Consider the following 72,089-nt stretch of genomic DNA (forward strand, 5'->3'; position numbering starts at 1 on the left):
AAGTATTACTACAGTACAATCCATGACTTATGATTATTATTTTCTAATCTACATAGAAAAAATAAGTAGCAGTGCAAACCTATCCTTGAAATTTTTTTTTACTTATTAAACAAATGTATATAGCTGCCCATTTCATGATAAGTGACTCTGGGCAGTGTACAATATTGAATGAGGATAGGATTGCTATAAAAGCCCCCATCTGAATTTTCCAACATCTAGATAGGTCTCTGATGATTAACAGTCAAGGGATAAAATTAAAATGTTATAAAATAAAAAGAATTTACTCTCATTTGTACTGTCCATAGGGATGGTTCATTGTTGAATGTGCCATCTGGCAAATGTAATTTAAGTAAGAAAAAGTTTTTCCAGATATGATACCATGCTCACATTGCCCTCCCTGAAATCCGCTCATGACTTTTAGAATGTAGTTAAATCTATCTAAAAGCCACTCAGTCATGTTGATTTGTGGGAAACAGATGGCAGCACCATAATCTTTCTTCTTCAGAAAAAACTCGCTCAAAATTAGATGATTTCAAGATAGACAGTCAAGGAGATAAAATCACAAAAGTTACTTCAATTCTACCTTTCCAGAGGGTGTGTTGCTGTACAAAACACGAACTGGAAAAAATGTAAATATATGGTATTCATTGGGAGTCAGGCGGCATATATATTTAAATAATAACTTTAAATGCAGATTGTGCAAAGAAGCAGGAGAAACAGCCTATCATAAAGTATACACAGCTCATGCAAAAATTTTGCACAAACTGATTAAAAACAACAATAGTGTATAACACAGTCGTCAAAATGATTCACTGGAGCATCTGTAAAAATTACCATGTGCCAGTAATGAAAAATTGATGGGAACATATACTTGAAAAAGTAGATGAGGATAAGCAGATTAAAATATAGTAGGATTTCCAAATATGAACTGATCAAGTCTTGGCTCATAACACACCAGATTTAACTGCAATTGAAAAAGAAGAAAGTATGGATAATACTGTGGCAATGCCAGGGGACAGTAAAATAGGAGAGAAAGAATTGGGGAACATTACAAAGTATCAAGATGAAAATGGAAGTTGAAAGATTATGACATAAACTGGCCTTGGTGGTCCCAGTGGTTATTGGCATACTAGGATTGCCATACCAAAAAAATCTTGGACAGCACTTATAAAACCTGCACATTGATAAAATTTCCATTTGTCAATTACAAAAGGCCATACTGCTTGGATCTACAAATATTCTACACTGATATACACTATGACATCCTTGGTTCTTGGGAAGAACGTGATGTGCATGAAGATCAACACCAGCATAAGAACTGGCAGTTGTGATCTCACATTGTAGTGTATGTAATAATTATACCCAGGGGTGGGCTGCTGGGGGTTTGCAGGGGTTTGGGAGAATTTCTAGCTAAGATTCCGTGCAGTTCAGAGAACCCCCAAATCCCACTCTTGGCTGGCCCCACCCACCTCTCCCCTCCCAGGAGTCCCCACGCGGCCCGTTTTGGATGCAGGTAAGTGCAGGGCGCACACGGAGGCTAAGGGAGTGTGAAAAATGGGCCTACTGGAAGTTCAGGAAGGCCAGAAACAGGCCCATTTCCGGCCTCCAGAGCTTGGGGAGGCTGTTTTCGCCCCCCCAGAGGCTTGAGAAAAGCCTCTGGAATCCGGGGAGGGCAGAAACACCCTCCCCCCGCTGTGGTGCAGGAGGCCGACTAGGCCATGCCCACCACAGCCAAGCAACTGAGCAGAGAACCCCTTGCTAAAATTTTTGAAGCCCACCCCTGATTATACCTGCACCTCTACTTGCACCTGTGCCCACCCATCCTTGCCCAATCACTTACACTACCCTCACTTTACATTCATAGATGAAGGTATTATTGATGAACACCAGAGTGATGAATGGAAAAACTTTTGCACCTTGTCTTCCTGTAAATGGTGGCTTTAGATTGATGTACATTTGCATCTCAAGACTCTTCCTGCAAGATGCATCAGGGCTCCCCTTTAGGTCAGACTGTACCTTATTTGGCAAGTCAACCAATTATGCCAGACATTTCAGAGACATCTGGATTTAATTATGGCAGCATTAGCTGTTCATTGGGATGTTTTGACTAGAGCTCTTCAGTAGGATTTATTGTACTTTATAGTTGTTTATTTGCCAATCAAACTCCACCTTTAACTCAGAATTGGTGCTTCAATCTCTTCCAAATAAAAGGAACACAAAATAGATCTCCACTGACCCCCTAGGTTGAAGGTCACCCATACATTACTCAAAGACGTAATGCTCTGAAAGCTAAGGAAAAATTGCTTGTTCATAGGGAGAAGTGTTAGAGCAGGTTAAAATTAACCTGCTAATCAGAACCAGCTAATCTGAGATGTTCAAGAAAGGGTAGATATTTCTTGGAAGGAAACATTTTTTTAAATGACATCAGTAGTGGATTTCAATTTTTTTTACTATTGGTTCTGTGGGCGTGGCTTGGTGGGTGTGGCAGGGGAAGGATACTGTAAAATCTCCATTCTCACCCCACTCCAAGGGAAGGTTACTGCAAAATCCCATTTCCTCCCGATCAGCTGGAACTTGGGAGGCAGAGAATAGATGGGGGTGGGGCCAGTCAGAATTTTTACTACCGGTTCTCTGAACTACTCAAAATTTCCACTACCGGTTCTCCAGAACTGGTCAGAACCTGCTGAAACCCACCTCTGAATGTCATGATGTACAAAATGCATTGGACTTTCCATGATATATTCCATCTTAACCTATGTTTAGAAGATATTGGTTGAGGTCAAAACTGGTCTACCATAGGTATCAACTATGGGATAATTAATAAAATGGTCAATGACAAACCAGTGGGAAAGAGTTGTAGATGCAGTGGTGCAATGGAAGAGGGAAAGTAATAATTGTCTGTGTGTTTTCACACAATGCTCCTTGCTGTTTTCCCAAAGTCTTTATTTTAATATTTATAGACTTCTTGTATATATTGTAATTTCTACAACCTCAAAACAGTGTACACAATATTGTAAAACAATAAAGCCATCTAATAAAACAATAAATATTCTAGGTGCGAACTGTACAGAAAAAAAATCCTCTTTAGCAAACTAAAAAAACTCTAGGGTCTAGATTCCTGCTAAGGGTAGGCCTATAAAAATCAGATTCAGTTCTGATTCAAGAATATATTTTTAAAGTAATTACTATAATAAAGAGTTGGTTTTCAGATAGCAAGATTCATTTCCTTTAATGGGGAGAGGCCAAGGTAAATTCCCTGTGACAGGTCTATGGGGTAGGGTGGAAATTGTGGAGAATAAGGAATGTGGGAAAACAGATTATCCATCAATCCTGCAGAAATCTAACCATTTCAGTGGAAACACCAGCTTTGTAATGTTTCAAATAAGCAGGTGCAGAGCCACTAATAAATTCAGTCAGTTCCAAAATCAGGCAATGCATGAGACCAAGTTGGTCCAGGGATGATTCTCTGATCCTCCTCTTTTAACAGTGGTTCTGATTTTTAGTTGTTTACGAGTTCTTCACTCTCTTCTCCAACTTCCTTCATTTCTTCTCTGACTTTCTCTTTCTGCTTTCTCTTCACCCATTCTGATTACACTTTTGTATTACATTCTTCTGATGTCAATTGCTCTTCCATTAATTCTCCTCTTCCAGTGGGATGGAGAAGTGATTAAATGAAAGTCTTTCTGAGCTATATTATTGCTGGTGTCTATGAATATTCACTGAAGTGAGAGACTGGGACTGCATGTGGATCAGGGGTGTGTTCTACTTACCTTTACTGCCGGTTCACAACAGGATCGTGCGTGCACACTTGCTTCACTCGCACACACACCTTGCTTCTGCACATGCACAGATCGCCGATTACAACATCTGGGGTGGTGGGCGGGGCCTCCCGCCAGTTTTACTACCGGTTCTTACCAAACCGGTCTGAACCGGGGGCAACCCACCACTGATGTGGATGCTGTCCTTCACTGGAAAGCAATAATTTTCACAGTTCAGATATAATTTTCACAGTTCAGATAGCAATTATGTTGCCCAATCCCAGGAAACTTTATACTGCCATCAGTTACAAAGGTAAATAGTAAATGCCTTTTTTTAAAAAAAAAAAAAAAAGATTTTTTGGCAAGCCTGCCTCATTTACTGTTGAATTTTTGCAAAGCTTAACTTGTTCGTGGCAATGAAAGAGTCAGTGAGGGCAAGCCATAACATACGAACTGTGTATTGCAGTAGAAACATGGGTGGTTTATTCTCTTTTTGCTAGCTGTTCCTTCCTTAATGAAAAACATTCCAACTGAACGGGCTTGTAAGGCTCTTGGGGGCAGAAATGACCCCATGGATAGTGAGGAACAAATGGGTTGGGTCTCTAACAAATTTCAATGATGCCAAGAGAGTCACTAATAAAAGCTGAGGCAGAGGAACGATGTCATCAGATCACTGACCAGTGGACTTCCTTGCCTGCTCACAGCTTTGGAACTCTTTTGTATGTAGTCAAGCTAGCAAATACATTTTTATTTACTTTACAATCTGTTTAATATGCTAATAGATCAGAGGTGGTATTCAACAGCTTCTGACCAGTTCTGGAGAACCGGTAGTGGAAATTTTGAGTAGTTCGGAGAACTGGTAAATACCATCTATGATTGGCCCTGCCCCCATCTATTCTCTGCCTCCTGAGTCCCAGCTGATCAGGAGGAAACAGGGATTTTACAGTATCCTTCCCCTGGAGTGGGGAGGGAATGGAGATTTTACAGTATCCTTCCCCTGCCACACCCACCAAGCCTCTCCCACCAAGCATGCCATGCCCACCAAGCCACGTCCACAGAACCAGTAGTAAAAATGTTTGAATCCCACCACTGTAGTAGATAATGGGTTAATGCTACTAAAAACACGTTTTGTCGTGTATGCTTTTAATAAATTCGAATACAATTTTTCATCGTATTTTAATGGATGTTATTTTTATTTGTTTGTTTGATTTGCGTACCATTTATTGGGTGAAGGAAGCAAAATACCAGTTTGAAATCGTGAAATAATTCATGGGAAGTAACACAAGTACTGAAACAAGGGACAATAATAAATAATTTATGATAACAAGACATATGCAGAATTAGTGGCCCCTCTACTGTACTCTACTTGTGTGCCTCAGCCAGGAATCCATGCTTGTACTATATGGAAGTCTCAATTTCAATCAGAATAGAACTGGAAGGGACCTTGAGGTCTTCTAGTCCAACTTCCTGCTCAAGCAGGAGACCCTATACCAGTGATGATTAATCTTTTCGGCACTGAGTGCCAAAACTGGAGTGTGCATGGGCGTGCACACACCAGAATGCAGAAGAGCAGCTGGTCGGAGCACATGCCCACAGAGAGGGCTTCTGTGTGCCACCTCTGGTATGTGTGCCATAGGTTCACCATCACGCCCTATATCATATCAGACAAGTTGCTGTCCAGTCTCTTCTTAAAAACCTTCAGTGATAAGGTACCCACAACTTCTGGAGGCAAGTCGTTCCACTGGTTAATTGTTCTCACTGTTAGGACGTTTCTCCTTAACTCCAGGTTGCTTTTCTCCTTGATTAGTTTCCATCCATTGTTTCTTGTCTTGCCTTCTGGTGCTCGTGCCGCAAATCTGTGTTGCTGTTGCTGTTTCACATACTGTATATAGGTTGACTTATGACCACAACTTGGGCCAGAATTTCCATTGCTAAGCAAGGCAATTGTTAAAGTGAGTCACACCCAATTTTATAAACATTTTTGCCACCGTTGTTAAGTGAATCATTGCAGTTCTTAAGTGAATCTGGCTTCCCCCCTTGACTTTGCTTGTTGGAGGGTGACTGGAAAGGTCATAAAAGGCAATCACGTGACCCCGGGGTGCTGTGATTGTTGGTGCCAAGTGCCTGAATTTTGATCACGTGACCACGGGAATGCTGCAACTATCATTAAGCGCAAGGACCGTTTGCAAGTCGCTTTTTAAAATACGGTTGAAACTTCAAATGTTCACTAAACAAATGGTTGTATGTTGTATGTTTTAGGTTGTATGTTGAGGACTACCTGTAGTTCAACTGATTGAGCACCTAGAATGTCAAGTGCTACTATTTCCTGCCCAGACAACTGGACAGCCACTTGCCGGAAATGGTATAGAGCAGCGGTGAAATCCGGCTGGATCTATCCGGCTCACGTGAACTGGTAGGGCTGGCGGCGGGAGGCTCCGCCCACCCACCAGGATGTCATTACATCCTGTTTTTGACCTTCTGCACATGCGCAGAAGAGGTGTGCGTGCTCACATTTCTGAACCAGTAGTGAAGGTAAGTGCATTTCAACCCTGGCATAGGGTCTCCTGCAATGGAATGCACAGAAGAAAATGATTCATATTTATAAAGGAAAAAACTGAAATTCACTGAGATTTTTGTAATCCCGCCCTCCAGAATCTACTGGAGTTGGATGGCCAATAAATATAAATAAATGAGTTCCTCACAACTGTATCCAAGTCTCATTTGTTGTTTTTCAGGAGAAGAGCTAAACCTACAATTTAGCATTCAGAATTCAGACAATCATGATTAAAAGGATTGATCATCTAATATACTATGAATACAAAAAGAAGATTAAATTAAGGTCTATGCCATTGCATTATTAAAATTACTTTTGCTTTACTGCCTTTAAGGAAGTGAGACTCATATGTTCCTGCTCAGAAGCCAAATATATGTCTAGGATATATATTATAGTTTGATATTTGGTTTATTTGCCATATGATGTTTTTAGTTTCCAATGATCTAGAATTATAGAATGTCTGGGGTACCCAAATATTGACAGTCAATAAATACTTTCATAGAATTAATAAATTATATGTCAAAATCCAACACTTTCAAGGGACATCTGTATTAATTTTCAGTTTTATAGCTAAGCTGAGCTTGTCAATCAAAAAGTTGGCAGATCAGCGGTTCAAATCCCTGGTGCCATGTAACGGGGTGAGCTCCCATTACTTGTCCCAGCTTCTGCCAACCTAGCAGTTCGAAACCACATAAAAAATGCAAGTAGAAAAATAGGGATCACCTTTGGTGGAAAGGTAACAGCATTCTGTGCGCATTTGGCGTTTGGTCACACCGGTCACATGACCATGGAGACATCTTCGGACAGCGCTGGCTCTTCGGCTTTGAAAGGGAGAGCAGCACCGCCCCTAGAGTTGGAAACAACTAGCACATATGTGCAAGAGGAACTTTACCTTTACCTAATATTACTCATAACCCCCTAAATTGTTTCTCATTTCTAATACTAGCTTACATTCCGAATGGGAAGCTCCTATACCTTAAAAGAATTTAGAGTGATAACTTCCAAATCTATTTTTTTATATTGTAAATAGATTATTTTCCCCTGTATAAAATAATGTTATTTATTGAATCTACTTTGGTTTTCAGTCCAGGAGTTCTCAAATATCATCACTAGCAATGAGAACATCTGTTTATAATTTAACTAAATTTGTGGGGGGGAAGGTAACTTAAAAGGTCATGTCATATAATTGTTTTAATAATTTGAATTGCACATTTGTTTAATGTATGGCGCATTTAAGATAATTTTTGAGATCAACAAACATTTGCTCAGAGGTTTAATATGGGCAACATGATTGGGACAATGGCATTTTCTAAGGATTAGCTTTGCAAACACAAATGCACATATGGCAACGACTCTTGTTATATAAAATATAAATCAGCCCTAAGAGAACGCTTTAACAATTGCTATCACCAAACACATGCAACAGTCTGATTGCTTTGTTGTTCCTTTGTGACATAACACCTGAAAGCACCTTTTAGCTTAGCAACCTTTTAAAGGACGATGTTATGGTGTAGGTCTTTAATACACTTTTGTTCTCTTTAATTATAAGGAAGAGTGGATGGGAAGGGCAGGTGCTAGGTAAGAACAAAGCTGTTTGCTTCAATAATCAAAGCTGAATACACCAGATATCAGGAGAGAAAAATAATTGTTCCAGTAAACCTGGAAACATAGTTTAATAATAATAAAAAAATACAGGACAATTCTCTCACTCCAGACATCTGCCAAGATCAGCCAGTATAAAACAGTTTCCTGAATAGGCTGGATCATCATTATTGAATTTAGCATTATCACAAATCTGATCATTGTTAGCTTGAGTTTCATTTTTTTTTCTATTTTCCTTTCCTATTCCCTTCTTAGTTTGCCCCAAGAGATCTTTGTCTAGACAGTGACCTAGGAATGGGGGTTGGGGGGGGTGGAGTGGGGGGAGGTGGATGGGCATATGAGGAGAGAAGAATGAGAAAAGATGACATGATAGGGGGAAGGGAAATTCCCTACATTTGCTTTTATCTACAAAAGCAAGACCCAGAAATCTGCTTTTCTTAAATTCTTAATTTTTTCTGTGCAGAAAGTCATTCGAGACAAATTAATTCTAGATTCTTAGAACTGGATTCATAGCCAAAGAATGCCCATTGACATCAATGGGACACATTAATCTTCATCCCACTCTAAGTATGACTATGTCCAGATTCATTTAGAATAGAATAATAGAATAACAGAGTTGGAAGGGACCTTGGAGGTCTTCTAGTCCAACAATGGTTATCCAACATCTTCTTAAAAACTTCCAGTGCTGGAGCACTTACAACTTCTGCAGGCAAGTTGTTCCACTGATTAATTGTTCTGTCAGGAAATTTCTCCTCAGTTCTAAGTTGCTTCTCTCCTTGATTAGTTTCCACCCATTGCTTCTTGTCCTACCCTCAGGTGCTTTGGAGAATAGCTTGACTCCCTCTTCTTTGTGGCAGCCCTTTAGATATTGGAACACTGCTATCATGTCACCCCTGGTCCTTCTTTTCATTAAACTAGATATACCCAGTTCCTGCAACCATTCTTCATATGTTTTAGCCTCCAGTCCCCTAATCATCTTTGTTGCTCTTCTCTGCACTCTTTCTAGAGTCTCAACGTCTTTTTTACATGGTGGTGACCAAAACTGAATGCAGTATTCCAAGTGTGGCCTTACCAAGGCTGTTAGATATAAATGCCTTATTCTCCAATGTGTAAATAGTGTACAGACAGGGTATCAGGGGTTAACTTATTCTTCACTTCTTAATGTATTCACAATTCACCACTCCCACATATAGCTCCACCCATTGTATATATAAGGAGCTACCTACACCATTTTCCTGGCTTCTATCTGTGAATATTCAGTGAATATAGAATGCCTAATGTAAATAAAAGAATATATAGTTAAATCTTTAACTCTCGTTGATATTATTGAGTCTGATCCTGAAAATATTGCAACAAATTGGTAGCAGAGGATGGTTAATTGACTCAATAAAAAGCTTTAAAATGTCTAAGAAAGATAGGCCCAACACCAGGGCCTACAGCAAAGAAATGGAAACGGAACAAGAAATAATCGAAGAATCCACGAATGCAATTTCGAGAGAATCCGAAGAATACACCACTGAAGACGAAGAAATAATTGATGACCAGGAGGAAATCGAAATAGAAAATAACGAACTCAGGTCAGAGATATTAAAACTATTAAAAAGCCAGAAGAATGATGAAAGCCTCATCGCGAACCTCCAAGATATGCTAAAGAACAGCGGAGCAGCGAGAGAAAAAAACATCACCAATGAAAAACCCAAAGATCCAAAAATAGTGAGTAATATGACTGCGGAGAAAATCATCACAAAGAAGAAAAACGATGATCCCGCGCAAAAATTTGAATGGCAGCCATCTTGGTTTCAACCGGCCTCCAAGATGAACGAAGAAGAGCCAATCAGCAAGCTCAATTCAAAATTTCTGGCGCGAAAAATATTATCGGACAACGAAAACGAAAAGGAAGATTCAAACACCTCAGAAGAATCAGAACCAGAAAGCGAGGAAGATCCAACAAAACACCAAATAAAATCAGCGATGAAAACGCTCTTTGCTGCATTTGGGCCAAAACTGAAAATTACTAAAAAGACACCAAAAAAGCGAACGAGCAAGCCAATGACTCAAGACCTGCCCGCTCCCATCCTGACTACTAGAGCGCTGACGCCGGAACCCAGAGAGCCCTGCCGATACCGCCCTACGCCGCAGACCGAAGCAAGCACCAACGCTTTCAATAGAAGAGGAAGAACAGCCACCGTCGCCAGAACCCCCAAAGTCGAACCAGAGACCGACTCATCTGAAGAAGAGCAGAGCGAGCAAGCCGCAATGAGGAGAACCTTCCACGACGACGCCGAAGAAGAAATGGACAACGCGCATGCGCGAAACTACGCTGACGATCCGGGAAGACATGAACAGGAGAGAAGATCATGCAGACTCGTAGCGAGCATCCCCATGCCGTTTTGCAACTTTCTGCATTTACGAGACCACGGACTACCTCAGGTTGTAAGTAATGGACCCAATAATGTCGGAAATTTACCCAGTGACTTCCCAAAACTAAGGGTTGATGGCATTAATTTACAAGAATGGTATCAACAGCTCCAGGTTGTCTTTATGAAGGAAAACCTACTGTTTTTTATCACTAGTCCCCCAAAAAGACCTTGGACACTAAAAATAGATTGTCTACACCATAGAGCTTTTTTCTTAATAATATCTAGTGTGTCTCCTGCAATGTATCACAGCATTAAGCAAAATTTGACTGTTTCAGAAATTATTCAATGCATGTTTAATTTGTTTCACAGTGACAGTGTAGCCACCACCACAAGGATATCTAAAGACTTCTTTTCATCTAGGATAAAACCAGGGGTTTCCATAAGTGAACATTTAATATCTTTGAACAAAATAAGAGCTGAACTGCATCTGAGGGGGGAGGTGATTTCAGACCAAACAATGAAAAGTGTCATTATCAACTCACTTGACCCATCATGGGACAATTTTATGTCACATTTAGACACAATCAATCTAGGGTATTTATCCATTGAAAGTCTATCTAACAAATTGATAACAGAAGATAATTCTAGAAGGAATCGTTCTAACAATCACACAGAACATAAACCATATAGGAAAGTAGCTTTCCAAGAAAAATATAGTGGAACATTTAAATGTCATAATTGTGGATCCAGGGAACACAATAGAAGAGATTGCCCAAAATTCTTAAAAGAAAGATATAGATCAGAATACAGAAACAAAAACGATTATAGACAGCCTTCCATAGAAAGGCATAGATATAGGAGCCCACCAAATCACAGAGAGAATAGAGGGGGCAGAGACAATTCAAAGGATAGAAAGTCTGGTTCACTGAATGGATTAAATAAACAAGACAACACTAACACACAACAAAGTGAGAACAATAATTGGCTTATTGATTCTGGAGCAACTAATCACACCACTAATAACAAAAGTATATTGTCTTCATTTGCAGAAGATAAATTTGTAATTAAGGTAGCTAACCAAGAAAAGGTTCAAGTATTAGGCAGAGGAAATGTAACCTTGCCTGGTTTAGGAAAAATAGAGGGGGTATTACTAATACCTGAAATACCTCATAACATATTAAGTGTCATAAAACTAAGCAGAGATTCTGACATTAACATTGTCTTTTCAAAAGGAAAGGCAACTTTGGAAAAGAATAAAATAAATGTAGGCACTGTGGTGACTAAAGGAGGACTGCCTTACCTAATAACAAAAGAAAAATGGTTACATAACATTGATTCAAATATGGAAGATTGTATTGAAATAGATGATGAGAATGTTAGCAACAGTGACAATGATGAATGTAAAATATCTCATGATCACACAGATGCACACAACGATAAGAAGCCAAAGATAGGTAAACCAATTCATGATGAGTGTGCTCACATATTGCATAGGAAGTTAGGACATGCCAGTTTTCCTGTAGTGCAAAAAATGACTGAACACGCAGAAGGTGTTAAAATAAAGAATTGTGAAAATTATCTGGAATGCTCAGTATGTAAATCTACAAAACTAAAAACTAGTCCCAGGCCAAGAAAATCTACCAGATCAACTAACAAAATTTTTGATTTAGTACACATGGACTTAGTTGGTCCATTAACTCCATCAATCACTTATAGGAAACGTTACTTCCTGACAATAGTGGACGATTATAGCCGCTATGGATTTGTTTACACATTAAAACACAAAGATGAAACATTTCAAAAATTTAAAGAATTTTACAAACGCATAGAAACACAACACAACATCAAAATAAAACAAATTATGACAGACAGAGGATGCGAATTCATGTCTAAAGAATTCTCACAATGGTTAAAAGACAAAGGAATGTTACATTACACATCTAGTCCATTTTCTCCATTCCAAAACGGGATTGCAGAGAAAAAAAATTCCACATTACAAACCATGATTAGATGCACATTGGAAGATGCTGGCTTAAGCAAACAATTCTGGTCAGAAGCCCTACATTATTCAAATTACACACAAAATAGAACATGGTCCAGCATTATAAATAAGACACCATATGAAGTGATGTATAATAGAAAACCAAAATTAGCACACATGCATATATTTGGAGTCACAGCAGACGTACACATACCTAAACAATTAAGAAGAAAGGGAGAAAATGTGTCCAGGAGACTCAGATTTATGGGATATGAGACTGGCACTAAAGGATACAGATTTATTGATAGTAACAACAAATTTATAGTTTCCAGAACAGCTGTGTTCCATGAACAAGCTAACTGGTCTAAATTACATCTTAATGAGATATTCCCAAATAAACATGAAGATACAAAATATCATGAGAAAGGGACTATAGAAAAACAAAATATCAACAAATATAAAAACAAAACCAAAACTTGGACAAATAGCCAACTCAAAATAAAGACAGATACACTAACAAAAAAGGAAGCAAGATATTTGCATGATAACGATAGTAAACCCGAGAAAATCATTAGAAACACCAGAAATCAAATGCCAAATAAATACAAGGATTATGTAATGCACATGAATGGTGAACCAACAACACCCAATACATACGAGGAAGTGTTAAAACTTCCTCACGAAGAAAAAGAAAAATGGGAATTAGCAATGAAGAAAGAGATGGAAAGTTTACAAGGACTAAATGTATTTACACCTGCATCTGCACCTAAAGATAAGACAATTATTGGTACCAGATGGATATATAAAATTAAGAATTTAGAGGGAGGAAATACTCTATACAAAGCTAGATTGGTTGCACAGGGTTATGCACAGAAATATCCAGAGGACTATACTGACACGTATTCCCCCACTGTAAGAACAGAGAGTGTCAAAACAGCTCTAGTGGTAGCTTCAGCACTCAATCTAGATGTATTCCAATATGACATACAAACTGCGTACCTACACGCAAAATTAGATAAAGAAATATACGTGAGAGCACCTCATAGTCCATACACAAACAGAAATGAGACTTGGTTGTTAAACAAGAGTTTATACGGGCTAAAACAATCTGGTAAACGGTGGTATGATTGTTTAGTAAAAGTACTTAAGACCATGGACTTCAACGCTACCACTGCTGATAATTGTTTCTTTGTCAAGAGGGGTGATGATTATATTGAATTTGTATTGATTTATGTGGATGACATCTTATACATAGGAAAACATAAAGAAAGAAGAGAGACTTTTGTAACTAAACTAAATGAACATTTCTCATTGAAATCTTTAGGCAAGGTAAACAAATACCTTGGTGTCCAAATTAATAAAACAAAAAAGGGATTCAAACTTACCCAGAGAGATAAGATCATAGATCTTTTAAATAAATGCAACTTAAACAATGCCAAACCTTGTGATACCCCTATGCAAACTGACTTTCTAAGGAATTCTGATGAATCTTCTCCCGAGTTCAAGGACAATACATTCTATAGATCAATCATAGGTTCACTCCTTTACATATCTAATTGGACTAGACCGGACATCGCTTTACCACTCAATTTATTATCTAGGCATGTCAGCAAACCAACAATGTACCACTGGGAAGCTGTTAAAAGAATTTTAAGATATTTAAAAAGTACACTAGACTTTTGTTTAATGTTAGAACCTAATGATATTAAAGAACCAAAGCTTACGTGTTATGCAGATGCAGATTGGGCTGGAGACACCTCATGCAGAAAAAGTACATCCGGTTATGTATTTCTCTTAAATGACTGTCCAGTTTACTGGTACACTGGTAAACAAGAACTAGTGGCTACTTCAACAACAGAAGCGGAATATGTTTGTTTATCCAAGGCCGCAAATAATCTTGTATGGTTTAATGATTTAATTTCAGACGTCTGGAAAAAACCTGCTCTGCCTTTTGTTATGCATGAAGACAATAAAGCAGCCATTGAAATATCTAGATCTGATGCCATTGGACAAAGATCCAGACATATAGATATAAAATTTAAACATGTGAGACAATTATCTCAGGATGGATTTATTAAAGCAGTGCATTGCGACACTTCAGAACAATTAGCTGATATATTAACGAAACCTTTACCTTCTAAACAGCACAAATACTTAACTTCTAAGTTGTATGTTTTGTATTGTCCTGAATCTGAATGTAACTGGTGTTGTATAACGAATCGGCTTTTAGAGGGGGATTTGTTAGATATAAATGCCTTATTCTCCAATGTGTAAATAGTGTACAGACAGGGTATCAGGGGTTAACTTATTCTTCACTTCTTAATGTATTCACAATTCACCACTCCCACATATAGCTCCACCCATTGTATATATAAGGAGCTACCTACACCATTTTCCTGGCTTCTATCTGTGAATATTCAGTGAATATAGAATGCCTAATGTAAATAAAAGAATATATAGTTAAATCTTTAACTCTCGTTGATATTATTGAGTCTGATCCTGAAAATATTGCAACAAAGGCATTATAAATAAATTCAAGGCATAGAATTCAAGGATTCAGAATTACAAGTACAGTTACAAGTATGGCAACTACAAGAGCCGCTCATTCACAGTGTCTTGTCTTGTCTTCAGTGAAGAGAAATGGAGAACCAGTAGTAGATTGACAGCAGCTATATATGCCTGGTGCAGGCCTGATTGGATTCTGTACAGGTCGTCTTTGAATTATGACCACAATTGAGCCCAAAATTTCTGTTGCTAAGTGAGACATTTGTTAAGTGGGTTTTGCCCCATTTTACATCCTTTCCTGCCACATTTGTTAAGTGAATCACTGCAGTTGTTAAGTAAGTAACATGGTTGGTAAGTGAATCTGGCTTCCCCATTGACTTTGCTTGTCAGAAGGTTGCCAAAGGTGATCACATGACCCCTGGACCAGTAGTGGGTTTCAATTTAGTTTGCTACAGGTTCGCTCGTGTGCGTGCATGCGCAATGCTTCTGCACAACTGCCGCTACCAGTTTGCCCGATCTGGGGCGAACCAGTAACAACCCACCGCTACCCTGGACACTGCAACCATCATAAATATGAGTCAGTTGCCAAGCCGAGGTGGCGCAGTGGTTAGAGTGCAGTACTGCAGCTACTTCAGCTGACTGCTAGTTCAGCAGATCAGCGGATCAAATCTCACCGGCTCAAGGTTGACTCAGCCTTCCATCCTTCCGAGGTGGGTAAAATGAGGCCTCAGATTGTTGGGGAAAATATGCTATTTAGTATACTGTCTTTGGTGTAAGCCGCCCAGAGTCCTCGGAGAGTGGGCAGCATAGAAATATGAATAATAATAAAAAATAAATAAATTTTAAAAGCATCTGAATTTTGATTACATGACCATGGGGATGCTGCAATGGTCTTAAATGTGAAAAATGGTCATAAATCAATTTTTCCAGTGCCCTTTTAACTTCAAATGGTCACTAAATGAACTGTTGTAAGTTGAGGACTACCTGTATTCCTCCTCTATGTATGTCTGCAAGTTTTCTATTCTTGCCATGAATATTAGATAACATAGTAAAAGACTTATGAGAAATAAAGTTGCCTTCCTACAGTGACCTAAGAATAAGCCTCATGGTAACTTTTGCACTATTTTCCTAGCTGAGGTCTTTATTAGAGAAATGTTTTCTTTTTGCATTGATGCTACATTTCTTATTAATAAACTTCTTTTAAATGATAAGCATGGCAATATGAGACATACTATAAGCCTAGAGATTGGTCATACCTTAAAATATGTTAAGCAAGCTTCAAAGAAATTTATTTAGATTGTAGGTGAATGTGATCACATCTGATTTCATATTTTTAACTAAACAGAGAAATTGAAATTCAGTAATCATTTGCAAGTCATAACTTTAGGGATTGTACAATGCATTTTCCTAAGTACCATGTTGAAAATTTCTACAACATTTTGTATAAAAAGCAACTTACAAAATATATTAGGAAAAACTGTTTGCAAAAATTGTGTAGATTATTTTTTTTTTTACCAACTGTAATGCATATTTCTAGAGAATAATGTACCAAAAGACTGAGATATTTTAATGTAAACTTTTAAAACTTTCCAATGTCACCTTATCTTCTTCCAGACTGGGGCTTATCATTCTGAAAAATCCTTTATCTTTCATCCTTTAATTTTAGCATCTTTTAGGAGATAATACTGACCTGTGCCATTGCCTTCCATCACCAAAAATATGTACACATCAGAAGTTCCATTCAGGAATGTCAGCCAAAAACTACTGAGCACTGAAAATTGAGGCTATTGATGTTTTCTATAAATATATATGAACTTATTTCCTCCCTAGTTATGTCTAATATAAATATGGTACATAAAATAAATGTTCTGTCTGCCTAAGAAAGTACTACAGTAGCTGCACATCTCAAAAGAGATCCTGTAGATTAGAGGCAGTCATGGAAAATTAAAAGTAGTTAAACCCCAATTATCAAGTAAGCTTGATTCTTCAAAGGACAAAAGGAAAGGCTATGCTGCAGCAATTATTCAAACAGTGGGAAGGGAATGTCAGTAGTTATATAATTTAAAACTGTACAGTTATTTAAGAAAGGGAAAACTGCTCTCCATTTGTTTAGAGTCAGGGGTAAATCATAAGAAGTCTATAAAAGTTAAGCTTCTGGATGAAATTCTCTATATAGCTGAGCATTTCCACTCAGCTAAGAGAAATCTTATTTTGGTATAAATGGTAACATTGCAAGAACAGATGTTACAATTAAAATAGAAACTGGAAAGTTAATTTCTTACAGTTTAATGAAAACATTTTATTTACTTATTTCAGTATGTATGTATGTATGTATATATGTATGTATGTATGTATGTATCTATGTACTTAGTCTGAAGTATATACTTCAAACTAAATGTTTCCCAATGTCACATATAAAGAATAAATTACCTCTCAAGCTGTTCTTTTCACTAGAAGGAGAATTTCATGTCAATGGAAGCTGCTGCCCTGATGCATTTGGTGATAATTTCATCAGAATGAATACTTGCATGAAAAGCAGAGAGAGTTTTCACCTCCTAAATTAACTGAATTATCTCATTGGATCAACACTAAGATATGAAGCCAACTTCATTTCATATCTGAAGACAGAAACTTCTGAGTACAACAGAAAATAAAGAATGTTTGAGAAGACTCATCAGGTTTTTTTCCCTCAGTGGTTTAGCAACTGTTGTGAACAAGCCAATTGTGTATTTTCTATCATAAGTCATTTGGTTCAGAGACATGATGTGATGATAGCATTTAGTACTTTTGAATAGGTCAAGCAAAAGTAATCTAAGAGTATTTCTTTCAAATATGTTAAGTGTTCTTATAGAAGCAAGACATTTATGATAACAGCAGTATGGGAAGAAATATCCATCTGGTTCAGTTCCAAGCTAGGAGAAAGGCACTGGAGATAAAATGGAGGCTGGAGGCTGATTGGAAAGAGGGTCAATTTATTGATGAAGCAGAACCACATGGGTTCTGGGCAGCTGAACACATGGAGTTGAGAGTGGGGGGTATTTATACCTTCTCTTGGGACTTTGCACTTGAACTTCCTGTTCCTGTGCAAGAACATGTATTCTATTGGCTGTTGTCAGACTCCCATGGGGCCATGTAAAACCCTAGGAGTTTGTCTGAGCTAAGTTTGGTTGAGGTTTGGTCTGCTGATGCAATGATTGGGCAATTCCTATCTTAATCCTACCTTTGTTCAGACCTTCCTGCAGGGAATTTGCTTATGAATAAAGCTAGCTATCTCTTTATCTCTTAAGTGCTGACATCTGCTGTGGCCTATTAAGGAAGGCGGGGGCTGCTTTCCAAGAGCATGTTTCTCAATTTCTCATCCAGGGAAATATAATATTCTGCCTTTTTAATATTTCCTAAAATATTTCATTCTTCTAGGAGAGGGATGGGTGCTAACGTTCTACAGCAGGAGAGTAGAAGCTGACAAAGCAAAGGGCATTCTGCATTAGCTGGACTCAAGAAATAAAACAATAAAGATACTATCTTAAAAAGTAAAAATTATCTCCTTCACATTTAGCTCAATAACTGGTGACTTTATGGACACAAGCCATGTAACTCTATTGACAACAATGGTTTTCTCCCGGAGGATACCAAATTCCTCCAGAATGATTTTTCAGCTTCCTAGGTTGGCCTGCAGCTCTGGGTTTCCCTAGTAGCATTCAATTTAACAAGCCTGTTTCCACCATATTTGGCACCCAAAATGGTCACCAGGTGCTTCAACCTGCTGAGATGAGGACTAACAAAATAGAAGTTAAATATTATATTCAACCAGGGGTGAAATCCAGCAGGTGCTGACAGGTTCTGGAGAACTGGTAGCGGAAATTTTGAGTAGTTCAGAGAACCTGCAAATACTACCTCTGGCTGGCCCCAGAGTGGGGTGGGAATGGAGATTTTGCAATATCCTTCCCCCAGGAGTGGGGAGGGAATGGGATTTTGCAGTATCCTTTCCCCTGGAGTGGGGTGAGAATGGAGATTTTGCAGTATCCTTCCCCTGCCACGCCTACCAAGACACGCCCACCAAACCACACCAAGCCCACCAAGCCACACCCACAGAACCGGTAGTAAAAAAAAATTGGATTTCACCACTGTGGTCAACCATCAGCTCAATCCCATACAAAGTAAACCTTGCCTGACACCATACAGGACCCATAGCAAGATCAACTAAGAAAACAAAGCAGCGCTTTAAGGCACAAGGCTCTGGATTTAAAAATAAAACAAAGTCCTAATTTTTCAATTGTTGCTACTACTTTTTTTTTTTAATAGAAAAAGAACAAAACCTTGTCATTATATCACACGAGAGCTTCATTTTTAATTTTAGTTCATTATCTTTCCTCCTTATTAAGAAAGTTAAATCTGTTTTGCGTTTTCATTATTCCATTAGCTCAAACAACCTCATCAGCAGCGCAAAAAGCTGCCAACCTAAATAGGCAATTTTCATATCCAAGATAGTCTAATTTGCTTAACCATCTATTCAGGAGAGGCTGGTGCTAACAATTAGAGAAAGCTGTGTGATCTGAAAATAAGTTAGAATTGATTGCATTTCAGTGGAAATGAAGTTTGCAATGTCTAATTGGATTTGGCCCAAGCATCTGAGCCACAATAAGTTGATGGGAGATTTCAAGAATGAAAAAACTTCCTCTGAAATCTAAATATATAAAGTAGTTTAATGTAATTTTTCCAATGTAATTAAGGCTATATGCTAATGATGACATGGCTTGTTATCACTGAACAAAAAGCAACAACTTCTCTGATGCCTTTAAATATTTATTTTGGCATTTCAGAGCAAACTATACCAACAGTGGTCAAATGAATGCATAAACCAGATTCCTGTTCACGACCAACCATTCTGTGACTATTGTGTATATGATCAGAAGTCTTATTAGTAGGATTATTTCTGAGATTGGTTTGTAAATCCCCTGAGACAAGAGACACAACTGTTATAACTTCTCTGGCCTTTCTTTTACCTACTCCTGTTGAACATCCTTTCCTCTCACCTATTGCACTCCTTTTCAGTTGTGTTGGAAATCATGAAAACTCTATATGTAAGGAAGTGGAGCAAGACTAAGCAAACAGTTGTAGTTTATATAAAGTTTCAAGAATCCTTGGGGAAATAGAAGGATGAAATAGAGGAAGGGAAAAAAGGGTAATTATTTGTAATGCTTGCATAGAGGGAAAAGAGTCTAATGAGAGACCTGCAATTTAAATGAATCAAGACATCTAGCATTGACTTGCTCTCTTTAAATTCTCATCAACACAAAACAAAATCAGAATTAGACAAGACAGAACAACATATGATGCAAAATTGAGAATTGTAATTTACAGATCCCTTACAGATTAACACAGTTGGAAGGGACATTGTAGGTCATCTAGTCCACACACACCCCACCCAAGCAGAAGACTCTACACCATTTGTGACAAATGGCAGTCCAATCTTTTCTTGAAAGTCTCAAGTGATGAAGCTCCCACAACTTCTGAAGGCAACTTCTGTTCCACTGGTTGATTGTTCTCACTGTCAGAAAATTTCTCCTTATTTCCAGGTTAAATCTCTCCTTGTTCAATTTCCATCCATTATTCCTTGTCTGGCCTACAGGTGCTTTAGAAAATAGCTAAATATCAAGGGCATGGAACTGTATGAGCTAATGATTGAAGGTTTTTCTTATATATGTGAATTTATCATAAATGCAGAAATACAGCACAGCATAAATTGTGGTAGGGCAAACCCACATACCAAAGACTCCAGGTTCAATCCCAGCCATTGATAGTCCAAAGCAGTGGTCACCTGCAGAAAAATTGGTGGTCTGCAGAAAAATTATCTGCATTTTTTATATTGCGCTAAATACTATTTATTTTTTAAAAAAATTCGTATTAGTGGTCTGGGGGATTTAAAATTATGAATTTAGTGGTCCCTGAGGTCCGAAAGGTTGGTGACCCCTGGTCCAAAGGATATCAGCTATGCTGGGACAATGCCTGTAAATCACAATTTGGGCTTCCTTATCCTGGCATTCTTTAATTGCATTGGGACTATCTACCGGTTCTGCAATTTGGAGTTGGAATCCCAGCACTGGTAAAGAACATTAAATTAGGGAAGAACAGAATAGATGGCACAGGATTAAGTGGACCAATTATTTCAGCATAAGGCAGTTTATTGCATCAAGTGCATTTGATTAACTAATTACTTGTTTTTAGTTCATTTTTGCAATTTTCAATTGAATTTTAAAACTCTGGGGAGTTACCTTCAAAGTCCATTTTTTTATAACAGGATAAAAAGGCAAATCCTCCTGCAAATTCTATTAGCCTCTTCATAACTAGGTTACTAGACATGTGGCAAAAGAAAGACATGGTCTTAAAATCAAATATTGACTGGTTTTGAATGTCTTTCTTTTAAACTGGACTGCTTTCACAACAGTAGTTATGTGTGACCTTGTAATTTGTCTGCTTCTGTCAGTCATGCAGAGTAGTCCAGACAAGAAGCCCACAGGAAGTACTAGCTGTAACTTTCTTACTTTTTTCTTTTTCTTTTTTGATATACATCAATATCATTATATGAACAGTGAGGCATCTGGGTATCATTCATTTAAATACAAATAATAATAATAATATTTGTTACATTAATCATACTTATGTAATTGTGGTGTTACTATACATATTTGTATGAGTATGTTCCTTCATTGTTTAGTTGTTCAGTGTTTTTCTGGGCCATTCTAATAACAATCACAATATTATTTAAATGTACATAGTGATACCATCTTTCAACATCTAATGTTTACATCTAGCTATTACTTTTAGTATACTATACAGATATAAAAATCTGAATAATAAGATTCTCCCTTGATCTTATTTCTGCCTCTATTCTAGCTCTCAATAAAGCCAATCTTATATTAAACAGCATTCCATTTTTAACCGTCATCTCTTGCCCGCTTTAGTATTTCAATTCTTATTCATTTTTTGACTTACCTCTCAAACTCCTCCCTTGGGTCTCTGTCTCTGCCTACATCTTTCCTATTTAACCCAAATATTTCTACCTCCAGAGGATCTGCCCAAGCCCCTATCTTCTCTTCAAAAATATATTTCTTTTTATCCAATCCTATTTTTTATCTCTTAATATATATTGTCCCTTATTTGATTCATAAATCTTTATTGTCTTCTCCTTCTCCTTTTCTTGTTTTATTTGTTAATTTATCTGTTCTGTCTTTTCCTCTGGCCTTTCTATTATCTCCTCTATTTCCTGTGTTTTATGCTCTTTATTCATTGTCCCTTGTTGAACATTTTCTGATTTCCCCACAATGTCATACATTAAGTCTTTTATCTCCCTGTGGCTCTTTATTAAGTACTTTGGAGCACCAATACTATTTCTTTTTGAAATCCACTCATCTCCCCCTGATGCAACATCTTGTCCTATTTTGATAGGTCCAAATATTGCTCGATAGCCTGTCAGTAGTCTGTCACCACCCCAAAGTCTCAATTGTCTATGACCACAGAAAGCCAGTTTAGAAACCGTTTGCTCAATCCTAGCATTGCTCCTCAGGGGAATGTGTCTCACAGTTAGTCAGTTAGTTCCATTTAGGTAATCCAGGAAGATTGCCAAATGTCTCCTTAAGTCCACTCTATAAATTCGATCCTGGCATTTAAAAGTCACTTTCTTTAGATGTCTTCCATAATCTCACATCTAAACCTCCAATAACCATGAAGTAGACAGATATAGAACAGTAGATAGCACAGCAGTCCTCCAGGTGTTATTTATTTCCACTTTTTCCCCCTTTGTCTTATCAGCACTTCCTAAGGTTGTAGGAGTTTAGTATATGTTCCATTCACCAGTAGATGGCGCCTTCAGTTTAAATGTCAATGTTGCACAAAATCTGCCAGATATTTATTTAATTTTTTTGCAAATAGTCAATATTCAGACAAATAATTCCAGCATTTTAAAATGCCTTACCAAAATATTGCCAATAAACTTCAGGTCTATAATTTTTCTCTCTGTAATTATTCATCTCTTTGACAAGCATTTCAAAGAGTCTATTTTCCAGGGTTTATTTTCTTTGGGGTTAGGTTCTAGATAAAAAAAAAAGAATCACCTCACCCAGTTCTAATCACTGTTCATCTACACCGCTCCAGCACATTCTTTGTTTCTTCAGCTGCCCCAGCTTTACAGCAGCCATAATGGCTGCCTCTCCTCTTTGTCGTTGGATGGGAGGGAATCCCTGAGTCCAGCTGGAGATTCGCCATGCTCTGAGACCTTCAGGGTGCCTCTCCTTTCTTTGTCACCCCTACAGGGTGACTTTAGCCCCTTGGAGGGCCCTCCAATATGGGGGATTCGGCACAAGTTCTCAGAGCCCCACTCATCGCATCCAATCTCGCCGTAACATCAAACCGGAAGTCCTTTTCTTGTAAAGTTACTTTATTGTAAGGTTGCATTAATAGAATCTTACAAGCTTTTACAGTCCAAGAAACTAGAAAGGTTCCTTCTGAGATGTTTGTCATGCCCCCATTTCTTGGTGGTGCAGTGGTTAGAATGCAGCATTGCAGGCCAACTCTGCCCACAGCCAGGAGTTTGATCCTGACCACCCAGCCTTTCATCCTTTTGAGGTCAGTAAAATGAGGACCCAGATTGTTGGGGGCAATAAGTTGACTCTGTAAACTGCTTAGAGGGGGCTGTAAAGCACAATGAAGCAGTATATAAAGCTATTCCTGCTGTGGGTCAAGCAGCCTCTTATCTATTTCTCTGGTTATGGCTTTTCTCTCTTATCTCCCAAGGTCATTCCTAATATCATCACAGTTTTTTTCTGATCTATCCACAGACTGGACAATCTAGATTTACATTATTTATTTCTTGATTCAGAAGTCCACTTTAATCCAGCATTTTCAAATGTATGATAACTGTAAATCATAGATGTTTCTATCATGTGGATCTACGGTGTAGATCATAGATGTTTATAGGTTTCTATGGTGAGATTTGAAAAGCATTTGTTGATTCTATATTATTGCTAGCACATGCTCTTGAAAATAAAGATTTGTGAGAAAAATATTGCAATTGAAAAAACAGTCTTTTTGATCCTGGAAAAAGTAATTTCATATATTTATTTTATTTATTTATTTTATCAATTCAATTTATATGCCGCCTTTCTCCGGAGACTCAGGGCGGCTATATGTATGTAAGCCTATATGTATTTTGTTGCAATTTTTGTTGCAAATGCTACAAAACATTTAACAATTGGTGTGTCCTCTTCCCTACCCTTCATCGTCCATGTCCTTCTTTGCCTATTTAGATTTCTATAGCCCTACTCATGACTTCAAATGGTATGTAGATTTCTTACTTGTAGTAATCACATATATACCACTTTCTTCTGGGATTTTTTAATTTATCAATTTAATTATTTATCTTGGTTCCAGGGAAAGAAAGGGGCATTTCCGGAGGTGGGCTGCTGCCAGTTTGGACTGGTTCAGGCAAACCGGTAGTTGTGACTTGTGTGTGGTCCCGCCCCGCCCACCCGCCCCGGTGCTATCCCATCCTATATTGCCATGTTTTTGAAGCCGCGCACTCACATTTTCGGTGCTGGGCGAACCAGTTCTTAAACCAGCAGCAGCCCACCACTGGGCATTTCTGATCATTTCAGTTTCAACAGTCAAATTAATATGGTTTTCAGACTGTAGTGTACATCTCAATTTGAGAGATTGGAAGTTGAAGTCTCTATAGATAAATTATTTATCCGTACTACCATATGTGTTGCATTTCATTCTGAAAAATGGACACCTAAAGAGAATTCAGAATGAACCAATTCTGTTTTCATTAAGGGTTATACTAGGCATGGAAGCCTGTGGGAAGATTTGTTTGTTCTGGTCATGCTTTTTATTCCTTTCTGCTTCATGATCAAGGATTCACTCAGGTTTACAGCCAAGAAATTTTTCTTCTTTAAATTTATGTTTCAATCGTAGACAAGATTTCCTGTGTTAGGTCTGTTCCAGATTGTAAAGATGTTATAGGTTTGAGGGTTGGAGGGGGAAGAAACTTTCTTCAGACCCTTGTTTAATTTTTAAAAGTAGAACTATAAATAAATTGTTTCATATAGCAACATACATACAGAATGTAACTTTTCTCATTGTAAAATATATATGTGATTTAAAATGCTGGTTTGAAATATGAAAGTATGTGGGCTTTCAATATCTAGGCTGATATATATATATGTACAATTAATTAACTCATAGAAAATTATACATAATTAATATATTTTATTATATACAGTATAAATGTATATCTAAAATATTACATATGTATTATATACATTATATTAAATGTAATAGAATTATATACTGTATACTATATGATTGCATATAATTTAACATATAATAGTTGTACATTATTTAATATATAATTTTAATATTTTGCTTTGTTTTATAGTTTTGTTTTTATAGTTTTTGGTGTATTTTAATAATTAATCATGATAAAGATTTTAGGCATTTATTAAATACTCGGTGTTACACCATGTAAATTAGGAAGTAGGGAGAAAGCTTGAAAAAGGTTTTAGCAGCAATCCTGTACATACTGGCGTATATTTAAAAAAACTTCCCTGTATTGTATGTAAACCAAGGAACATGTGATGGGAAGTTTTGCTAAATACTGCCTTGTTATTCACATCTGGGAAATGAATGAATTAAAAAGAAATCATTGTGTTCTAAAGTGAAAATAAGAAACTTTGGGGGCTTGAATGAAACTGCCATAATTTTATCCCTAATTTATAATTATCAGAATTCCTTGTTCTCCTAGGCAGACTCTGTAAAATCCGGGAGCTATATGGGTTTAGGAGAAAAGCCACCTAATAATCCAAGGACCACCCACAATTCATTATTTTCAACAATCTGTACATGTATGTGGTTACAGAGATGTATAGCTTTGTGTGTAAATATACATTTACACATTTCCAGTAGGATGCACCATCAGAAATTATGTTTTTGGCAAATATTCTAAATATATAAAAGGAAAGAAAAAACAAAATAAAATAAAAAACTCAAAAACCCTAGTTTGGTTTAGCTTTTTACAAACTTCTGAAGTTTTAAAAATCCTATAGATATTTTTTTTATGGAAACATCTAAGGCTATATTCATTTGGAATGTTCCAGAGAGAGAAAGTGGGGTTGTAGAAGACTTTTTATGAAGTGTTTCTACTAATGCTAATAAAAATGACATGATTCAATCAAGACTTAAGCCTTTTAGACTTCAGTCATGTATCTTAGCACAAGAGATCCATTATAAAAACAGCCAGAGGGGTAGAAACATTCATTTTGAAACAAAATAATATCAGTAGAATGATTTGAGGGTATTTCATATGACATAGCCCTGCCCCAGCTTTCTTAGGTAGCTTGATTTCATAACACAAAGGTTTTTTTTCCAAATCTTTTTAGAGTTCTGTAAAATCCATTTTTATAAAAGTTACAGAGCTCTTTAGAGCGCTCATTATTTCATAACATTCATCTTAGAGAGTAGTTGGCTCATCATTGATTAAATATAAAGATTTTGGATTGAATTTAAGGTGTCAATACAGGTGTGTGATTCCTTAACAAATTAAACTTTTTTCAATTACTGGTAACATGAAATAAAAAAATGGAATCAGGAAAGACGGTTCCTTTAAGCAATTAGAAGGCCATTTCCAAATGGCACTGTGGATTAAGAAAACACCGAAGGTTGTACATGTGTTTTTTAAAAAATGCACTGTTCCCCCATGTCTATAATAGCATAAAATAAAAAGATTTTAGATAAGATTCTGTTTAGTGAATCAATTGCAAAGCCGTGCAGTGCCTTAACAGGCATTCTATCCTCAATCTAATGGAAAATTTTACGAGGATGTCAATGTTAAGTTGATTCCTACAGCAGAAAGCACATACAAAAGATCCAATTACAGCTGGAAACCTAAAAGACAGTATTAACCCCCAAGTCTCCAAGATTAGAAGAAAAGGCCATTGCTGCTGTTCTACTGAATGGCCTTTCTCCTTAGGCCTTTACATTTTATTTTTAATTCTTTGGATCGGAGGTTCAGAACGACCCCACGGCTTGTGATTTCATGTGTTATAAAGTGAAAGAGAAAGGCAGCAAGTTTTTTTCCCTCCTGCAATAATCTTATTTTATACTACCTGCAAATTCCATTTTGGAATCCATCATTTCTTGCTTCCTAAATGTGTTTAAGCAAAGGATTGCCTCAGTGGTGGATGCTGCCAGTTTAAAAACCGGTTTGGTGAGCGCGCGCTCTGTGCGCACATGTGCGCTTTGTGCGCAGGTGTGCATAAGGCAAAATGCACACCTGAAAATGGAGCATTTAGAAGCTCAGCTACTTACCAAGTCAGCAACAGTAAGTAGAACAGCAAGGCGGGGGGGGATCAGCTGTGCCACGCAATTGAGATGAGCTACAAAGCAGGAAATAAAGGACAGGATAAAGTGGGGCTGGGTGGGCAGGGTCAACTGATCATCGGTACTACCGGTTCGCCCGAACCGGTTCAAACTGGCTGAATACCACCTCTGATTGTCCCCAATTCTGCAGAACAAATAGCTTTTTGTTTTTGTTTTGGAAATATTGGCTACATGCAATTTTTAGGTAAACTCACCTGAGGAATTAAGGCTGAATAAAAGTGCACAGGGGTTTTTCCCACTTAAGAGGAAAGGGAACAAGTAGTGACTAATATTCAAGCACCCATGGTGGTGCAGTAGTTAGAATGAAGTATTGCAGGCTAATTCTGCCCACAGCCAGGAGTTCAATCCTAACCAGCTCAGGGTTGACTCAGCCTTCCATCCTTCCAAGGTCAGTAAAATGAGGGGGAAATATGTTGACTTTGTAAACTGCTTAGAGAGGGCTGTAAAGTACTGTGGAGCAGTATATAAGTCTGAGTGCTATTGCTGAGTGCTAAGTTCTACCTTCTCCTAAACCATCATCAGTGCTCTTCTCCAACACTGCAATTCTGGCATAAATATTGAGTCGCTGACTTTATGAATCAGTTCCTTATTCTCTGCAAATAAGATATACTTTGCATTAGCTTTTGTCTTAGTCTTTTTTCATTTGTTATGGCAATATGATTTTGTTCATAAAACTGAAAGATGTCTAGCAAAATCAAGAATAAATCATAACAGACAATATAATATGAGTGTGGGTTCAGATCTTGATTTTTATCATTTATAAACCTTCCTGACACAATGTTCTAATTCTGATTTAGGGGTGTTGGGCTTCTCAGATTAGGAGCCACTGTAAAAAGGAACCGTAGATAAACTGATTGCACTAACACAACAAAACCGACAACTGGAACTCTCACTGCTGGCGACTCAAGTAGAAAAAGTGATTGCAGTCCCTTTTTTTAAAGAGGCAGTGGGTTGCATCACACTTCCTAAGAAAGAAGGACTGAAGCACAGATGTTAATGAAAGGTTTTGATTCACAAAGGCAGTGAAATCAAGAAATTCACCTGGATTCCTCCAATTCTACTGAGCACATAAGAAGAAAAAACAGCATCATTTAAACTTCTTGACAAGATTTTTTTCTTGGTGCTTCCCCTCCCCCATCAGATATGAACTGAATACTTCCTGTGCTCCAAGTAATTTGGCTAGCATCCAAAGAGAGGTGACCCCACCCACCCCGCAAAAAAAAAAAAAGGCACAAAGCCAGAATTCTTAGCGGTGGTTTCTTGGTTCTTTGTTTTGAACAAAGACAAGTAGAATATAGGCTTTGGGATCTTTTAATCTCCACTGATTCTGTTTATGCTTAAGTTGTGGACATTTGAGACATGTGGGAATGTAAAAAATGTCTTGTAGAAGCCAAACTTTCTCACTTAGCCATGCAGTGCTTTGCAGATTTTATCTAGATTTCCAAAAAGAGAGCGAGGAGAGGGGAAAAAAATCCTCTAGCCTTGTTCTCATTTCAGAAGAGAAACTGAACTAGTTGCTGCTTGTTCAAGTAGACTATTCTCATAAATCGTTTCTATTGGCAAAATGCTGAGGGACAGGTCCAAACAAAGATTATGGATTGCGTGTTGCACTAGATGGTATTGAATGGCACTCCCTCCCTTCAGTACCTAACTCATCATCTTTCAGCTGTCTTCTTGTGAATGAGCCAGCCCAGGGAGGTACTAGATATTCTGCCCTATCCCAGAAAAGATATCTGCACATAATTTCAAGGCTGTTTGTATTCCTTCTTTCCTCCAAAGCTAGGAGGAAGATATTATTTTATTCCCACTTGAGGTATGCTGGCTTTATTTACATATATGCAAAACAGTGTATTTTACCTCATAGCCCAGTTGTTCCTGGTTCCCTCCTACTTTTCCACAGGTGGATAAACAAAGCCGAAAGGTATAATTCATCACGATGTCAAGACCTGGTTTGGGTCCTCGCCCCCTAATCCTTTTTTTCCTCAAACAATTCTGAATATGTAAGATTGTAACCTATGCTAGTTTGGAAATGATCATAGGTTCAACCAGCATAAAACCTAACCTTTTCTGATTTATGTATAGGCTTGGTAAGAGATGAATTCGAGTAAAAAGGCTCTCTCAAAAGTCCGAATATGGGGTTTGTTATGGTATACTGGCTCAAATTAGAAATGTGAATATTATGCTGTGCGCTTTGTTACAAATCTTGTGTTGCAATTTACTGTCTATTTTACTATATTTTGCTGCTTTTTTATTTTGGATGGTTTTACTTTTTACTTTTAAATTAAACGGTTTAGTAGTTGAGTGGTGTAAAGGTAAAGATTTTCCCTGTCCAGTCATGTCCAACTCTAGGGGTCAGAGGGAGCCAGCATTGTCCAACGACTTTTTTGTGATCATGTGGCCAGCATGGCTATACGGCAAAGGCTGTTACCTTCCCACCAAAGTGGTATCTATTTATCTACTCTCATTTGCATGCTTTCAAACTGCTAGATGGGTAGGAGTAATGGGAATTCATGCTGTTGTGCAGCGTTCAGATCTTGAACCCGGGCTGTCAGTTTTTTGGTTGACAAACTCAGTGTCTTTAACCACTGAGCCATCAATTGAGTAGTTTAAAAGCACAATAAAGTGGAAACAGAGTGTCTCTTTGAGGAACATGGGTGGTTCAGAGAGATGTGTGTGTGAGAGAGAGACAGAGACAGAGAGAGACAGAGACACAGAGAGAGAGACAGAGGCTGAAGTCATCAGCACAAAGCTTCAAAACATGGTAACTGCTTTGAACTGTTCCTAATGTAGTTCCATTATGCTTTACTATTATAATTTTAACCTGTTGAGGTTGTTGAGGAACACATAATACCTAAAAGCAGTGGTGGGTTACTCCCGGTTCCGTCCAGTTCTTTAGAACTGGTAGTAAAAGTGGCAGGTGGCTCCGCCCACCTGTCCAGACGTCATAATTGACGATCTGCGCATGCGCAGAAGCTTCCGTTACAAACCGGTAGTAAAGGTAAGTAGAACCTACCCCTGCCTAAAAGGCTTTCTTTTTAAAAAAGGAATATTTGTCCTTTTTCTGTCAGGAGACATTTACACCTTTCTTTCTCTCAAAATAAACAAAAGAAAATCAACTCATCTCCCACTCTTAATTATTTTAATTTCTAAGACTTCTTAGAATTCATTATTTTTCTGCATTTCCCAAAAGGGAAATGATATTATATGGAGACATAACTGCTAATTATATTGGGATTTTAATTTTTATTTGTTTTGACTGTGCTGGTATGAAGTGATAGCTGTGTTTTATAGTCATTATATTCATTATAAACTCTAAGATTATATTCATAATGAACAAACACTAACTGAACCAACACTAATCCTGTACATTGTAAATATGAGACCATCTCTAAAATACCATTAAATCCAGCTGGTATTTTGTTATTGAGCTGGTTTGTCTGATTGCTTTAACCTACATACTGTATCTTTAAATGTTCCATCAATTGCTAAATTTAGAAAGAGTAAGGAAGGCTGCTTTGGTCAGAAGGGAATGTTGACATTGAATAGTAACTGATATCCCTGAAGCACAGGTCAATAACCCGACCTTTTTGCCTACCATTAAAACAGCTGAGCTTTTTGTTATTCTTGAAGACAATCGAACCAACAGATGGTTGTCCAGAAACTGTGCAATGGTCAACTGCTTTCAAAGTCTTTATAACTGGCACCATAATGTTAGTAGATCAATCAGTTCTTCAGAAAAACTCAATGCATCTTTTAAATGATTCTGAAAGAGTATGATGTTACTTCAAGGTACTGCCATTTATTGGCAAATGGGCATATCTTTCTACTTGTATATGCCAGCAGGTGATTTGAAGATCCCTTCTATTCTACCTCCCCCATCTTTCCTTATAAGCACACAAAGACACCAAAAGAGAAGTACAACAGTTGAACAATTAAACAATTCTACCCCATTAAGAACGAACTGCTTACTGTGTACTTATTAAATGTGGCAGTGATTGACAATAATACACACAATCACACTATTATGGTTATAATTATAATTAACACATGAAATTAATCAATTAAGATGTTATCATTCCAATAAGAAAATAATATTAGCATTTACCAGATTCAAAACTACTATGGTTACACGTCAACAAAACCTTATATGAGTAAAAAAGTTTCACTATCCAACAACAACAACAACAATATAACAGAATTATTATGCCTGGAAGTTTTACAGTCTATGACTGAGAAAGCCCTGAGAGGTCCTATAAAAAGGAGAGTTTATTTAAGACTTAATATATATAAATTTGCTATTCGTTGCGGTCAACAATCCAATGCAAGGAACTACTATCAAGAAAAAAAGGACAATTTCAATAACAATTTCTTTAAAAATAGGGCTCTATAACAGTGGCCCCCAATCTTTCCGGCTTGGCGGACCAGAGGAGGGAGAAGGGATGGTTTTGTGTGAGTGGTGGTGCACGCATGCACACATGCATGAATGCAAGTTCATTTGCACGAGCTGTGGGTGTGTTCGATCATTGCTCATGCAAATGGAGCTGCACATCCGTGTGCGTCTGCCACTTGCACAAGTGGTACTTTGTGCACACGCATTCTCGTCCACCACTCCTTCCATATGGGCTGCGTCCCAGGGGTTGGAGACCCCTACTCTATAACTTCTCTACAGACTGAAAGACATTTCTGGAAGTAAACTTTGATCCAAATTTGCTGCTGGTGGCCTATGTGGGCCATGATGTATAGCACAGTTTGTTTATTTATTTGTTAGATGGGAGTTCTAAATTACATACATGGAAACTGATCTCCATCTTATTTCTACAGCAATAACCTTGTGAAATGATGTGGCTGCTTCACTTTTAAACAATCAAATCACTTTGAAGATACAACATAATAGCATAGTACATATTGGGCTCCAGTGGTGGGTTTCAAAAATTTTTACTACCTGTTCTGTGGGTGTGGCTTGGTGGGTGTGGCGTGGCTTGGTGGGCGTGACAGGGGAAGGATACTGCAAAATCCCCATTCCCTCCCCACTCCAGGGGAAGGTTACTTCAAAATCCCCATTCCATCCCCACCCACTAACCTGCTCTGGGAAGGAATCAAACTCCCCCCTCTTCATTTCCCCAAATAAAATATTACTCATATGAAAAGCAAGGAAAAATCAAGCTGCTAACAAGGAACCTGCCTGATACTCATTCCACATTCCTGCCAGCTGCATAAAGGAAACTTTGTAAGAAGAAAACAGCTACCGGTGCTTAAAGATAATAGAAGGTGGAAGCCAGAAGTTCAGCTCCATTTACAAGCAGGCAGAAAACTCATTCAAGACAGGATATTTCACAATGGAAATCACTCAAACCTTTTTAGAAACACAAAGCCCATGTTGCACAAACCCCAAAACTTCAAAAACATAGAACCATATAAGAATCCCTCCTCTTATCCAGTTTGTTGTTCAGGTGACCCAGAAATGAATTGCTGAATGTCACTTCGCTTCTGCAAGTAAAAACCTCCTTCCAGAAGCTGCTTTTGGCTTGTCAATTTAGAGTGACAGCGTCTTTTTCCCCCCCTTTCTTCTTTGCTAAGTGATCTCCTGGCTGAAAAGCGAGCCCTGATTTTTTCCTTTTAGCCGATCAGTTGGAAGGCTTTTTAGCTTCTCAATTTAAAGTGATGGTGTCTTGTTTTTTTCTCTCTCTTCTTTGTCAAGTGAGCCCTGATTTTTTCCTTCTAGCTGATCAGTTGGGAGACTGGGAGGCAGCGAATAGATTGGGGGTGGGGCCAGGCAGAGTAGTTCTCCAAACTACTCAAAATTTCCACTACCAGTTCGCAAGAACTGGAGAGAACTGGTAGCAACTCACCACTGCTGGGCTCTCAACAATGCATTGGCACTTTGCTGAGCAACCCTGAGCAAGGGCAGAACTACAGCGCCATATATATACTCTCAGCCTACTACATTGCAAAGGCAAGACAAAGAAATGGGAGAGACACGGTGTAATTTACAACATGACTTTGGATTATTTTTTTTAATAAACCCATTAGGGTTTATTTTTTTTAATAAACCCATTAGGGTGACATTATTATTTATACCTTTCTATTAGGTTAGCATGCTTGCCATGCTATGAATGAGATTTGGTTAGTGAATAGAAACAATTTGGTTTACTGGCCACAGATCTTCCCGCTCAGGGGGAATTCAGCCTGCTGTGAACGTTCTCTTTGTTTTCTTACAAGGGTACTTTAAGCTGTTGGAGAGGGGGATTGTATCTTACATGTTTGATAGTGAATGCAGCTTACCTGTGAATGGAGAGAGAATGAGTGGCCTGCAATCACCTGCCGCATTTCCATGGCTGAGAATGGAGATCATTGGGTTTTTCCTGTCCTAGTCCAGTACTGACTCTTCCAGGTGGCATAATAGCTACAACAATTCCAGATAAAGATAGTTTAGCCACTAAACTGGTAATCTCAAAGTTGTATCACTGTAATGTAGTTTATCTGGACTGTCTCTGAAAATGATCTAGAAATTACAATTGAATCACAAAGCTACTACTGGGATACTAACTTTTACTTTTACTTTTATTTGATTTGTATACCGCCCTACTCCCGAAGGACTCAGGGCAGTGAACAGCCAACAATAAAATACATACATACAAAATTTAAAAAGCAGAAATAAAATCGAATTAAATAGTTTGGCCCAGACAGATTAAAACCCCAATCAATTTAAGACAAATTTAAACTTTGAGGATTAAAAATATTAAAATATTAAAATTGTTTAAAAAGAGGGAAAAAGTTAGGCCAGTTGTCAGGAGCCATGTAAGACAGGTCATGAAAAAGCTGTGTGGATTGCCTATTTCTAGTATAAATTCAAGATTCTTGGTGGGAAATAATTCAGCACTACTTTTTAAAGCTGTGCTACAGTTTTTGAATGCCTATTCCCAAAATATATGCAAACCTCAACTTCACTAATATTATAATTTGTGGTGAAGATTGGCTATTATTGTAAGCAGTATAGTTGGATCTATTGTTAAAATTTTTAATTTTTTTTACTGACTTTAATATGACACTTCATCAGCAACTGAGGAATGTGCAGCTATACTCTTCAGTAGTCCTGATTTCTAGTACTATATATACATACTTCAAAAATATTCCTCCAAATCCTACATTTGACAATGTTTTTTAAAAAGTTATTTATAAAACATCCTAATACTAATGTATGCCCACTTTAATCCATCTGCTTTCTGTTTACTTGAAAGTTAGTCACAGGCAACCCTGCCAGCATATATTTAAAGAATATTCATACAGCCAAATATACATTTTTTTTAAAAAAAAAGTAGACATAAGTACAACATTCACGGATTAAAATTTGCACAGACATATGTTCTTTCTGGTTCCTTTTATAAATATAAATAAATTAAGCTAAAAGGCTTAAGTAGAAGACTTTCAGCTTGTCTAATTGCTTACGTGTAATGGTCTGCATTTAAGTAATTTTTCAGCCACAACTTTCAATCTTACTTCCTCTTCAAGGTATACTCTGATGCCTACAGTTGACACTGATCTTTCTACACTAGAGATGCTTGGGTAATTTGATCTTTCTGAATTCTGAAACAAACTGGCTGATCTGTATTTCCCAGGCTAATGGAAGGATTGAAACATAATTATCCTTTGGATTTTGCTCTTTGCAGTGAATTTTGCAGCTGAAAACTTACTGTATCAAAATGTTATTTAAAAAGTATATTTAAATAAGATATTTAGAAGTGCATACATTCTGATAACATATCTTTATAAATATACATTGATAAGGAAAATGCATTGAAATGGTATTTTTTTTAATCTGAATGTTCATGCAGATTTCTTCAAATTGTGTATACCATTCTGTACTAAACTTTGCAGAAATGGATTAGAACAAAATAAGCACAATATAAATAATCAAATCCATAACATGTATGACATAAGACATTTGATCTTGATAGTTTGAATGAGAGCCGACCTATAAAGTGTTGTAATCTTCTGCTTTGGAGTTTCAACAGGCTGATGAAATTAAGGAATGGCTGTAGTTTACAAACTGCTAATCAATGATTTATATATTTTTGCTTTTAGTTTTCTCAACTTTTTCCTTCCTTCCTTCCTTCCTTCCTTCCTTCCTTCCTTCCTTCCTTCCTTCCTTCCTTCCTTTCTTTCTTCCTTTCTTTCCTCATTGATCTTCATTCAAATTTTTCATAAGCCCTTGGAGGGAGAAAAAGATGAAAAAGAAACTACTGTAGGACTACAGGTAGCAAAACAAAGAATTCTGCCTAAGGGCATCTACTGCCAAAGTTCTCACTGTATATTGGAGTCAAGATGGCTATGTACCGTATTTTTTGGGCTATAAGACGCACCGGTGTATAAGACGCACCAAGATTTTGAAGAGGTAAGCAAGAAAAAAAAAGTTTTTTCTCTCCCCAGCCCACAGGAGCACTTTGCAGGCCTCCCAAACCCTCTGCCCGCCCCCTTTTTGCAAAAAATGAGCCTGTTTTTTAGCAAAAACTGGATGTGAGGGGCCGAATGGCTATATTCAGTGTATAAGACGCACCAACATTTTCACCCTCTTTTGGGGGGGGGAAAGTGCATCTTATACTCCAAAAAGTACGGTAATTGAAACATGTGGAGACACTGAAGTGATGGACCAGGTTTAAATCATGAAGATCACTGGATATGTGAGTAATTTGGGATCAGTAACTCTTGACCTTTCTGATAGGTATGTAGATGAGGATTGGGACTGAATACATAGATAAATAATTAGGGTAAAGTTCAATATGTCTTTTTCTAGTAGCCATTCAAGAGAAGTTAAAAGAGCCTTGGTGGTGCAACAGACTAAAGCACTGTTAAGTAACACCAGCTGCCTGCAATTATTGCAAGATCAAATCTCACCAGGCTCAAGGTTGACTCAGCCTTCCATCCTTTCGAGGTAGGTAAAATGAGGACCCGGTTTGTGGGGGCAATAAGCTGACTTTGTATAAAAAAAGAACATCGCTTGTGGGGGCAAAAGCCCTACTAAGCAGATATATACAAAAGTATGAAGGCTATTGCTTAACGCATTGTAAGCCGCCCTGAGTCTCTGGAAAAAGGGCGGCATATAAATCGAACAACAAACAAACAAATAATAAATAAATAAATAAATAAATAAATAGTTAACAATCATGAATGAAAATTCCCACTCGAAAATACCCACTTGGGAATATGATTTTCTGCTCTATAAACAAGGCCATACTTGTCTTTCTGCTTCTATTATATATTTTTTTGCACTGTTCTTTTCCTAATACTGTTTTCCACTTCCCCAATCCTTGTACGAAGAGGATGAGGATGAAGAAAACAAAAAGAAAAAATAACATGATCTTTAAAAACAATATATGGTAAATTGAACAAATAAATGTATGCAAATCAACATATTTCTACTGTGATTATTCAATTACAGATTGAGGCTTTCTTAACCCTGAATTTTGAGACTCCAATACAATTTCCCTGTAAATTCTGTAAGAATGATCAGAATTAAAGCCAGAGTAATATTTATTTATTTTTAATTAAAAATAATAGGGAGATTCCAAAAGGTTTATCTTGAAAATCTAACATTCAACATCCATTTAAAGCATTTGTATTTTTAAGTTTCTTTTTATTAAGAATTCATTCAATATATAAACAGCCCTGTTAATTAGATTACATGGTTAGGGCAAAACTGTATTTTTGTTGCAGGGTTATTGACCATGGAAATACATATTCATCATTCCTTTCTGTAATCCCTACTAAATCCATTCCAGTTCTGTCAATCAAGAGAATACAATCAGGATATTTACAAATGCACGGAATGAAAGATTAAGAAAGAATTTAGCAACTTTGCAATACTGATGTGAACAAGATGGAGGGAATAAAAAAAAATCCACTTGCAAAATGAGCTATTGTCAAGAAAAAACATAGATATTGATTTACCCTTTATTTTCTGATGAAGGTTCATTCATAAGCTAATGATCAATGAACAGTCCAGCTCCAGACTAACTAACAGTTCAAACTATTGTAGGAAGTTAGCACCCACCCCTCTCCTAGGAAAATGAGATATTTTAGGAAATATTAAAAGGGCAGAATATTTCCCTTAAAAGGGAGGCAGAAACTCAGCCCCCCCTTTTGTCAATGGGCCATTAAGGCCTGAGCCAGCTCATCTGCAACACAAAAGATATGGCCTCCAGGACATAATAGGATCCATCTAGCAACAGAAACTCACCACATGACACCTGCGAAGATTACATCACCCAGCAAACCTACAAAGTTAGCTAAGACCCCCACCCCCTGGGAGTCTGACATTTACAAAAATGCTTTATATTTTTTTAATAAAAGTTTATTAAAAAATTAAAAATGACAATTTATTTTTGTAAAAAATTACAAAATGTAATTTTTTTTCTGTAACTTTTTTTTTTTTGTAAAAAGTTTGTGCTTTAGTACATTATTGTATTTAGTATAACAATGCAAATGATAATGCACCGAAGGAAGGAATCTGCACCAAGATCCTCGGTGATGCAGCAGACTAAAGTGCTGTTAAGTGCTAGCACTTAGCTGCCAGCTGCCTGTGATTAGTGCAAGTTCGAATCTCACCAGGCTCAAGGTTGACTCAGCCTTCCATCCTTTCGAGGTAGGTAAATTGAGGACCCGGATTGTGAGGGCAATAAGCCAACTTTGTATAGAACAACACCGCTTGGGGGGTGGGGGGCGAAAGCCCTAATAAGCAGGTATATACAAAAAAGTATGCAGGCTATTGCTATAATGCATTGTAAGCCGCCCTGAGTCTACGGAGAAGGGCGGCATATAAATTGGACTAATAAATAAATAAATAAATAAATAATACAATTTTTTAATTGTGATTTATAAACAAGAAATGGTGCAATGAAATTGACATACTTAGGACTTAGAGACGGAAATTGATAGATTCACCATTATTGTACCTAGCACATAAAGATTTATCATTCCAAGATTATAGCTCCAAGCTCCACCGGAAGATTCAAAATAATGAACCAAAATTTGTGCTTAACTTCTCAACTATGGATCTTCCCTTATACTCCTCTCCTCCCCTCCCCTCCCGCCCTCTTCCATCTTTTAGAAAGCTAATATTTGTACAGTACATATGGTGTCAATTTTATAAAATATTACAATTGACACAAAAATCACTCTGGCTGAATGGTTTCTGCATCTCTAATATAATAGCACCAAATTCAGCAGCATAAATGTAATTATCCCTCATTCATTATAAATAATAGGGAGAAAACATTGTTCAAGCCTGTTGTCTAATCAGATAACTACAGAAGTCTTGGAATGAGACATTTATGGCCTCCTATTTGCAGAATAAATATTCTGACTGTTCTTTAGTGGTGAGATCTATTATCTTGCTAGCAATGTTTTGATGTTTTGTCTTCAGTTCCAACCTCATGCAACAGTCAGTTGACCCTGTGAAGCTTTGTCTGATTCCTTAGTTTTATTATGAAACATCATATTTTCAGCTTTCAGTTATGTGAATACAATTATCATGGTATTATAAACCCACCCACATAGATTTTTCTAGTTGATGCCTAGATTTCAGAATTGTTTCAGCCTCATGTTATCATAGTGCAATCCTTCCCCAGATAGATGGTCTCCAGAAATTCACAGTTTATTCCACCAATGATGCAATTCATATTTGTGCTTTCCCCAAATATTCCTGCTTTATTTATTCAATGCCTCTCTTGAAAACACTGAATAATGGCATAAATTAAGTGTAATCAGAGAGCTTCATGGAAAGCAGATGTGAGTGGAAGGCGAGACTTCTTGCAAAACTTTACAAGACTTCAAAGCCTAGAAGGAGCCGAACAAAATATTCATCTTTTCCAACTTTTCACTGGTCTTCATAAAGGACCATAACCAAAAAGGGAAAGGGGGAGAAAGGAGGAACCTTGGCTCCTTGTTTCAATCTTTCCTGGCCTAAGGCAAGATTTTTGGAAGGAATAAACTGGAAGCAAACATGAAAATGAAAAAGTTGATTGACAAGGCAGAGACCAGCTGGGCTGGCAGTGAACAAAAGAAATGCTGTCCAGCTCCCGTTTAAGTGAATCTTCAGGTTGTCTGGTTTTTAAGAGGCCTGTTCCTTGTCTGTGTGGTTTTCATAAACAACCCTGATATGTTTTATTCTTTTTGGAGAATTTTCAGCTGCATGTTGTCTATAGTATTCTGACTCCTTCCTTTCAAAACACAAGAGTAATGCTTGTAAATTACCCTTACGCAAATCTACACTTCTATTCGCACATGCAAAAATGTACAGTTGTTCATGTGAAGAGTGTGGAATGAGAGAATGTTAATAATGCAGTCCAGTGAAAAATAATGTGGATGTCAAAAAAAAAAAAAAAAGAGGCTCACATTGTAGAAAATAGTATTGAAGAAAGCAAACTCCAGCCTATGGAATTCCAGTTTAGAATAGTATTTAATTTTCTGTCATGGAAGGATTAAAATACTGCTTGCACTGATTTTTTTATTTTGGCGTGGAGATGGGATCTGGGTAGAGTGCAAAAGATTGTTTTCATGCCTGCACAGACTGCTGCACAAATAATAAATTACACCAGGGGAAAAACCATCCATGCACAAGCCAGTGAATATTGAATGAGGATAAAATGGATACACAGGGGATTATGGTGAGATGTCATGACTGCCTGAAGAATGGTACTCATAGCATGTAGGATCAAGGAGAACAATGCCCTGTTTGCACCGTGCTGAAAGCAAAATGAAGTTCCCCTTATCTTGATGCTGTGGATGTTATCTTTTCCTGTGCTTCCAGGTTTAAAAAATGTATAGGTCAGTCTCAAATACATCATTAGGATGGTAGGTTGGGGAGATAGCTAGCTAGCTAGCTAGCTAGCTAGCTAGCTAGATGATAGATAGATAGATAGATAGATAGATAGATAGATAGATAGATAGATAGATAGATAGATAGATAGATAGATAGATAGATAGATAGATACATAGATACATAGATACATAGATACATAGATAGATAGAATAATAGATGGACAGATGGATAGATGGACAGATGGATTGATTGATGGATGGATGGATGGATAGATAGAAAGATAGATAGATATGATAATAGACAGATGGACATATGGACAGATAGACAAATGGATAGATGGATGGATGGACGGACGGACGGACAGACAGACAGACAGATAGATAGGATAACAGGATAATAGATAGATAGGATGGACAGATGGACAGATGGATGGATAGTTGGATAGTCGATAGATGGATGGATGGATGGATAGATGGATAGATGGATGGATAGATAGAAAGATAGACAGATAGACAAATAGGATAATAGACAGATGGACAGATGGACAGATGGACAGATAGATAGATAGATAGATAGATAGATAGATAGATAGATAGATAGATAGATAGATAGATAGATAGATAGATGGATGGATGGATGGATGGATGGATGGATGGATGGATGGATGGATGGATGGATGGATGGATAGATGGATGGATAGATGGATAGATGCACAGACAGAAAAACAGACAGATTTCAGAGCTTTCAGATATGCAATTCTGACAATATTACTTGCCTAAGTGGATGGCCTCACTGGAAACAGGATGGGAAGGATATGATACTACTGGTTATTTTGATTGATTTTGTTTCTATGAATCTGGAAAAGGGATTTTGAAACTTTGGTGTTCAGCTATGGGGATTATACTCAGCTCCAATGTATTGATCCTTGGTATATTTTTCGGTTTTAGAATTGACAACGAAGGTATCAAAGTGGTGGATAGCTTCTGCCTTTTAGGATCAACCATCAACAGTTAAGGAAATACCCTGAAGCTAGCACTTGGCAGACCAGCCATGAACAGCTTGGAAAAGATATTCAAATGCCACAATGTGTTTATACCTAAAAGAGATAAAAATTGTGTGAGCCATGGTTTTCCATTTGACACTCTAGAGAAGCAAAAATTGGACTTCAAGGAGTATTGATGACTTTGAACTTTAATCTTGGAGAAAATTACCCAAGATTACCATGGACAGCCAAACAATAGCTTCATACAATATACCCAGAGTACAATATTTTAAGTCTGGTTATTTGTGCTTCAAGGGAGAACTCTAGATTGATTTGGGCATTTTTGTTTGTTTGTTTGTTTGTTGTTTGTTTGTTTGTTTGGCTGTCCATGGTAATCTCAGGTAATTTTCCAAAGATTCAGCTCTTTGGAAAAGGCTGTAATACTAGGAAAGATAGATAGATAGATAGATAGATAGATAGATAGATAGATAGATAGATAGATAGATAGATAGATAGATAGATAGATAGATAGATAGATAGGATAATAGATGGACAGATGGACAGATAGATAGATGGATGGATAGATGGATGGATAGATGGATAGATGCACAGACAGAAAAACAAACAGATTTCAGAGCTTTCAGACAGGAGGAAAGAGAAGGGGACAACCAGCAGCAAGATGGATGGACTCAGTTAAACTGGTATTAAGTGCACCTTTGTGAAACTTGAAAGAACAGATTAGGAATAGAATGTCTTGGAGAAAATTGGTCTATGTGATTGCTAGGCATTAAAAATGATTTGATAGAACATAATATAATTGCTAGATACTTCTGATTGGTACCTAGATTTGTTAATGGACTTAATAAATAAGATGAAATTAAATTTGGAAGATAGGGGTAACTATTGACCAGGAGAAAACTACACTCAAGGGTTTGTAGTCTAGACAGATTACAGTTTTCATCCCCCCTGAAAAAGTGAGTCATATTCAGGGAATTCTCCTTGATTCTCAGCTGTCCCTCATTTCCTCCTGGTAACAGTGCATGGGGGTATGTTATACACCTATAACTAGTGTGCTAACTGTGATTGTTCCGGAGAGATTTGTACTTGGCAACAAATATCCAAATTTGATCGTATTACATGTTATACATTGCAGATAGTTCAGAAATTTAAACTAGTGCAAAATCTGGCTGTTTTGTGGCAAGATATTGTAATCACATTGTTCTGATGTTGAAAAACCTCTATTGGTAACCAGTTGGTAGCTAAAGAATATATTTCTATATATATTAAAATCTTCAGAAGAACCTTTGAAGGACCCACATTCAGAGGCCCATCTGTTCAATGGGTCCTTCTCAAATGGTGGCATGTACTCCCTCAGAATCTGCATTTAATTCTACTTATCCCCTATATTTTCTTCATTTCCACTGATGTCGTCCTTAGAGTCATAACTGTCTTTCATTTATTTCTTTTTGTTTTTTTCTTGTTCTGCTCTTTTTTTATTAGACTTTCAAATCATTCCTATCACCCATCTCCTCCCATTTATGCCTGTATGACTGTAACTTGTTGCTGTATCCTTATGATTTATATTGTTTCCTAGTATGATTTGATTGCTTATTTGTACCCTATGACTATCATTAAGTGTTGTACCTTATGTTTCTTAATGAATGTATCTTTTCTTTTTATGTACCAATATGCACCAAAGACAAATTCCTTGTGTGTCCAATCACACTTGGCCAATAAATAAATAATTCTAATTCTAATAAATGTTCATTTAAAAAGTTAAAGGCTTAAAAAAGGTTTCCCCTGTAGTGTGTCCAACTCTAGGGAGAGGTTCTCATCTCCGATTCTCAGCTGAGGAAGCCTGGGTTGTCTGAGAGATGCTTCTGTCATCATGTGGCCAACATGAAAGTACAGCACACACGGTAACCTTTTCCACTGAAATGGTACCTATTTATCCACTCCTCATAAGGATTAAGATATTTGGACCGTAGATGAATCAAAAGATAATTTCAGTTTTTCCTGTTTTGATATGAAATTTGCCTAGCTCATACTGGTTCCCTTATTATAATTGGCCTTAGTGATATATTTGGCTTCTTATATTCAGAAATAGGTTAATTAAAGGCAAATTAATTTATATTTCTGGCATACTTGTTGCAATTTCACAATTCAAATGTTGTAAAATAGAAAAACCAATCCCAGGATTATGGCATTGTATTATATTTTTCATTCTACCAGAGTATCAGTGTTCTGCCTCTTGGTTTATGTGATTAGGGACATCAAGGTCTTTTAGAGGCACGTTTTCATGTTTCTGAAACAAGGCCCTCTTCACTTCTTGAATGCTACTGCCCAAAGCAACTAAAGGGAGGCACATTGATAAATCATGGCTGACAGCTTCAGTTTTTGTAAGGAAACTAAGTGATAGTTGAGGATCTTCCAAAACACGAGAGTTGCCCAGCCATATCAGTAATACAAGAAAGTCAAATGCTGGCAAGGAGTTATAGTAAGCCTGGATGTAGAGATGTAGAACAATTGCTGCAATAGTTTCCTTGCAAGGAAAGGTGCACAATTCATACACATTTCTTCTGTTTGTCTGCCTGTCTTGGCAAGTCCTAACTCAAGCTATTTATGTGTCATCATCTCCCTAATCAAGCTTGAGACTATGATTCCTGAGGGACCTGTTTGCTGCCCCTTGCTTCTCTGTGTTAGGTTTCAATTGCCTGCCATACAGGATCTATTAGGAAAGTGGTGAAATGTAAATGGCTCTTGAGCTGAAGGATGGAGGAACTGGAAATAGCTCAAAAATGGACATGGCTCTGACCAGTCATTAAGTGACTTATATTCATGGCTGCATTTTCGGGAAAGAACTCAGAAAGATAATAACTTTAAGATGCACATATATTCCTTCCAACTACTATCTGTGTGGCCTACAGTTTAGCAAACAGGTATGATACAATAATGTGGAGATCCCTTACATTTATGAGCTGGCTATATACCTACTATCACCCTATTTCTTCCCTCGAAGATTGCAAGGAAATTGAAGACCTAAATATTAGAAACAGGATACATGAAGGCTGGATGATGATAAACAAGGTAAAACTAAATCAAGATAATGGTGTTGCATGCTAATTGGATTTTCACAAAGTAATGCATGCAAAAGACACATTTGCATAACTACTATATCAGCTAGGGCTTTTCCTGAATTGCTCAATCTGACAATATTGAGATAAAATAATGCAATCCTAGATTGCATTAACAGAGGGATAGAATCAAGAACATGTGAATTATCCGTCCCACTTTATGTGAGAGAAAACTCCTCTCACGGTTTGCTGTGCCTATTGATTGGTTTCTGGTTTGAATGTTTGAATGGACCAATCAGCGTGCAGCTATTAACTCTGAGTTTCCCGGGCTTTGTAACTGACACTCACTCAGTATATAAGGAACTGCTCTGGCTACTGAGTGCTCACACGCACACGCATACGCGCATACACACCTGCTTGCTCCTACTTACCTATTAGCATCTCGCCTGGGTCAGAGACAAAGAGCTGAAGTCACTGAAGCCTCCTTCTGAGGAAGGAAGACTCCATGGAGCGATTCCAAAATCGCATGGAGCGATTCCAAAAGATTCCAAAATCGCATGGAGAGATTCCAAAAGAGCTGAATGAACATTGCTGAAAGGGAGATGACTACTGATATTCTCTTGTAGATTTTGTTTTGTTTGTTTTATTAAACTAATTTGTTTTAAACTTCTCTGGCTCGTCTGTTTGGTGCATTTGGTGCATTTCTAAAATTTTGTAGAATTGCAGTCTACAAAACCTCCACGACACTTTATAAAGCCTTAGTAACACCACACTTAGAATACTGCATCCACTTTTGGTCACCATATTGTAAAAAAGAAGTTGAGACTCTGGAAAGAGTACAGAAAAGAGCCAAAAAGATGATTAGATGGCTGGAGACTAAACCATATGAAGAATGGTTGCAGGAATTGGGTATGCATGAGGGGTACATTTGAAGAAAATCTTGAACTTTCAATTGATGCAAAGTTAGGCTAAGAATTAAGATCACATTCTGTTAATATGGAAGACCTGGACTGGTTCACCATATAGGTAGAATGCGGTCATTTAACTGGTTTGACTTTGGATTTTTGGTTTGGTATAGATGGGGAGAAACAGAAAACATTGTTGTCCAAACTTTCAGGATACTTTGCAGCTCAGAGAAAAGAATTTATTGGAAAATATGTATTGGAAATATGTATTATTAAAGTATGCATGTTAAGATAAATTTGTTTGTTTGTTTGTTTTCCATACTACTGCAATCATTGGCAGTACACAAAGTACTCTTGGCAGTACACAAAGGAAGGCATAAAACAACCACATTATAAAAGAATAACAATAAAAAAGAAGCCAACGTGTTTTTTAAAAATGGAGCAGCATACCAAAAACTCACCACAAGATTGTATCATCGCAACTAAATTTTGAAGACTACTAAATAGAAATGCTTCATCTTAATTTGCTTGCAGAAAGCATCAGAACCAGACAAGCAAAGCTTCCAGTGGAAGGCTGTTTCAGGAAAGAGATGCATCTCCTCACCTCATCTCACCTAGCTTCACCCATGTACGGAATCTCGAGCAATATCTGCGTATCAGATGAGTTCATTCTACCTGGAGATGGCAGTCCTGAAATTACTTTGGCACTTTCATTGGTCAAAGCCAGCATTTTACTTTGCAGCCACAAACCTATTGAAAAGCAGTGCTTATCAGTAGGTTTGCAGTATAATGCATTCCTGGCATGTAGTGTCTTTTTAAGAGATAGGGCTCTGAATTTTGTACCAACTACACTGTCCAGTGTTTTCTAAAGGTAGACACGAAGTGGTCTTTAAAGGAAAGCTGTATAGTAGTAGTTCAACGAGAGTTTATTTATTTATTTTATTTATTTAGTTTGTCAAACATTTATGACAAAACAGGTATAAGTAGAAACATGGACATGAACACAAGAAATGAGTATGAATAAATGGGGACAGTAGGACAGGGACGGTAGGCATGCTGATGCACTTATGCACGCCCCCTTATAGACCTCTTAGGAATGGGGTGAGGTCCATGGTAGACAGTTTAAGGTTAAAGTTTTGGGGGTTTGAGGATGTAACAACAGAGTCAGGTAGTGCATTCCAGGCATTGACCACTCTGTTGCTGAAGTTGTATTTTCTGCAATTGAGTTTAGAGCAGTTTACCTTGAGTTTGTATCTATTGTTTGTCCGTGTATTATTGAGGTTGAAGCTGAAGTAGTCACTGACAGGTAGGACATTGTAGGAGACAATTTTGTGTACTACGCTTAGGTCAGATAGTAGGGGGTGTAGTTCTATGTTGTCCAAGCCCAAAATTTCAAGCCTGGTGGCATAAGGGATTCTATTGTGAGCAGAGGAGTGGAGTACACTTCTCGTGAAATACCTCTGGACTCGCTCAATTGTATTAATGTCCGATATACAGTGTGGATTCCAGGCAGACAAGCTGTATTCGAGAATTGGTCTGGCAAAGGTTAATGTTGTGAGGTATTTCCACTCTAGATAGGACCGTAACTGGCATACCATCTCAAGTTGGGCAACAGCCTTCCTGGCCACAGCCTTCTCCAACTTATGTGGAGGACTCTTAGGTCCTGGGCCTGCTCCCTGAGCAGCAGTATTTTCAAAAGACACCAACAGAACTCACAAACAGCTTCAGTGGACAAATGGCAACTTGGACTTGCTTGGTTTCCTGTATTTTATCATGAAAGCTTTTACAACTTCCAACATGAAATGGAATGGAAAGTATTATTTTGCACCTCCTCCGTTATAATAATTGGAACTGGTTTCAGCTGTGTTTTTTATTTAGCAAATATTGTAATTGCTAGTTGCCTGATGCTACCTGGTTGTGTTACCTGTTAAATATATACAGATTTCTATATAAACATAGTTGATAAAATCAGACTACACAATCATTATATTTTTGTCTTTCCAGAACTGTCAGTGAAAATGATGCATTATCAATATTTTGCTTGTTTTGAATATAAATGACAGATGGATTATCATTTGCTAATTCTTACTTTGAAATAATATTTAAGGTTAATAAGATAATTTTAGTACATAATTTTAAAGAGGAAATTGGTTAAATCACCAAAAGAAATGAACTAAGCTTATGTTGGCAATATTTTAGTTTTTGTGATCTGAGTAAATTACCATTTAAGTGCTTTTTCTGGTACTCCAATTCAATAATCATAAAAAGTTTTCACAATGAGCTTTTCAACAGTTAGTTTTGGTTTTTCTTGCTTTTCAAAGTATCAATTACTACAATACAAACCCTTGTAATAAATTGTAATACTTTAATAATTCTAGTATCATCTTTAACATCACTACAGGAAAATCCAAGAAAATCTGTCTACCCTCTCCCTATTTTAGCGTCTTTTTTTCTTTTGTTAAGCAAATGATAGATCTGAATCTTGGATCATGCTGCTCATCGTTCCATAAATGTTTAATTATTGTAATATGTTAAGATTGTGATTCTGCTTGAAAGATCACACCAAAAAAGGTAAGGAAAAATGAACTATTGGGGGCGAGGACGATTCAAAACATTTGCATTGATTAGAATGATTTTCAAGGTAATTTCTTTCTTCCTGTCTCATTTTGAACCATTGCTTCAGCTGCCAATTTTAAATAGAACTTCATTCTCTAAACATGGTCACTGTTCCCCAGGTGTGAAATCTACTTACCTTCCCTACCGGTTCAGAAGTGCGCACACCATCGACATGTTCAATTTTTGCACATGTGCAGAAGGTTAAAAACCAGGAAGTAATGATATCCCGGAGGGTGGGCGGAGCCTTGCGCTACCGCCACTGGTTCACTGAACCACGTGCCACCGGCGCTACCGGCTCACATGAGCCGGACAGAACCAGCAGGATTTTGCCACTGCTGTTCTCCTGCAAAGATCCAAGAAATATTTGTGGAGAACGGAACTGTTTGCAGCTCAGGAGTCCTTTTAAGGAGCAGTTTTCTTCTAACTTTGATCTTAAATTAAAGCTAGTAGGGAATTATCACAATTCTACTTTGGCACAATTTTTGTGTTCTCATTATTTATTTAGTTCATGCCACCAACTGTCCCTGGCAAAAACTCATCTGCCAAACATCTTAGTTCTTTGGATTTGAAATCTACCTTTGCGGAAAATGGATGCTTGCCTATGGCTGTTTATCGCTTAGCTGTTTTGGCAGACACTGGTCTTTCCCCAGAAGCCATCTGTCACCAAACACCACCACTTGGCAAGGATACAATGCAGTCAAGGGTGGGAGAGAGGTGTTTTCACAAACACAAACAGGAAGGCCAGGCCAGCTCACTGACAGATTTCTAATGTTGTCTGCAGGGCAGCGCTTCTGTTTACCTAGCTTCTGTTTAATTCTGCTACCAGGGTCTGATCACTCTATCATTCCTGGTGTTACTTGTGGTCTTTCCCAGCTCTGTACTTTTTAAAGTTCAATCAAGAAATGGAGTAAACAGAAACTCAATGCTTGGCTCTCTTTCTCTTTCTCTCTTTCTCTTTCCTTCCCCCAGTCTCTCCTCCCCTCTCCATCCCTCTGAAGCCCATCTACAAACATGACAAGGTGAATGGGCTGACTGCAGAAAGTTCTTGGCTTAGATAAATGGAAGGCTTAAAGAAAGATACAAATATTCTGCCAGGAGATGCTCTGGCGTGATATTTCATGCTGCTAACTTGAGTTCATTCCCTTTCTTTTCTCAGTGACGGAGCTACTGGTATTTTAGTCTCCGAAAGAAGATAACTCGCCTTGATGCTTTCCAGAGGCAAGGAGGCATGCAAAAGACTTTCATAAGGTCATGGTCTGCTTGTTCGCTAATAGCCATAGCACTGCCGCTTGCAATTGATTTGCTGCACTATGCCCTCTCCTGCAGTATCCCATATCATGCTGTCATGGGCCAGGAGAAAAAGAAGGGTAGGTGACCGTAAAGAATAATATTAAATCCTGACTTTCTCTGGCACCCTTTCTAATTCAGAGGGAACATTATCGTTTTTTTTCAAAGCAAAGTGCAAATTATGCACTATCAAGGTGCTTTAAAGGATCACATTGTTCCCTTTGATTAGTTCATCACCTGCTGATGGTGCAGATTAGAAGTGGGTAATTGATTATAAATAAGTGGTGAGAAGAGGAGATACAGATATAAATTGTTTATTTATTGTGGCTGCTGCTCAACAGATATCTTACTGATAGGGCATATTCTTTCCTGTAGAAGTACCCCATCCGTGGCGTCTCTAGACAATTACAAGGGTCTAAGGTTGCAGGGTCTGAAAAACATTCAGTGGGAGACCTTGAGAAAGTTCTTCAGAAGCACAACAAATACCAAAATAGTTGGGACAATGACCTCACCCACGATAAGGCGGCACTTATATTCACAAGACTCCACGTCTGCAAGAGCAGAAGTCTTCTTCTCAGTGAACCCTTTCTTGTAATGAGTTTTCATGAGAAAACCTTTTTCCATTTATTAATCTGCAAAGTGCTTTATAACCGAATTATGCAGGATTTCCTGAGAAACAATTTGAGGTAACGGTTTACTTGTTGCACTCAGATCAGAAAGATTCAGGTTCTAGTCTATCCTCAACATGGAACATCCCTGGATGATTTGAGGCTACTCATTTTCTCTTAACCAAGCTTACTTGGTTAGGAGCCTGAGTGGCGCAGCAGACTAATGCTACTGTTAAAGGTAGTATTTAGCTTCCAGCTGCCTGCAATTACTGTGAGTTCTATTCTCACCAGGCTCAAGGTTGACTCAACCTTCCATCCTTTGTAAGGTAGGTAAAATGAGGATCCGGTTTGTGGGGGCAATAAACTGACTTTGTATAAAATATACAAAAGTATGAAGGCTATTGCTTAACGCCTTGTAAGCCTCCCTGAGTATCCGGAGAAGGGTGGCATATAAATAAATAAATAAATAAATAAAAAAGAGCCGAGGTGGCACAGTGATTAGAGTGTAGTACTGCAGGCTACTTCAGCTGACTGCTAGCTGCAGTTCAGCAGATCAAATCTCAACGGCTCAAGGTTGACTCAATCTGCCAAGGTGGGTAAAATGAGAACCCAGATTGCTGGGGGCAATATGTGGACTCTGTAAACTGCTTAGAGAGGGCTGTAAAAGCACTATGAAGCGGTATATAAGTGCGATTGCTATTGTTACGTCACAGGATTTTATGTGGAAATAAAATAGAGATCCTCCTGGGTAAGCCTCCTTGGCTCTTGAAAAAAGGGAGATATTAATTAATATATTTTAAAATTTAAAATATGTTCTTCAGAGGATGCTTATACTAACTAGATAAGATGTATTCTATTCCTATGTGGCCTTCTGGAATGCCAGGGGATAAGCTGGATGGACAGGAGCAAGGAAATCACTCTAATATCTTTAGAAACACTATGGATAGTCACCAGAGGCAGATTGAGATGTTAGGCAGGAGGAGATAATAAACAATACTTTGGTTTAATGCATCAGGTGATAAAACTAACCAAATTGATTTAAATCAGTTTGGTATAAATGCAAATATTTCAATAGCTGAGCTTCCTGATATAGTAGGAAAATAAACTCAATATGTTTGATGTAATGTACTGTATTTTCTAGAGTTCTGGGACTCACTGAAATAATGTTCCAGCACAGTCAAAATACCAAAAAAAAAAACAGTATTTTTACTAAAGGAATCACTATTTTTGCTAAAGTAAATATTCTACTTTTCCCCCACCAGCTTGGGTGCCCAGCTCATATTTGTGACATTGCAGTGAGCCATGGACATGTAATGCCCATTTGTGACCTTTCCCACAAACAAAATCAATGGAGAAGCTGGCATGGAAAGTCACAAGTAGCTCCAATAAGTTGCTTCTGCTTCTTTTTCTCCTGAGGAGCCTCAATGAATGAATCAACCAACCAACCAACCAACCAACCAACCAGAATAGGGCTGGAAATGGAACTTGGAAGTCTTCTATCCAACTCCCTGCTCAATCTGGAAGCCTTATACCATTTCAGACAGGTAGCTGTCCAGTCTTTTCTTAAAAATCTCCAGTTAAGAAGCACCTACAACTACTGAAGGCAAGCTGTTTTACTGGTTAATTATTCCCACTGTTAGGAATATTGCCCTTAATTCTATGTATCAATACTTAGTAGCACCCTCCCCATACACCTGCCTGGTGCCTGCCCTCTGTAGCATGCACCTACCCTACCCAAAGCCTCCTGTTGTCTCCCGCATGATAATTGAAAGCACTTCTTAGACAAAGGATGTATTAAATATTTCAATTTTACACGATGATGAATGTTAGAATATGGGGAGAATTTACATTTTTTCCAAGGATAGTATCTGATATAGATAGATACATAGATTATAAATGATGCATTATTCCTTGAACTCTAAGGCCAGTTTTACATTTATGCAAGTGAACATCCAGTGCCTTGCATCTATTTTTAGTATACTTGAGCAGCGCTATTAAAAACAATTGGGAAGAAGTTCCCTTAAGTCATGGATCCAATCTTATTTGACTTTAGATTGGATCTAACCCATTACAACTATATCATAAAAATGTCACATTTGTTGCTACAGTTGAAAATGAAGTTTTCTTATATTATTCGAGCTCAAGAAATAGTTTTAATAAATAGTTTGGCTGCTTTTTATACCTATTGCCCCAAGAAGCAGAGTGATGGCAACGATCCCAAGTGTCACCTGCTCAGGCAGAATAAATACCCTAGAGAACCTCAGGATTCCTTTGAAAATGCTTCACAAAGTATTTCACGCTTTGCAGTTACCGTTCTATTAGGCAAAACTTTAATTGAGATGAAATCTTGGAAAGAGGGAGCTTGGATGTTTTCAGTATAATCACTGAATTCTAATTGTATCAAAATCATTTTTTTCCCATAGAGCAAAAGTTTTCATTTGTTCCTCTTTCACTATTTGCAAAAAGACATAGATTTGACGTTTAAAAGCATCTGTTTTCTACTGGGTTATGCTCCATAATTTGATATTTGAACAATAGCAAATCTGTTCTGATAAATTGATCCCATAGTGAGAGACTTCAAAAGATTTAAATTTATTTTTTTTAAAAAAGCTTGATTACAAACTCCCATCTATACGGTATAAATTCAGAACTGATGGAAAAAATGATTGTAATGATTTATAATTCCATCATGGATCATTAGGAAGTGGGTTCAGTATCTGATACTTTATAATTTACTGGCCAGAACATCACACATAAAATGGCATCCTTGACTTCCCAAATAACAAGACTTTTTCTTATCTTTTTTTTTTCAGAAACATCCCTAGGATCAGAGGCTTTGTCAAAAAAATGTCATGCCATGATGAAAACAGTACTGTTCTTTTCAAGCAGGCATGTAATGTCATCACACATGTACAAAAGAGACAGAGTTTGTGCAACAGCGCAACATTGGCTTATCATTTGCCTTCTCTTGCCACTCCCACCTCCCATGGTTCCTGGGACCCCCATATTCTATAAAATTGAGAGTAAAATTGAGGTAAAAGATTAGAAAGAGGCAAAGGAAAGAATAGAAAAGCCTTCTACAAACATCCAAAGAGAAGATCCAGATGAATTCCCATCAATAATTCTGCCTGAAATATTCTATGAACATGTGCTACAATCCAATTTCACAGGCAAGCAGGTAGTAAGTACCTATTTTGGTTGGCCTAATTATTTTATCTGTAATGTTATCTATAGTAGTTGCTTTCTCTTACTACATCTATATGACTCAGCCTTCCATCCTTCTGAGGTGGGTAAAATGAGGACCCAAATTGTTGGGGGCAATATGATGTAAACTGTAAATTGCTTAGAAAGAGCTGTAAAGCACTGTAAAGTGATATATAAGTCTAAGTGCTACTGCTATTTCTATTGCTATATCTCTCTTTTCCCAATAATCTCTCTCCCCCTCCTCTCTCTCTCTCCTTCCCTCCCTCTCCCTCTCCCCCTCCCTCATCTAACTAACTATCTTTCATACTCCTTAACACCCATCTCCCTCAGCTGAAGGGAAATATTTATATAAACAGATTATATCTTTTTTGACTTTAGAAAAGAATGACTCCTAAGAAACTTCTGAACACACTACACTTTCTGGTTACACAGTTAAATCTTCTGTTTTATAATTGGAACATTTTTTAAAGGGCAAGAGTGAAGAGGAAGATCAAAACTACCTTCACAGAATTAGGATTTTTCACAGAGATGGGCTGAAAGAGAAGTCCTTGGTAAAAGGGCTAAAACTTCCCAGCTGGATAGATTACAAGGGGATTCGGCCTTGTAACATTCTGTCATGCTGACTCCAAATCTGACTCCAAAACCAAAGTAATTCTTTTATCTGAGTTTTCCATTAAGTTTTCCCAGCTTATGAAAAAGAAGTGGATGCCTAAACCTCTTTTCCCTTCCTGAACTGACAGAAAGTGGAAAATCATAGATTGGCCCTTCCCAGTTTATGAATATCAAATGTGTTTTAAGCCCTACTATGTCCAACAAGAAAGCCTATCATGCCTGCTGGTAGAGATGATTAGAATCGGAATCCAAAACACATGGAATTAAGTGTTAATTAGGAAAGGTTGCCATAAATTACATCAAAGTTGGACTGGAGATTAAAAAAAAAATCTGGATTTCCAATGGTGACTTTGGATCAGTTCTCTTCCAGGCTATCATAAAATGGATTCGTCATAACAGTATCTGCTTATAAAGCCCACTAATTAACCTGGATTGTATAACACAAAAGTGTGCATTATTTTCTTCAAACAAAGAGCTGCACTTGGTCTTTGCTTTCCATTGTGTACAAAGTTAGCACCCATCCCTCTCCTAGAAGAATGAAACATTTTGAGAAATATTTAAAAGGCAGAATATTATATTTCCCTGGATGAGAAATGGCGAAACATGCTCTTGGAAAGCAGCCCCCACCTTTCTTAATAGCCCTCAGCAGAGGTCAGCACTTAAGAGATAAAGAGATAGCTAGCACTATTCATAAGCAAATACCCTCACCCAAGCTCCAACAAAGGTAGGATTAGCCCTCGGTCACAATAGGAATTGCCCAAAACCCTTTTGTTGCATCAACTCAGTTGCACCACCCCCAGCAAACCTCAACCAAACTTAGCTCAGACAAACTCCAAGGATTTGTTAGGGAGTCTAACAACAGCCAATAGAATACATGTTCTTGCACAGGAACAGGAAGTTCAAGTGCAAAGCCCAAGAGAAGGTATAAATATCCCGCACTCTCAATTCCAGGTGGTCAGCTACCCAGAACCCATGTGGTTCAGCTTCATCATTAAACCATCTTTCCAATCAGCCTCTATGTTTCCAGAGTCTTTCCTCTGGCTTGGAACTGAACCAGATGGATATTTCTTCCAACACGTGCCAGAATGGTAGTCCCAAAAGATGCTGGGGGCAGATCAAATAAATAGCAAGTCCACAATGAAAGCTAAGACAAAGTTAATGCAATTACTTCCTGTGAAGAGCCATTATTATTGTGGTTGGTTGCATAATCAGCCAGGTATTTAAACTGTGTTTGGCATTTCATCATCGATAGCACCTTCAATCATCGGGGATGGACACAAGAGCCAAAGCTGGAGAAAACCAACTATTCCAGAGGCTTTAAGCTTTAAAAATATGCAGTAACTGTATTGATTCCTGAATGCATTTTTCTACTAGTAGCTTCTACAGTGGCAAACTTCCCTTTTCATGGCTTCTTCTAATCTAGTCACATATAAAGTTTCTTTTCTTTCACCCACTTGACAAGCAGATATACTGTGGCTCTCTCTCACCACATAGTTAGGTGGCTTCATTTTCCAACTCCTAGCTCCCCAAAAAACATTTTTCTCCCAGCAGAGAAGATTAAAAAGGATAGGAAGTGCCTGTGTGAAAAGACATCCCCAGCCAAGATAAACACAGGTCAGAAGATTAAGCTTCATCAGAACTTTAAAGCTGAACCAAGTTAAACAAATGAGCTGTCATGAGTGTTTTTTTAAAAAGTGCAGTTAGAGTGTTCAGTATTGGCGCGGTGTCAAGAAAACGGGGGGAAATAAGCCAATGGCTCCTGCCGTGTAAAAGTTTGAAAGATTTTGTTGTTTTAATCCTGCATTTCTCAAAGGCAATGTTCATATCCAACTTCAAATGTCATGATTTCTCCCCCTCCCATTTCTCCCCCAGTATTTTCAATTCACACTCCTTCAGTTCAAAGCCAGATTACCAAGAGATTGCCCCACGTTGGAATTTGCCTGTGATGTTTGAAAACAAAAGCAGGATCTTAAGGAGCACACGGCTTGAGGTCAGATCAGTGAATTTCGTCAATGTTTATTCATGCTGAAGAAATAGGAATGATCCAGAAGTGGGTTTCATATAATTTTACCACCAGTTCGCCGCATACTGAAAATGTGAGTGCATGCACATGCACATGCACTTTGTTCGCGCACACGGCTTTCACACATGGACATGGCTTAGAAAATGTGGTTAAGTAGGACAGCATACCGCCAGGGCGGGTAGGCAGAGAGTGGGTAGGCGGGGCGGGCAGGCGCATAGGCGGGGCAGGTGGGCGGGTAGGTGGGGTGGGTTGGCAAGTAGGCGGGGCGGGTGGGCACGCCCACCTGCAAGTCACCACTACCGGTTCGCACGAACCAGTCCAAACTGGCTGAATACCACTACTGGAATGATCAATTATAGATCTAGATTTGAAACCTAGGTAGTCCTTTTTTGCAGAAAAGACTTGTGCATGTGTGCATCACCGGAAGTCTATTGGCCCTTTTAAACTATCTCCTGACCTTGATTTGTACAATACATCAGAAGCCTCTTAATGAAATATGCAAAATCAATTAAATACCCCAATTTTGCATTATTACCTATTTATTGTTTGGATGCATAAAGGTAAAGGATTTCCTTGCAAGTTGTGTCTGACTCTAGGGAGTGGCATTCATCTCCAATTCACTGTTGAAGAGCCAACATTGACCTAAGATGCTTCTGTGGTCATGTGGCTGGCATGACTATATGCCGAAGGTGCACAGAACCCTCCCACTAAAGTTGTACCAATTTATCTACTTGCGCTTACATGCTTTCAAACTGCTAGATTGGCAGCAAGTAATGGACGCTCACTCCCTCCTGTGGTCCTTGGTCTCAAACTGCTAACTTTCTGGTTGACAAGCCCAGCATCTTAACCACTCAGCCACTATGCCCCTATTTTAATATATACTCATCCCTTTTTGTCCATAGAACACTCATATTAAATCTCCTCTTGAGCCATCATAAAAACGAAAAGGATCTCTCATCCCTGTAACTTAAACATTCTTTTACAGAAACTATTTGGGATGGTAGCAGAGCAGAGGTGGGTTTTACTTACCTTTACTACCGGTTCACAACAAGATCGTGTGCGCCTGGTCACTTCGCTCTTGAGTGCACCTTGCTTCTGCACATGCGCAGATCGCTGATGACGACATCCGGGGCGATGTGCGGGGCCTCCCACCAGTTTTACTACCGGTTCTTGTGAACCAGTCCAAACCGGGGGCAACCCACCACTGTAGCAGAGGTTCCAGAGCTACAGTGAGTGATTGTAATTAGCCATAGAGGGTGAACCAATGATGCCTAAGGGTGGAGCTAAACAAATTATTGAGTTTTGAGAGAGAGGTTTATGTAAAAAAATATTTACGTAATTTAAAACCTCTTTTACTATCTAGGGTTACCATGTTTTCCATAAAATAGCAGGAAATCATGCACTCATGTTTGGCAAGGATGATCAGAGAAGTTTAGAGAGCGTAGGAAAGGAATTTGAGGTTGACCGCACTCAAGTTGCCCACCCTTCTTTTCCACGGACTGTGACTCAAAATAATGCAGATGTAGAAACTGAAAGCCTCAGCAATTGGCAACACCAAGCTGACTTTGGCTAATCTCAGAATCTAACCAAGTTTGGCCCTGGTTGGTACAGGCATAGGGGTCTAGTTATGAATTCATGGACTCTTCATAGGCTAGAAATTGAAAAAAATGTCTCTGAAGAAGACAATGTCAAAATATTTCTGTAGCACAGCCAAAAAATTACCCAGACCATTCATCAAACTGAGATTTATGTTAATGTATCTTTACTTGAGTCCTTCAAAACTGAAACATAATACATTTCCTGACCAGATGATCATTTATTCCAAATATAAGCACTAATGTTTTAGAAAACCTAATATCTATACAGGTAAAAAATTCATTACAGATTTGCCCAAGATATTTAAACCTTTATGCATTCATACAAACTTTACTTTACTTTACTTTACTTTTATTTGATTTATATACCACCCTACTCCCAAAGGACTCAGGGTGGTGAACAGCCAACAATAAAATACATATATACAAAATTTAAAAACCAGAATTAAAATCGAATTAAATAGTTTGGCCCAGACAGATTAAAACCCCAATCAATTTAAAACAAATTTAAACTTTGAGTATTAAAAATATTAAAATTATTAAAATTGTTTAAAAAGAGGGAGAAAGTTAGGCCAGGCCCGCCTGGTGAAATAAAAAGGTCTTTAGAGCGCGGCGGAAAGAGGCATAACCATATAGAAAATAATTTCTAACTGGCAATAATTAATACTTTTGTTTGTATAGATTTGTCTTACCATAATACCAAAAGATTTGGGTAAATATAACAATATTCAGGTTTTTGAATGGGGACAAGACTGTGATATAATTCTGCTCACCATTTACCAAAATCATTTAAAAAAAAAAAAACCACTGTATTTATATGGGATAAAGATACAATTTGAGCAAACTATTTAACTTTAAAATAGGAGAACAGGGGAATTTTTATACTCAGGACTGAAATAGCCGTAATATTGGTGCCAAGTGAATTTCTTTTAGAGGGTATTGTACAAATGAGGAACATCTCTAAAATGGCGTTCTTTAGTGACCACATGCTTTGCCTCATTTAATGAGGGATTAAATATCTGAGGGATTATTTTTCTCCCACAATATCTTTTCATTCCCCTATGCAGGGGTGGTATTCAGCTGGTTCATACTAGTTCGGGCGAACTGGTAGTTGTGACCTGCGGGTGGGCCTGCCCACCTGCCCCGGTGTTATGCTGTCCTATTTAGCTGCGTGTTTTAAGACGTGTGCATGCATGCAAGTGTGCACAAGCAAAGAGCATGCATAGAAGGCCACACACGCATGCACAAAAGGCGCACGCATGAGCGAAGCGAGCGTGCGCGCTCTCTCACATTTTCGGTGCTGGGGTGAACCGGTTGTTAAATTACGTGAAGCCCATCCCTGCCCCTATGAGCCAACAGCTGACAGCAAAACAGCTGAGAGTCAGGAGGCTGATCCAATCAACTTGTGCTAATTAGACTTTGCTGAAGCTGAAAGGAGCTGTTTTTTCTTGCTGCTTGCTTCAAGGAGGTAACTGCTGGGAGGCAGAGGCCAAAAGGTGGGGGCCAATGGGTGGGTGGGGCTACATTCAGTGTATAAGACGCACCTAAATTTTCATCCCCTTTTAGGGGGGAAAAAGGTGTGTCTTATACTCCGAAAAATACGGTATTCAATAAGGAACTGCTCATAGGCACAACCATCAAATGAACATGAGAGTTCCTTTAAATATATTCCAGCATAGAAAGGATGACAGCCAACCTCCACTGAGCACTCTTAAGGACTCTGAGAAATCCAAAAAAAGTACTTTTGCTGCATTAATTATGTTTTTTTTTTAATTTTATGAAATATACGTACAGCTTTAAACAGTCTGGAATGTATCAATTTATGAAGAACTTTGGATAAATCATGGCTGCGCTACAGCAAAGATGTTGATACTGCAATATTTTGTGTACCCAACTGTAAATTTTGCGTCACTGAAGTTCATCAGCTTGCAGTCTTTAAATGAGTTTTCTTTTGACAGAAAGGCATGATTTTATTTCTGGCTAGTGTCAGTTTAACTCAGTACTTCAAATTTGAGTTGTAATGATTTATATCAACGCATAATTTAGATTTTTATATTAAAGAGAAGTGTCAATTTTTAAAAAATGATTGTTTTTTTTATAATTCTTGTTTGGTTCATTTCGTGTTATCGTTTTCCTTTCTTTTTCCTATTTCACCTCTTTTGTTAGTTTTGCTTAGGTTTCTTCATTTTTATATTAGAAGACCCAGGGGTGAAATGCTCCTGGTTCGGACCGACTCGGGCGAGTAGGTAGCGATGGCGGCAGGCAGTTTGGAGAACCGGTAGCAAAAATCCTTGCCCCCGCCCCCCATGCCCAGCTGAGCCGCGCGATCATCAGAGCCTTTTTTCCTTTTAAATGGCTCTGACGAGCCAAGCTCTGACGATCCCAGCTGAGTTGCCTGCTAACCGGTCGCAAAAATCCCTCCTTCCCCCTCCGCCCCCCGGCCTCCAGATTGCTTACCTTAGCTGCTGGTCGCAACGCCTGCCTTGCTTCGCTTGCTGTAATACCTGCAATCCATTGCATCAGCAACCAACTGAATCTTCCTGCCTGCAATCAAGCTCATCGGTGAGCAGCTCTATCTGCCTTCCTGCCTGCCTTGCAGGGGTCTCCAACCTTGGCAACTTTAAGACTTGTGGACTTCAACTCCCAGCAAAGCTGGCTGAGGAATTCTGGGAATTGAAGTCCACAAGTTTTAAAGTTGCCAAGGTTGGAGACCCCTGTTCTATTGGGTAAGTTTTTTCTCCCTTTGGGAGCTTTAAAAAAAATAGTTAATTGGGGTTTTTTTTAGTTGTTCTTTTTTTAGACTAGCCATTTAAAGTTTAGGAAGTTTTAAATTTAGCTGCTTTTGTATAAAAATAAAAATAAATTAAAATAAAATAATATTTGTGCAGCTTTCTGAGATTTAGTGTGTTTCTGTAGTGTTTCACTCTAACTACACAAACACACAAAATTTCACAAAGCTGTATGTGGAATTTTGTGTGTGTAAAGTGTGAAAGTTGGTTTTTTGGGCTTTTTGTGGCTGTGTGAGGTTCCTGCTTGATGCAGGGGCCATTTTGGGTCTAGCACAGCTGCTTTTGCATTGTGGGTGTGCCAGTTGTGTTGTGTTGTGTTTTGTAGGTTAAAAAAGGGCAAAGAAGTGACATTGACTTGGCCACGCCCACCCAGTCACCTTACCACCAAGCCCCACCCACTAATTAAGCCACGCCCACAGAACCGGTAGCAAAAATTTTTAGATTTCACCCCTGAGAATACCCTTCTTATTGTAACCGTAACATAGAGCCATGTATGAATGTAAACAAAAGTATGTAAGAAATGAATAACTGAGCAAAATATTTTTCTCCCCAAAAGACTGTCAACTAATGCAGCTACACTTACACTTGTAAGGACCCTTGTAACTGAGTATTAGAAATATTTTTGACATACCCTTTCTCTTCTGACACTAAATTCTTATAGATCCTCTGAGACTCTCTGCAGTTCTATATGCATGGCAATGTTAGGGACAGGAATTTGAGCGGAGATTAGTTGAGTAATAAACTCTGAGTGAGTTTACTCAGAGTTGCTGGAGCTCTTCTGTCAATGAGGCATTTTATGGCTTATTAGTGCTCAGGAGAGATGTAAACTACCTTTACAATTCATTACCAGCTTGGCCCAATATGTTGGGTTTGAAAGCACCTGATCCTTGCATGATCATCCAGGTAATTTGACTTTTCTTTCCCAAATAACTCATAACAGCAAAGTTTGTGATTAATGGAGGGCAACAGGTTCTTTAGTGACACATTTGAATTCCTTGCTTAAAGCACTTCACAGTGCTTTCCAGCCCTCTCTAAGCGGTTTACAGAGTCAGCATATTGCCCCCAACAATCTGGGTCCTCATTTTACCCACCTCGTAAGGATGGAAGGCTGAGTCAACCTTGAGCCTGGTGAGATTTGAACTGCCAAATTGCAGGCAGCCGGCAGAAGTAGCCTGCAGTACCGCACTCTAATCACTGCACCACCATGGCTCATGCTTTTAAAAGTGGTAAAAGCATTGTAGATTGCAGATTATGCAATATAACTGGGGACTTTTGTAGTAGGATATTTTTAATTTATATAGTTCAGTTATGCTATGCAGGGTTGAAAACAGTTACATAAGGTTTTGTGTTCATTATAATCTTAAAAGTAATTCTCTGCAGCAGTTTGTCACTTCTCTGTTCATAGACCTTGATTATGAGCACAAAACATAGTGTATCACCTTGATCTATCTCTTTAGGTTGCTTCAGATGATGCTTTAGGTTTGTGTTCTCAATAGCTTCAGTCTTCTTCAGGTATTTTAAAAGCTTGCAATTTATACGTGCAAGGGAGATATAAACTGGATGGGGAACAAGCACATAACCATCCTATGTGCTGTCTTCTGGGAATGGAAGGTGGCTCTCTAGATTGAAGAAAATCCCCTAAATCCATGGAGAATCTCCATGAAGTTCAAATCAGATCCTCAAACTCTATGGGATCCACAGATAGTATATGGCAGCTTTCCTTTTATCCAGCATCTTCCAGGTATCTATGTATCAGATCCTAAAAGACCTGAAGGATGCCAGGCTGAAGAATGCCACGATATGTTCTTTCTACAAATAAATAGGTGAAATGGGAGAAGGGAACAACAGCTTAATATATTTCTCCCAACTTTCTCTTTAAGATATACAATGCATACTGTTTTGAATGCTTGAAAAGAATGTCAACTAGCTCCATGCATAAGGACACCGGAACCCATAGGGCTGGTGCACATTGCTCTCAACTAGAGCAATTTGAAGGAGTTTTATCGATAATGGTAACCTCAGCAATCGATGATGATGAAGTGATAGGAAAGCATCTCATCTACCAGTCCTTTTTATATCTCTAGCCACAGTAATCATGAGAATGCTCAGAAGGGATTGAAAGGGGATTATAGGACTAATGGATTGGAAGGCATTGTTGCTGTAAACAGTTCTCCTGATCTCAAACTGCTGAAGTATAGAGTGGCCAATTAGGAGCTATGTGGGGTCCTTGGTGCTCTCTGAGCTTGCTTGTTTTCTTGCAGATGTTTCATTACCCTAATTAGGCAACATCATCAGTGCTTTATTGGTAGGAGCTGTTTCACAACCCAACACTCAATTGCCATCTGGACCAAGTCTTCTCATTGCTAAATTACCTATAGCCATAGGGCCATATGCAGTCCCCCAAAACTGTATTTGCAAATCCTGGCTAGAGCTTCTTCCAGCTGCACCAGTGGTGGGTTTCAAAAAATTTTACTACTGGTTCTGTGGGTGTGGCTTGGTGGGTGTGGCATGGCTTGGTGGGCATGGTTTGGTGGGTGTGGCTTGGTGAGTGTGGCAGGGGAAGGATACTGTAAAATCTCCATTCCCTCCCCACTCCAGGGGAAGGATACTACAAAATCCCCATTTCCTCCCGATCAGCTGGGATTCAGGAGGCAGAGAATAGATGGGGGCGGGGCCAGTCAGACGTGGTATTTACCGATTCTCTAAACTACTCAACATTTCCACTACCAGTTCTCCAGAACTGGTCAGAATCTGCTGAAACCCACCTCTGAGCTGCACCATCTGATTTCAGTTTACTTGCATTTTGATAAAGGAAACACAAAAACTTTAATGTATGTCAAAAGTCAGTAAACATAGTTTTTGGGTATATATGCGTGTTTGCTTGAATTAGTGTACATTGCGTGGCTGAATAGGCTCAATGAATAACTAGAGCAGGTTTCCCTAACTGATCCTCTACAAATGTGAAATACTTCCTTGCACTTAAAGAAGACATTACAGGGATGAGGAAAGAAAGCAAAGTAAATTGGTCTATGGATAAATTTGTGCTAAACTAATATGGGAGGTGTCCTAGTCTAGTTTTAAAACTTTCTAGAAGAGAAAGAAACCATTGGCTTTTAATTCTTTTTCCAGACTGGCAGGCTTGTGGTTATAATGTATTGACATGATTAGTCTCTTTTGAGAATGAAGTATGACTTATCAAAAAAATGTTTTTGAGTCTGAGAAGTGTCTATGTGTTATCATGCCTGCATATCAAATTACCTACAATGTAAATAAATGATCTCTATTAATAGATGCAATAATTTATTAGCAATCATGCTATTTCAATTGCACTAATTATGAAGATGACAGAAACATCAGGCAAGCAGCAACTCCCCCCCCCTAAATCCCAGGTAAATGTTTTTTGCAGGTAAGAGAGGACAATGAAAGGGGGAAACGGATAGTGCACAAAAGTTAAAAGAACTGAAGAATTATAGAGAGGCTGGACACAGATATTAACAAGAGCCATGCTATATGTCAGAAAAATACATTGGGAATTAAAGATATGATTTCAGGAAGGACAAAGAATCACTTAAAGAAGAACTAAGCAAATATAAGTAAGCAAGATAACAAATCTGAAGTTTCCTCCTTCCAAGGTCAATTAGAAGTGGGGAACACAAATAGCAAAAAATATTCTTGGTTCATCTGTTTGGTTCACCCCTTTGCAGAGGTGATAACATGAATGAATTGGCCACTCATGTCAAAATCAGAGTCCATCAAACAATTCAACCAACTCTAAAGTTTGGTTGATATGTAGATGGAAAGCTGTTACCTTTGAGATTATGCAGAGCAAAGAAGCACCAGAAACTCCATCAAACCTTTGAAGCATTATTAGATTTCTCTGAAATGATTCAAAGGCACCTGATTCAATTCCATGTCTCAGATCCATTTGAAGAGTTGGTTGAAAAAGGGGCTTCTTATCTGGACATGCCTTTTCAAAGTTTTCACGATCCAAATATGGCACTCTGTATAATAATTTTATATCCCATAGACTCAGTTGTATTGAGTCTGTCACATGCCAGAAATCTGGAGCTTTCCTGACAACTCAGTTGAAATTAGAAGCTATAGTAAACCCTGTGAAGTAAGTGGGAAAAAATCCTATCATTTCAAAGTTTTTCTTCTCTTTGTATTTTTTTTTCTTTGTGCCAAATACTTCTCACTTTTTTCCCCCTATTTGCCTAAATTATTCCCAGGCTCATGAAAGGAAAAAAGAATCAAATGTTATGTTTGAGTTCAGTTTTTTTCCCCCTCTCATTCTGGCAGCTAGCCAGAAGATCCCAACCTTCTTGGAATAGTCTTAATATTATTAGTTTCCATCCAGATTCAGTCAGAAAGAACCACATTAGAAATAATAATGTTTGATTTGGAAAATAAAATATGCCAAGCTGAAAAGCTATAGAAACCATTCCTGACCCACTGATGGGGACAAGTATTTGAAACTTTAAAAGAAGAATGGAAAAATAAGAATGTGAAAATCTAAGTAGCATTGATGGAAGCAATTATTTACTTTATCCATTATCTTTATCGGTTCTATATGGCTAGTCACTTGAAAAGGGATCTACGTCTTTTTCACAACTGCACGAAGACACACAAAGAGACTCTGTAGAGCAGGGGTGTCAAACTGGATTTCTTCGACGGTTGGTTCAGCACTGTAGTTCTCATCCATGGGCCAGGGGGAATGGGATGGACGCCTCCTGCAGCACTTTACTGGCCAAAATGGGGCACGGGGACCTGTGTGCGGCCCCAGTGGCCTGTTTTCAACCTGGATGGCTTCCTGCAGCACTTTGCCGGCCAAAATGGGCTGTCCAGCAATAGCACTTAGACTTATATACTGCTTCACAGTGCTTTACAGCCCTATCTCAGTGGTTTACAGAATCAGCATATTGCCCCAACAATCTGGGTCCTCATTTTACCAACCTGAAGAGGATGGAAGGCTGAGTCAACCTTGAGCCAGTCAGAATTGAATTCCTGGTAGTCAGCAGAATTAGCCTGCAATACTGCATTCAAACCAGTGTGCCACCCCAGCTCTATAGTAAATGGCCTAGCTCTAAATATTAATATATAGAACACTTATTCCATTCTCATGAATGTATTTCAAAATGTAACCTATAACTTAACATATAACTTCTTGAATTCCTCATATCTTACAAAATTGGCTACATATTTCCATCATACACGCATCATAGAATATGCGTTTTTATATTTTTTTTACTACTGTTATCCATGTACTCTAATGCCATACACTAAATGCATACATTATTTTCACTGGGTTTTGGCATGGATAGGTGAGCTTTAGAGTTTGATTTATGCGGCTTTTGGTTATGGTGATTATTTTCACTGTATTTAGTTTATTGAGTGACATTGTAAACCATCCTGAGAGTTTTTTTTAACTAGGACCATATATAAATATTTATATGTGTATATAAAGAAATATTCTTTATTATACAGAAAGAGTCCTACTAAAATGAACTAAACCTCCAGCATCCTGTTCCTACACTAGTGCTGCAGCTGTCCATGGGTTGGCATTTAGAAACAAATATGATTATAGAGCTTCCTTATAACCATTGTTGCTAAACGCAATAGACAATTCCTTCTCAAATGAAGCAGGATGCTAAACTTCTTATGAGTATTTTGGCAAAGGTGTTAAATCTGCTTTAGGACTTCTAAGGACCGTTCTTTTGTCTGAATGTAGTTTCAATCAACTGCCTCTTGAGATTGACTATCTCTGTCTCCGTTTTAAGGTCATGAGCCAATGCCTTTGTCAGAGCAAAACTGTAGAAATTCAGATTATCTATGCTCCTAATTACTGATTATACAGAAATGTTAGCAGAAAAAGAAAAGGCACATATTCTTTTTTAAAAGAGCAGAGCTGCCAACATCACTCTGGCAATTGAAATCAAAGTTTCCATTGTTGATTCTTGAGGGCACAAGAATATTATAGAAAGTAACGTGGGAATCAGTGCCAACTGAATAAACTATTTAATCTGTGTTGAAATAGTGATGGCACGGAATTGTATTAAGATTATTTTTTGTTAGTGGTCCGAAATATACTGATAGGGCCACTCAAGGAACATTTTATGCATAAATGTTCCCTAACAACTAGGTGGAGCCAAGGAAATGTACTTTTTGTTGTGATCATTTTGTATTGCTGTCTAGTATTATTATAGCTCGTTATTGTGAAAACCATGTTATTCTCTAGTTTATCCTGTTTGGCTGCAGTTCTGTCTATCTGAAAAACTGTTAGTGTTGTTTTGAGCTCTATAAAGCTTGCAAATTTCTCAAATCACAAGATACGGTCTGCTTATTCAGACACTTTGCTGGTGCTCCAGGTACTTTTTGCAAAGGAAATATTTGTTTGTTTGTTTGTTTATACTTTCACAAATTTTCCATTAAAATAAATTCATGAAGTTGTAAAAGAAACACAAATATGGTTTTGTTTTGTTTTAAGATAGAGGAATATGCCTACATATGGTTATTTTATACTAGCTCCATCTCTTTCTCTCCCATTGGCCTCAGAAACACTGAAATTTCACATTTTTTTTTCTCCTGGAGATTTAGAAATGTGTGATTCCCTGCAATTTTTGAGCCTGGCCTACCTTTTCATCCTTACTGAGTGAGCCTGGCCTGGACTGCATTGTGGCTTTCACATGCATCTGGGCCACATCTTCAGCTTGCCACTTCCATTTTTTGTTCTCTATATGTCCCCTATTTCTCCATGTCTCTCATCTTCATTCTTTCCTGTGTAAAATATGCCATCCTTATTTCCTACATTTCCTGGTTCCACCTTTAACCTTGTCATATGTTAGTACTTAATTCCAAATGACTGCTTGATCTGGACTCTTGCCAGAGACTCTCTTCCTTCGATGGCCTCTTCGGAGACCGCTTCCTGGATCACTCACAATCGAGTTCTACCACCATACAAATAGCAGCTGTCTTCAGTAAATCCAAATTAAAAAGCATGGAAGGTGATCGTCATCATCTGCTTCCTTTGTTACACAATTCAGTGCCCTAGTGAATCAATTGTTGCATCTCTCTTTATTATTCCTGAAGGGAGTGAGATACAACCACCGTCATAATCTTCAGTAGTCAGCTTATATAAGTAGTAGGAGTATTTGCTTATCCTTGTTATAGAAAATGGGCATGATATGCTACTGTTCAAGGAGGAAATGGTATAGTCCTTGAGGAGCTTTCACACTTAAATTTGATGATTTTATCCAATCAATGCTAAGAATTATGCAGTGAGTAAAGACCATATTCTCTTGCTTATCTGAAAGCAGCAAGGAAATATATTTAGATTTTCAGCTACATAGGCATAAGACTAAACAGCCTGAAGAATATCATAAATATCTGAACAAGAAACCTTGCATTCGAGAAAGCCCACAGTAATTGATGATAGTGTTTTTTATTATTTTTACTTTGTCTTGGTTTCTGAAGATGCTAGGGCTCCCCCTACTGGTACTAAAGAAGATTTGCAAGCTGTAAAATGTTTTGTGGAATATAAACAACCAAATTGGAAATATCCATTATGTATGTTTTCTTCTCCATTCATATAGCCTTAATTTTCTCTCTAGTTTTTCGTTTCATGAATATTTGCACATAACACTTTTTTTTTTGTTGAGAGTGCATCAGCTTAAGGAAGCTGGGCTATATCAGTTACTTAATACCTATTTTTCACTCTTCTTGGCCTAATAAAATATTTTAAATATCTTATGAGATGATTAATCCCCTGTAAATCATCTCTTCAAAAGAAAAAAAAAGTCAAATGATTAGTGTGAAGAAATTCTATGATCAAATTGGAAGCATGAGCCAATGATACTTGCAAAAATCTTGACATACAATTTATTTGAATTCCCTTTGCCCTCCCTCATTTTTGCATTTCAGCTCTCAGGTCTTTGAGAGATGTCATTAGCTTGTCAAACATGATTGACTATACAGAAGGATTTTATATCAATCATTCCTTGCAATGCTCTATTAATTCTTTGCTACAATCTCCCATGCCCGTGATTAATCTTAGAAATATTAACTTTATACTTGGCTGAATTTCTTGGTCCTGAGAAACATACATCTTTACAACACTAGAGCTGGCCCTGCATGGCTACATTTTCTTTGCCACATCATAGCTTTGATAAACTTTCCAGATACAGACATAAGTTATGAAAAAAATGAAGCTCTCAAGTGCAAAGAATACCTTGTTGCTAAGCAATACAGTAACAATAGCAATAGCACTTAGACTTATATATCACTTCATAATGCTTACAGCTCTCTCTAAGCAGTTTAGAGAGTCAGCATATTGCCCCAACAATCTGGGCCCTCATTTTATCAACCTTGGAAGGATGGAAGGCTGAGTCAAATTTGAGCTGGTCAGAATTGAACTCCTGGCAGTGCGCCTTGAGCTAGCTTGTAGTACTATGTTCTAATGATTGCGCCACCCCAGCTCTTGACCTCAATGAGAAGACTTGGAGGTAGGGCAGATTTAAAGTGGAAACCTCACTTTACCTTGAAGTCTCCTCAAAGCCTCTAACACAGAGGTAGTATTGAGCAGATTCTGACCAGTTCTGGAGAACTGGTAGCGGAAATTTTGAGTAGTTCGGAGAACCGGTAAATACCACCTCTGACTGGCCCCACCCCATCTATTCTCTGCCTCCCGAGACCCAGCTGATTGGGAGGAAATGGGGATTTTGCAGTAACCTTCCTCTGGAGTGGGGAGAGAATGGGGATTTTACAGTATCCTTCCCCTGCCACGCCCACCAAGCCACGCCCACAGAACTGGTAGTAAAAAATTTTGAATCCCACCACTGCTCTAACATGAGTTACTTTTTCTAAATTTTTTGGAGTAAGAGGTAAAAAGAGTACTCTTATGCTCTCATGAGCCTTCCCACTAAATCTGGGGCAAAAAATTGACAATAAACATTGGTGATATCACAACATCCTCAGCCATTCTCCCTACAGACTATCATTGTGCACTGCCAGAACTCCTGAAAGATTTCTGTAATATTGCAAAGGTGTCACAAGTGCTCCCCCATTTCATTTTATGTCAAACAGCTGCTGGTTCAGAAGTGGAGCATCGCACGAAGCCTCTTTTCTTGCTACTGTGTTGAGATCACTGCTCACTACATGATGGGAGCATTTGCAGGTTATTAATTCAGGGGCAGCTTTGGCAAAACTTCACTTTCCATCAAATACCCTAACAATTAGGGTTCCACATCCCTGCAGATGAACGAGCTCCCTCCCCCCATATATGGATAGAGAAATGGAGCCAATACGCAAACATAAAAGAACCAGAAGAGAGCTGTTAACAAGGCCCTGTCCTCTGTCCCTCTGGTGAAAGGTGCGTTAAAAGGGGTTCCCCGACAGTTAATTTAAGATTTAATTTTAAAAAGCTTGCTAGACTGAATAACATCGCCTGTGGATGATTATTTGGTAGGGATAGTTAGCTTACAACCCAATCTTATGCAGCCATTTACACTAAAATCTGGAAATCGTTTGCATCTCTACATCTGGATGTGCACCAGATTTATGTTAACTGTTTTAGACCCTGCACATGTCTGGAATTACCGACCTCATTGTAATGCATGTAATGGAACTTCCCAAGGCCTGGTCTTCATGGGTTGGTGTATGTTATATCCTGTCTCCATAATGTGCAAAATAGCAGAGTTGGAGGCAGTGAGAGAAAATTTGGAGGGGAAAGGAAGGTAAGGAAGGTCTGTTTGAAGTTAGGGGTGAGAAGAGGGCTAATGCTTCATATATTGTTCCCTGGTGAGGTTTTGGATTTGACATCAAACCCTGATTACTACAGACTTCTGATATGGACAGATGTTGAACTGCAGCTCAAAAGACATTAAAAATCCTTCCCTAGGAAGTATTTGGCTGGGAAACCAAAGACAATACTGTAGGAAAAAAATGATTAAAAAAAAATCAACTAAAGAAGATTTATTTGTAACAGAAAATCTTTATGCAGCTATCTTCCAACATCCTTCCCCAATTGTACAACGGTTTCTACCACGGGTGGGTTCTACTTACTTTTACTGCCGGTTTGCAATAGGATCGCTTCTGCATGCGCAAATTGCTTCTGATGATGTCAGGGTCAGTGGGCGGAGCCTCCCGCCGGTTTTACTACCGGTTCTATAGAACCGGTCCGAACCAGGGGCAACCCACCACTGGTTTCTACATTATCAAGGAGAAAAAGGATCAGTTCACATATACATGTTTTGATTGCTAATACATTTCAGGTGTGGGGAAAGGTGTCAGGTTGTGATTTTGCAGTGGCCACAACTACATGTGGCTTTTCCTGGAAGGAAGGATATCTGTTCTCACCAATAACCTCTTCTATATATTCTCTTAGAAGGGAACCACATTTTTAAAACCATTTTCAAAACACCCTGCCAGAAGACATTCTTTTCTTCATTATATCTGCCTGGAGACCTCACGAATGACATGTGTTAGTAATACCTCAGTAGGACAAAGGTATAATCCTGTACATAACTACACAGGAGACGGACAGAAGGAGAGAAGCATACATAAAGTGCAACAATATCCCCCTTCTTGGTGTAACTAGGTTCATCTGAGTATGACTCATGCATACAGCAGTGAAGGGATTTGATTGAAATTTAATTATTTAGAATTTTAAATTAGTATGCAGTATCAAAGCTTACTAATCGCTATTTTGTGTATCATTTCCATTTTTTATTTCCTTTTTCCTAATATTTCACTAAAGAAAATGTTTTCTCCTCTCAAATGGGCTTTGTTTCATGATTTTTTTCTCAATATAGACATGAATTATTTTAAATAGTGAAACAAGGAGCAACAAAACCCATTGAACCCTTTAGTAATCTTTTCAAATGTGGTATAATTGGTCACAATTTCATGACCACAATTGGGATCTGCAACTCTGTCATTAAGTGAAACAGTTACTAAATGAAACTGTTACTGTGTTTATGATTTTACTTCTCTATTCTGTAGGAAGAAATATCCTTCTGGGTTCAGTTCCAAGTGGGGAAAAAGACAGTGGAAACATGGTGGCTGCTTGGAAAGATGGTTTTAATGATGGACAGGATCACATCCCTTGAAGATCTTGCGTGAAGAGAAAAAAAAGGGCAGAGATGTTGAGAGTGCCTTAGTTTTATACCCTCTTTGGGCTTTTGAATTTGAACTTCTATTCTGATTGGTTGTCAGACTCCCATGGGGCCATGCAGGGGCAACTCTGTAAGCTGTCCTGGGTCCCAAGCTTGATTGACTCTTGCTGGGTGATGATGTAATGAAAGGGCTTTGGGATTCCTATTATGGCTCTCTTGTGGGAAGCATCTTTGTTATGTTCTACATTAAGGCCCAGGCCTTAATGGCCCATTGACAAAGGTGGGGGGGGAGAGAATGAGTTTCTGCCTCCCTTTTAGGGGAAATATTCTGCTGTTTTAATATTTCCTAAAATATCTCATTTTTCTACGAGAGGGGTGGGTGCTAACTTTCCTACAGTTCCTTTCCTTTACAGACCTGCAAAGATCATAAATATGAGGATTGGTTACCACCATAACCATGAACAGATGCTAAACAAGGCCTGTACTTAATTTGCTGTGCTGCATGAGTGGAGAGCATGTGAAACTCACAGTTAAGATAGTGAGATCTTACCATTCACTGAGCTTGGTTTCTCTTCTCCCAAACGTTTGATTATCAAACTAGATATCACGATCAGCACTTTGACACCAAGGAGTGAAATTTTCTGGCTGGTCCAGCTGCCACCCATAAAAATCCATTTTATTAACCTCGGCTTCGCCCTGGCTTGCCTTCTTTTCTCTTGTGGGCCGTGAGTATAATTTGAAGATAGAGAAGAGTCATCTTGCAGAGGATAGATACAAATATCAAGATGGTAATATCAACTACAAAATGGAAGCCCTGCCCATTTAGATAGATAGATAGATAGATATAGATATAGATATAGATATAGATATATGTTTTTCTGTCGAAACAGAAACATTTAATCTCTCCCCTGGCTCAAGCTGGTAAAGGGAGGAGAACATGTGGCTCAGAGGTTAATACAACTGCCTAATATGCAGGCAGCCCAAGTTCGAATAAAGCTAGCCATAAAGGTATGACTAGCTGATGAGAGCTAAATAGTTGAAATAGATCTATACTAGTCTCCCTTTATTTCTTTATCAGCAAATATAAATACACACACACACACACACACACACACACACACACACACATATATATATATATATATATATATATACACACACACACACATACATATACATATGCATACATACATACATACATACATACATACATACATGTGCTGTTAATGACTATATAAAAAGGGACAGGGCTTTGAACATGTAACCGAAGCCAACAT

At 38.1% G+C, this 72,089-nt stretch overlaps 1 long non-coding RNA gene across 1 annotated transcript; it reads left to right on the forward strand.

Moving 5' to 3' along the window:
- The first annotated feature begins 27,080 nt into the window (after positions 1-27,080).
- LOC148114520 (uncharacterized) lies at positions 27,081-52,789 on the forward strand. Its single transcript, XR_015732849.1, has 4 exons — positions 27,081-27,133; positions 48,743-48,953; positions 50,898-51,025; positions 52,295-52,789. It is a non-coding gene; the product is annotated as an uncharacterized LOC148114520 (long non-coding RNA).
- Positions 52,790-72,089: the final 19,300 nt, after the last annotated feature.

This window comes from Pantherophis guttatus, chromosome 3, assembly GCF_059756535.1.
Source record: "Pantherophis guttatus breed Tessera chromosome 3, ASM5975653v1, whole genome shotgun sequence".
NCBI classification, from domain to species: Eukaryota; Metazoa; Chordata; class Lepidosauria; order Squamata; family Colubridae; genus Pantherophis; species Pantherophis guttatus.